General features: G+C 42.1%; 2 protein-coding genes across 2 annotated transcripts; both read left to right on the top strand.

Annotated features, from left to right (window-relative positions):
* The first annotated feature begins 5,809 nt into the window (after window positions 1-5,809).
* TMEM33 (transmembrane protein 33) lies at window positions 5,810-14,713 on the top strand. The gene is made up of 8 exons (XM_009910731.2): window positions 5,810-5,840; window positions 5,950-6,014; window positions 7,537-7,631; window positions 8,132-8,319; window positions 9,234-9,301; window positions 10,057-10,190; window positions 11,724-11,807; window positions 13,266-14,713. Exons 2-8 carry the CDS (start codon window positions 5,958-5,960, stop codon window positions 13,393-13,395), a joined length of 756 nt encoding a protein of 251 aa, XP_009909033.1. The 5' UTR covers window positions 5,810-5,840; window positions 5,950-5,957; the 3' UTR covers window positions 13,396-14,713.
* A 9,198-nt stretch (window positions 14,714-23,911) lies between these two features.
* On the top strand, window positions 23,912-57,241 carry SLC30A9 (solute carrier family 30 member 9). The gene is made up of 18 exons (XM_054163747.1): window positions 23,912-24,139; window positions 26,040-26,216; window positions 30,240-30,302; window positions 33,046-33,145; window positions 34,206-34,298; window positions 34,945-35,027; window positions 37,294-37,352; window positions 38,045-38,112; window positions 38,740-38,842; window positions 40,388-40,443; window positions 41,832-41,967; window positions 43,294-43,333; window positions 43,757-43,828; window positions 44,315-44,422; window positions 45,610-45,775; window positions 50,355-50,484; window positions 51,718-51,831; window positions 56,481-57,241. The coding sequence occupies exons 1-18, from the start codon at window positions 24,043-24,045 to the stop codon at window positions 56,523-56,525; spliced, it is 1,710 nt and encodes a 569-aa protein (XP_054019722.1). The 5' UTR covers window positions 23,912-24,042; the 3' UTR covers window positions 56,526-57,241.
* Window positions 57,242-70,825: the final 13,584 nt, after the last annotated feature.

Raw genomic sequence — 70,825 nt, 5'->3', positions numbered from 1 at the left:
TTCCATGCTCCTGATGGTGTTGCTATTAAAAAGACAAGAGAAAGCTCAAATTCAAACCAAGCAGTAATGCAAAATACTAGTCCTATAAAATATTTATTGTGGCTGTCAACATTTATTTACTACTAATTGCTGTTTATAATGTTGTTTCCACAGTGTCTGCAATGAGGTTCCCAGCAATTCATTTGAAACACCACAAAAGCATCCTTCTTCCCTGGATATTCAAACTGGCTTCATATTACAGATGGAGTTTTGCATATGATCTCATCTGAAAACTCATCATGAGTAAGAAGGAAAATGGCAATGAGGGCTCAGGAGTTGTGGATTCCATTTCGAACCCAGTGATCATAGAATCACAGGATGCTAGGGGTTGGAAGGGACCTGTGGAGATCATCAAGTCCAATCCCCTTGCCAAAGTAGGATCACCTAGGGCAGGTCACACAGGAATGTGTCCAGGTGAGTTTTGAAAGTCTCCAGAAATGGAGACTCCACAACCTCTCTGGGCAGCCTGCTCCAGTGCTCTGTTATGCACACAGTAAAGAAATTTCTCCTCATGTTGAGGTAGAGCTTCTGTGTTCCAGTTAGTGTCAATTGCCCCTCATCCTATCACAAGGCACCACTGAAAAGAGACTGCCCCCTTCTTCTTGACACCCACACTTCAGATCTTGCAAGCATTCATAAGATTTCTTCTCAGTCCTCTCTTCTCCAGACTAAACAGCCCCAGATCTCTCAGCCTTTTCTCCTTGGGCAAATGTTTCAGTCCCTTCATCATCCTTGTAGCCTCTGGTGGACTCTCTCTAGTATGTCCCTGTCCCTCTTCAGCTGGGGAGCCTAGAACTGAACACAGTACTGCAGATGTGGTTCCACTAGGACAGAGCAGAGTGGAAGGAGAACCTCACTAGACTTACTGGACAAACTTTTCTTAATACATAACAGGATACTGCTGGCCTTCTTGGCAATGAGGGCACATTGCTGTCCCATGGATAACACATTGTCCACCAGAACCTCAAGGTCCTTCTCCATGGAGCTGCTTTCCAGGAGATCGACCCATAATCTGTACTGGTGCATGGTGTTGCTCCTCCCCAGATGTAGGACTCCAGACTTATCCTTGTTAAACTTCATTACATTCCTCTCTGCCCAGCTCTCCAGTCCACCTAGCTCTCCCTCAAAGGCAGCACAGCCTTCTGGTGAGCCAGCTAACCCTCCCAGTTTGTTAGTGCAAGTAGGTGTGTATGTTTGGGCCCAAAAGGTTAAAACAGATCCCTTTGCAACCATGTATATACTTTTCTTTTCATTAGGAGAATTCCCATCCCAGGTATTGTTACTATCAAAAATTCTGTGATATTTTCTGAGGGGAAACAGAGAGGTGAGGAGAAAGTTCTTCACAGAACAGTAATTGGCTATTGAAATGTGCTGCCCGGGGAGGTGGTGGAGTCACCATCCCTGGAGGTGTTAAAAAATGGATTAGATGTGGCACTTGAAGCCATGGTTTAGTTGTCATAAGGTGTTAGGTATTAGGTAATAGGTTGGACGTGATGGTCTCTGAGGTCTTTTCCTACCTGGTTGATTCTTTGATTCTAAATGAGCAGCATGGCTGGTGGTGCATGTCTGTGGTGGAGATGCTGATTACAGTTTCAGATACGTCTGTGCTGATGGTGTTGGACTGCCACAGAGAAGAAATGGGACTATGTTGCTAAGGAGGTAGCCAAGTCCTCAGCAATTACAATGATACTCTTCTAAATAGCTGAACTATCAATCACCAAGGAAAGCAAACTGGTGCCTTCATGGTCCGGAAGAATCCCCTTATAGCTGTCGGAAACCAAATCATTAACAACACCAGAATCAATTCCTGCTCCTCTTCTCTGCTCAATCAGCAATATTACAGCACATGAGAATTGAAAAAGGAAGAAGCCAATAGCTGACACTTGATTTCTTAAAATATAATTTAATGTCTTTTCTCAAGTGAAAGTGTATAGTTGCAGGGACCAAACTGCTCAGCGGGAGAAAGACTTTATCAAACAAGAAGCAACAACAGTGCAGAACAAAAGTGAAGGGGAAAGTCAAGAGAATAAAAATTGATATAAACACAGGGGGGTTCTTGGTTTTAAAGGGCCAAGAGTGATATTTCTTACAAAGTTTTCCAAAGTATGGCACTTTAAAACCATTATTCTATTCTAAACATTTTATTCAAATGAAATTAAGGCCAATCTGAGAAAGACAACTTCTGCTAACTGAAATCACAAACTTCAGTGTTATGACTGATAGACAGAAACCCAGACTCTAGAAATTCATGTTTTGCATGCATGTGCATTCAGTCCTTCTTAAACTAAAAATGTTAATAAATAAATGAACACTTCTGATAAAGACATGGGTTTCTCATCCTCAGTTCATTTAAGAAATACATCATCCATCAGTGGTTTGGTTTTTTACTCCTTGCGGCATTTCAGTTTGGCAGTGTTAAAAATCTGGTGGTCTTTGATGCGTATTTCCATCTTTTACCTGCATCCAAATAAATCTCTTGGATATATTAATGCTTTATTTTGAAATAAAACAACCTGGTGAGGGTTAAACATCATTTACTGGGGCTATGTTCCAATCCTTAATGTTTACTTATGCATAAATATATATTACACATTTGAGAATAGAATAGAATAGAATAGAATAGAATAGAATAGAATGGAATAGAATGGAATAGAATGGAATAGAATGGAATAGAATAGAATTAGCCAGGTTGGAAATGAACTCCAAGATCATCGAGTCCAACCTATCACCCAATACCATCTAATCAACTAAACCATGGCACCAAGCACCCCATCCAGTCTCTTCCTAAACACCTCCAGTGATGGTGACTCCACCACCTCCCTGGGCAGCACATTCCAATGGGCAATCTCTCTTTCTGTGAGGAGCTTCTTCCTAACATCCAGTCTAAACCTTCCCTGGTGCAGCTTGAGACTGTGTCCTCTTGTTCTGGTGCTGGTTGCCTGGGAGAAGAGACCAACCGCCACCTGGCTACAACCTCCCTTCAGGTAGAGGTAGACAGCAACAAGGTCTCCTCTGAGCCTTCTCTTCTCCAGGCTAAGCAACCCCAGCTCCCTCAGCCTCTCCTCATAGGGCTTGTGCTTCAACCCCCTCCCCAGCCTTGTTGCCCTTCTCTGGACACGTTCCAGCATCTCAACATCTTTCCTAAACTGAGGAGCCCAGAACTGGACACAGTACTCAAGGTATGGCCTAACCAGTGCTGAGTACAGGGGCAGAATGACTTCCCTGCTCCTGATGGCCACACTGTTCCTGATACAGACCAGGTGCCATCAGCCTTCTCAGCCACCTGGGCACACTGTTGGCTCATGTTCAGCTTACCATCGACCAGTACCCCCAGGTCCCTTTCTGCCTGGCTGCTCTCCAGCCACTCTGACCCCAGCCTGTAGCACTGCATGGGGTTGTTGTGGCCAACGTGTAGAACCCAGCACTTAGATGTGTTCAGTTTCTCTGCCCATCTGTCCAGCCTGTCGAGGTCCCTCAACAGGTACACTGAGAGTCCTAATTCTCTAGTACTTTTTGCTAAAGTCTCTTTCATCTGTAGAAAAACAGTCCCCAAATAGCAGGCAGTTCTTGTGCCTACTTCATGGCCACTTTGGCAAGAGATGAATGTTGGTGAAAAGAAGTGGAAAACCCGGTTCTGCATCTCCAGTTTAAAAAGTGTAAATTAGCCTAAAGACTTATGTTACTTGTAATTGTTATTGTATTAGAATCCCTGTCAGCTGACTCCTCCTTTACTCCTTCCCCATCAGCAGACTTTCTTACACCTTCTCCTGCTATCTTCCTGAGTCTTTTCCAATCAATCTTCAAGCTTAATTGTCAGAAGTCAGAAAAGAGGGTGATTGTAGATGTTGATTCTAACAAAAGTATGGTCACATATTTGATTTTGTTACCAAAAATGTGATGTTGTTGGGGTGTTTTGTTTTGGGTTTGTGTTTTGATGGGGGGTTTTGTTTGTTTGTTTGGTTGGTTTTCTCCTGCTAAAAAGTAACTGAAAGCATCTGGGAATGATTATAAATTGGAGCAGATGGCTAGCTGTCCTGGAACCCATGCTGCCAGAAGGGGGAACCTGCTGCACATCCTTGAGAGAAACCCAGGCATACAAACCACACGAGGCTACAGGAGCTGAAAGTCAAAAGGTGTGGGTCTGGAGGCCCTCACTTTGTTTTCTTTCACGTTGACACGACTTCAGCCAACTTATACTAGATTTACAGACTTCCAGGTGAGAACAGCGACATGTTTGCATAGCACACAGAATTAAAACAAACAAACACAGACAATATTATGGCAAGAGTCAGATTAATGGAGAATTAACCTTTTCCAAAACCTTGCAAATAGCATGTGACATGTTCACAGGATCACAGGATGTTAGGGGTTGGAAGGGACCTCTGGACATCATAGAGCCCAAACCCCCTGACAGAGCGGGACCATGCAATCTAGCACAGGTCACACAGGAATGCATCCAGATGGGTCTTGAAGGTCTCCAGAGAAGGAGACTCCACAACTTCTCTGGGGAGACTGCTCCAGTGCTCTGTGACCCTCACAGTGAAGAAGTTCCTCCTCGTCTTGAGGTGGAACCTCCTGTGCTGTAGTTTATACCCATTGCCGCTTGTCCTGCCACAGGGTGCAACCGAGCAGAGCCTGTCCCCCTTCTCTTGACCCCTAGCCCTCAGATATTTATAAACATTTATTAAATCCCCTCTCAGTCTTCTCCATATGTTGTGAATAGGAAGCTTCTGGTTGGTGCTATCCAGCTTATTCCTCCTGTCAATATTGCTGATGTACCTGTGCTTGATTAAAGCTCCTTAGGCTTTAGGGTTTAATGATTATTGATCTGAGAGTTCAGAAACTATTGTAAAGCTGCTTCTTTTTAATGTAATACCACTCACAGTATGAATGCTTGGGTATGCAGAGCTTTGAAGAGACCGATTTTATTCCAGGGGACCAGTAACACCAAAACACATGGACGCAGCCTGAGGTGGCAGATTTCATTGGCACATTGCATCATTTTTGTGTGACAACACTGTGCTACCACAGCATCAGGCAATTGGGGAGCAGCATGTCTGGGAGCTGTGACCAGATGATTGTTATTTACGTTGCTGACACAAAGTACGTTTGTTGCCTTGCTAAATAGCTCTGGAAAGACTCTTTGCAGAATACAGAATTAACCAGGTTGGAAAAGAACTTATAGATCATCAAGTCCAACCTACCACCCAACACCATCTAATCAACTAAACCATGGCACTAAGTGCCTCATCCAGTCTCTTTTTAAACACTTCCAGTGATGGTGACTCCATCACCTCCCTGGGCAGCACATTCCAAAGGCCAATCTCTCTGGGAAGAATTTCTTCCTAACATCCAGCGGAAACCTCCCCTAGTGCAGCTTGAGACTGTGTCCCCTTGTCCTGTTTAGCCCTCAGCGAGCAAACAGCACCCAGACTGGGGCCGAACCGCACATTAATACCGTTGCTGTTAACTGTCACAACACTGAAGTCCTCCTACACAGACCCTACAGGGAGAGCTGCGCAGCAGGGCGCCAGCGGCCAGCCAAGAGCCTTGCCGCAGGGGAGGGGCTGCTACCGAGGAGGATGGACCACGCCGCCGCCTCATCCTCCTCTTACTAGCTCGCTCGGCCAGGCATTGCCGGACCCACATGGCCCTCTGACGTCACCAGGCGTAGGCGGAAGCGTGACATCACAAGGCCTACATTACCCGGCAGGCCCCGCGGCTCGCAGGAAGTGGCGTCTGGTCATATCCGAGAGCGTGCGGCGGTGGTGCGTGGGTCGTTGCCGGTTGTGGGCTTTGCGGTAGGTTGCGGCCTGCCGCGGGGGCTCGGACCTAGAGCTCCGGAGGTGGCAGTAGCTCGCCGCGGTCTCTTCGGTTCCAAACCCAGCTGAGGCGCTATTCTCTCCGCAGGTGCGGCCATGGCGGACTCCACACAGAATGGGCCTATGCAAGGCGGGGCTGGCGGCGGAGCCGTCGTAAGTAGTGTCTGGCCGTGGGGCTGGGGGCGAGTGGCCGCGGTGCTAGCTCGACTCTTGCGGGGTGGGCGTGAGGGTCCCGGGACGGCCACGCAGCTTCTCTAGCAGTGTGGGCTCCCCTTGTGCTATTGGTGTGTGGGGGTCGTGTTGGAATGGCAGTATGGCCGTCTGCCTGCTCGGGTACGGGCGGGGGGAAGCGACTCTAACACTTTCTGATTGAAAATGTGCTGTTGCTGCGCTGTCGTTCTTGAAAATGCTTCCATTAAAACTAATTCTGTGTAGTATTAACTGTGTGTGTGTAGTTATATTGCACCACTAAGACAGTATGAATGGATGTGAAAGATATGAAGATGTTTGTAGGTTAATTAAGGTAATTTCTGATCGTGGTCATAAAAACAGTCCTAAGCCTTAAAGGAGAAGAGCAGTCTTGAAAGACTGGTTCAAATTTGGGAACATTTTTTTGGTCTCTTTCAGATGAAGAGAAGGCTCTGGGTAGACCTTTTAGCAGCTTTACAGTATTTGAAGAGGGCTACAGGAGAACTGGGGAGGGACTTTTTACAAAGGCAGGTAGTGACAGAATGAAGGATAATGGCTTCAAACTGGAAGAAGCTGGACTTAGATTAGCTCTTGGGAAGAAATGCTTCATTATGAGGGTGGTGAGGCACTGGAAGAGGCTTCGCAGAGAAATTGTGGAAGCTCCTAACCCTAGAAATGTTCAAAGCCAGGCTGGATAAGGCCTTGAGCAACCTGGTCCAGTAGGACATGTCTGCCCATGGCAGGGAGGATAGAACTAGATAATGTTTCAGGAATCTTCCAAACCATTCAGTGACTCTAGGAAAGAAAGCTGATGTTTTGACTCTTAGGCACCTAGCAGACAAAACACACTGTGTTTCAGTAGAGCCAATATCAGGAGTGGAGAAAGCTGTAGCTAAGGACTGCTCAACAGGAGAGGTGCTAGATTACCATTAAAAGATTCTTGCATTTTTTGAGGCCAAGAATATACAGGCCAAAATGATGCTCCTTTCTTTCAGATGTTATGCTAACTTTACCTGACCACTTGGTTGGTTGTTTGGGTTGGTTTTCTTCTTTCCTCAGTAAAAATTGTAGAGATATAGTTCCAGGTGTGTGCAGTGTTCTCTGAAAGAAACCTTGAAGCAGTAGGTGCAGAAATCAGGTCTAAAGACCTTGCATGATAATGTTTTTGAAGCTGGCTGTACAGTGATGTTGGTTTGCATAGAAATACTACCTGTATGGATGTTATCACTGTATTTGGTTGTAGTATACAGAGGATCTATTTGGTTCTGAGGAAGCTTGGCTATTTTTGACCTGGTTGGTAACATGTTATGAGTCAGGTACTACAGAACAGAAGGTTACTCTTCACTTCAAGCTATAATTTGCTTCTCTTCAAGAATGGAGAAAGATTTGGAATTTAATGTAGGAGGGAAGAATGTTCATTGTATGCAAATATCAAGATACCAACTTCTGTGGGGGTTGGGTTTTTTCTTTTCTTCCTCTAACGTAGCAATTTCTGATGGCTAACAAGTTGGATACAGCGATGTGGATTTCCCGCTTGTTCACAGTTTACTGCTCAGCTTTATTTGTCCTGCCTCTTCTAGGGTATGTACTGTGATACTGTAAAACAGCATTAAACATTTACAAAGTAATTGTTCTCCCTTTTCAGAGTTGTTTTTCATGTAAGGTTCTATTATGCAGTTTACTTAGATGCTTTTATGTCAGAATAGTTAGAGGTTTCGGATTGGCTAAAAACCCTTTTAGATTAAGGGTTAATTTCTATTACGCAGTTTACTTGGATGCTTGTTGTCAGAGCAGTGACAGGTTTAGATTGGTTTAAAATCCTTTTGTGTGTGTCTGAAAAATGAACAGCTGTAAAGTAGTGGCACATGCATGTTTTTATGAGTAGTTATGGAGTCATATGTTGAGTTGATGCAGCTGCAGTAAGTCAGTTTTGCCAGTTTTTCAGTTGTATTTGGCTTATGCTTATGTGCCATAAGAGAAATACTTCAGGCGTTGTGTGATTGTGATGCAATCCTCAAGGGTGGAAGACTTCTGAGCAGGGGCTTGGTTCATATGGTAACATCTCCTCTGCTGATTTGCAGGTTGCATGAAGCAGCGAGCTTTTATCAGCGTGCCTTGCTGGCAAATGCTCTAACTAGTGCCCTCCGACTACACCAAAGGCTACCACACTTTCAGCTTAGCAGGGCGTTCCTGGCCCAGGCTTTGCTGGAGGACAGCTGCCACTACCTGCTGTACTCTCTTATCTTTGTGAATTCCTACCCAGTTACAAGTATCCTTTACTTGTGTCATCCTGGAATGGTTTTGAATATCTGAAAGACCTGATTCCTTTCATTGCCTGTGCCATGGTTTGAAAAACGAGTTTAAACTGGAATGTTTGCTATTTATAGAGCATACTTTATGTAAAATAGGGGAGGCTCATGTTGATTGACCCATGTTTAGGTGAATCACCTCTGGAACTAGTGTACTGCAGTCTTTGGCTGCTTAGATTTTCTTTTTCCAAGAGTGAAGCTTGGTGGATTTTATGACCTGCCTCAACTTTTACAAGTTGGTAACTTTGATCTATTACCACTACAGGGTTTGTATTTGACTCCCCACTGTAAGCAGGCCAGATTTCATGTAGGGAGACTTATTTCAGGAAAATTATTGAACAGATCAAGTCTGCAAAAAAGACACCTGTGGCTTGTCCAAGATGATAACGCAAGAACTGACTTTTCTTCGTGCCACTTTGTATCTGCTTTACTGTTCTGCTCTTAAAGTCTCTCTGGCAGAGGAATGTCTGTGTTCTTGCTCTCTAAAATCTGAGTGGCTGGCAGCTGCATGTTCTTTGGTAAAGAAATGTATTTTCTAGCATCTCTTAATTAAATAGAAAATCCAATATTACTACATGTATTTGGATAGCTCTAAGTAGTAAACTCGGGCCTTCATGCATTTCAGTGGACGTGCAGTGGTGTGTAAAGGTGTATGTTGTACCTTTGCCTACCTGCATACACATTGCAAAGTTAATAAAAATGCCTAGCAAAGGGAAGAAGTATAAATGTAGATGTTAGCCATACACATCTCTTAATCCAGCATAGGTCATTTCACCTCTTACAAAAAGCCATCAAGCTATGACTTGTGTGTTATTGTAACACCATGATACGAAGCACTCGTGCGGCCTCTAATTCTCCTTATCGCTTGCTTCAGTGAGTATCTTTCCAGTTCTGCTGTTCTCTTTGCTTCATGCTGCCACATACACAAAGAGGGTTCTTGATGTAAGTATGATTAGATTTATGATACAATTAATACTGTTGGTATTTGTGGGGTTTATAAGCAGGTTTGTGTTGCAACTGTGGTTTCCTTTAGCTACGCTTAGAAGACCTAGGGTGAAACTGCAATGTGGGCTCTCAGCATGTAGGATCTGTGAAGTCTTTTTGTGGGGCTTGGGCCCCCCTGCTGTTGTGACTGGGTATGTTGGAGTTGACATTTACTGTTACTCTTCAAACACTGTTCTTTGAAGGAAGCAAAGCTGTGTAACAGTTCAGTTGAAACTTAAGACTTGTCTTTTCAAGCTAAACTACAGCCTATGAAATTTAATGCTCTATTTCAGTAGAAGCCTAACAGAATAAACTGCAGAGTAAGGCTAGCAAGCAGCTGGGCCTGCTGCTCAATGAACTGCCTTGTGCAGCTTAATGTAACTCCAGCTCTTTGGTGTTCCTAACTGGGCTGTCTTGCTACCATAGGTACTTTCTCCCAGTAGGCAGAATAAGGCTGGTGGCCATCTCTATGCACTTGGATCTGTAATGGGTGGGTGAGGAAATTGTAACGCCTCATGTTTTTAATGGGACTCTAATTACAGAGAGTTCAAAGCTTCTGGTAGTTTTCTTTGGGATATTGATCTAAATACTTTTAAAGGATTTAGTCTTAAAGTGCTGAAATGAGTCATAAATGAGAATTGTTAGTATTTAGATCTCTTTGTGCCAGAGAAGGTAGGTGTAATGTGTATGTTTTCTGATACTCTTCTTTAAAGGCACGAGGTTCAAACAGTCTGCCCTTCCTGAGAAATCTTTTGGAGAAACTGAGTGCTAATCAACAGAATATTCTAAAATTCATTGCTTGCAATGAAATCTTCCTGATGCCAGCTACAGTTTTTATGCTCTTCAGGTAAGAATTACCATAAATATTTTCAGAATTAGATATTTTCTGCACAAGATTGCTTTTTGCAATTGAGTTCTCTGTGGGTCATAGATCTCTTATCTATGTGGTTCTGGCTGACTGAGGCTTGTACTTGGAGGTAAATTTATTTTGTTCTGAGAGTTAAGTTGGTGTCATGGAATCAAAAAGCATTCATTGCAATAAGACTGAGCACCAAAACCCCTTCCCTTTCACAGCGTGGCTGATGTTGCTGGGTCAGATTAAACAGGCCTGTAACTTGCATTCTCCTACAAGTTTAATTTTAGTGAGTAATAGAACATTAAGATCTGCAGCTTCATTGAAAGTCAACCCTTATTTTTCACTTAGATTCCAGAAATTTAAGCGGCATGAAATTTCATTTTGCTAGGAGTGTGGAAGGAGGAGTAGGTTATGCCCTGTGTTACTTCAGACCAGTGACCCTTATCTCTTATTTCTCTTTCTCCCTTATTCTGTTTAATTTTGTCTGCTGTGCAGCCTGTTGAGTTAATTTTGGGGATCTTGAGCATATGCATGTTGGAATCCTACTGAAGTCACATAGGCACATAACCTGTCAGTCACTGAAGCTTGGCTCAGTTTGAAGAGGGAATTACTCCTTTTGTTATATGCAAGTCAGCACAGTGAGAGCTTTTGTCTTGAGTGGCCTTCTTGAAGGATTCCACTTCATTTAAAACTCCTCATACTTGAACAAGCTCTGGTTGTTGGAACTGTCATGTTCAAACAGAACTAAGATTGTGCTATATGCAGAATCTTTAGTCATTAAAATGAAACTAGCAGCATTTCTGTGCTTTGCTGTGTGGGGTTTGTATGCTACCCTTCTACTGTTTTACAGCACTCTCCTGTGAAACAGCAGCTTTGTTAAGGATCAAAACCTAATTTCAGTGTAGCTGAAACAGAAAACAGCTTGGTATTAGTATCTCAATGCATCTGCAATAGTCCCAGTGTGTTTTGCAAAAGATACTAGGAATATGGTCCAGATAATCAAAGCACTATGATTAGAGCTGCATTGTCAACCCATTTCTGTGCTTGGCCAGCAGGCCTTTTCTTAATACTGGACAGGTGTCCACCAGCTCTGGAGACTATCAAAACTCACCTGGATGCCTTCCTGTGTGGGCTGTCCTGGGTGATCCTGCTTTGGCAGGGGGATGAACTTGATCTCTGGAGGTCCCTTTCAACACTTAACGTTCTGTGATTATTTCTGCTGGTGGACAAAGAATCACAGCAGTGAGGCAGTATAAAAAGAAAAACACTTCACAAATACAAAATCAATGCAGGAACAGCACTTAACTGCTTCATTGAGCAGTTCTGTTCTATAATATCTTTGCTTTTGTAAATGTGTGGTTATGCACTTCTTTCCCTCAGGTCTAGATTATCTGAACCAACATGACCCCAATCTAGTGGGTTTTTTGAGCCCAATAAAAGAAAACTAATGATTTTGGTTTGTTTTATTTATGTATGTATGTTTGTTTTGTCATTATTAAGCTCTACTACTCTGTTCTCTTTCAGTGGCCAAGGGAGTCTGCTGCAGCCATTCATTTACTACAGATTTCTTACATTACGCTACTCCTCTCGGCGAAATCCATACTGTCGGTAAGCACTACGTTGATCTTGAAAGTTCAGCTGCAGAGTGTTCAGGCATTCAAGGTTTTTCAGTCTGAAATGCGTGTGTAACTCAATACTAAATCTGCAAATGGTAGATAGAGAATGTGGAATACATCTGGATGTTTAAAGAAGCAACTGCCAGTTCAAGGTTACAGCTCTTTCATCTAACAGAGCTTCTCTGTAACGTACTCCAAGCTTTCAGAACAGGCTTGTGTAATTAAAACTCTGCTTTGGGAAAGTCTGTGTGTGTTTTGCAACAGGAAGATAGCCTTATTTTTAGATACCAAGCCTACCTGAGGCTAAATCTTAATATGAACAGGCACTTAGGAACTTGTGTAATGTTGAGAGGGGAAAAAAAAATTAGACCTGTGGATGACCTTAAGGATATTTGTTATTTCCTTTAGTTAAATTCATAAGTCAGGTTAATGGTAATTGAATTAGAGCCTTACTGACTTTGCTTGGAAGTTGATCCAACCAATCCTACTGGACTGAACTTTTGAAACAGGAATGTTTCTATGAGGATTTGCTCAGTTCAGTGGTTTCTCAGATAATTTTTTTTTTTTCTCATGACAAGTATTTGTACAGTGTAAGATTTTGTGAACACATTTTCCAGTCTCATCACTTCTTGATTAGAAAATGATTTGCTAATGTACCAAGAAAGTGGCTTTGGCTGCCATGGTGTGCAAGGACAGGTCAGAGAATCAAACTTAATCCTCTCCTTTTCCCAACTATTTTGTAAGAAATTAATGGTTCCATATTAGTATATATTGGGGATTTTTTCCTATTTGCTTTGTGGGTTTAAAAAAAACTATTTATTTAACCACCAGAAAAAAAAAAAAATATGAAGGGGCTTTACTACTTTGGTATCTAAAACCAATTTTGTGGTGCAATACTAAAGCTAACTTTCAAGAGAACTGGTTTATCCTAGATTTTTCTGCTGGCATTCACATAGTTTTAAGGGAAGCTGGTGGTGTGGGGTTGTATTTTTCACTTCTATCTCTTAACAGTTGCTTCTAGAGTGCAGAGTTCTTGCATTCTGACAAGAAGCAGTGCAAACACACAGTTGCCTCCCAATTCCTTACATGATTTCTGATAAAGCATTACTTTTTTTTTTATAGTGGCTGTGGTGGATTTTGTTGGGTTGGTTTTTATTGGCCTTTTTTGCTTGAAGGGGGAATTCTTCTGCTGTTCTTATCTGCGTCCTCAGCTGGAAGCTGCTGATCTAAAGTTAATTGTGTTAATGGTTGATGGACAGGAATCTTAGAGCTCTTGCAAGAGTGTAGCACCAATGTGATCTAAAGAAGTTGCTACCTCTGTGGAGTGTGTGGGGTTGCTGAAAAAAGTGAATGAAAAAGATCTAAGCAATACTTAGTTCTGATAATTGCTGTAAGATTCTAAAACTGTTTAAATCTGAAATCTGATTTTTTTTAATTTTCTTTTTCCCAGGACTCTCTTCACTGAGCTGAGGATTGTTGTTGAACACTTAATAATGAAGCCCTCCTGCCCTGTTTTTGTAAGAAGACTATGCCTCAGCAGCATTTCCTTTATAAGCAGATTGGCACCAACTGTTGCATAGCCAAATTTCAGGCACTTGTGTTTTGTGAACATTATGAGCAGCTGGCACTTCTGCTGATGACTAAGAATTCCTGGTTTTACACTGATCTTACTCCAGGCTGTATAAAAACGTGTATATGCTTTTCTTGGAGATACTATGAAATCTAGCATATCAAAAGCAAGTCATGGAAACTTAAAATTACTGTGCTGTATTGCTAATTGGTGGGGAAAAAAATTAACTGCATCTGATTGAAAACTTACCCAGTCTATTACAGAGTTTTGGTTTTGTTAGGAATTGTCTGAGCTTGATTAAAACTTTTAAGGAGTCTGTATCAGTAGGTTTATGTTAGTTGGAACTATAGCTGCTGTAGGATGTCTGCAGTGGATGGCATTTGGTACACATGCCTATGCAGTACACATTGCACAGTATTCTGCTTACTATATATATCTGTAGAACCATTCTGTCTAAATTGCTATGCTCAATGTCATAATATGGCCCACTTAGAATTTGGTCTCTCCTGTTAAATTCAGTCAAGCTGACACAGTTAACCCTTTCCTGAAGGGCAGGCTATTTTTATTACTACTGCTTCAAAAGAATTCTTCCAAGTTTCTACCTTGTAACATCTTATGCTATTGGAAGTAATCTCAAGACTGATCATGGAAAACTGTGCAGTTAACTTGTCATAATGAGATATTTTACCAAGCCAAATTGCTGACCTGTAGGCTTTTCAGACAAAGATGCTGTGTTTAAACTTTGAGCTATCTCTTGCAGAATCATTGCAGGTTTGTTTTTGTGTCTACACAGATGTGAGACTGCAGTAACTCAAGCATGACAGCTCCTTAGGAAATGAATCTGTAGCTAGCTCTGTATAAATTGTTATTCCAGTTTCTGAGATGCTAATTGTGATGGAAAATTTGCATAAAGGATTGCACCTGTTTAGGCAGCTTCTGAAACAAATGGGTGTAGGATTTTTTTGGGGTGTAAAGTCATCTGATGATTTATCTGAAGCCAGTGCCATGACTACAGCAGTGAATATTGCATTGAGTGCTGATTATGCTGAAAGGTATGTCATGGAAAAAGAATATTCATCTGGGTGAACACAACTTCCTTCCATAAATTCAAGGCAAAGTATTTGTCTGATCTTCTGTAATTAGTGTTGGTGTTCTAAATGCATAGATTTAAATGGGTTTCACTGGCCTCTTGTAAAACCTCTCTAGCACTGCACTTGACTGTTCTTCCTTGGTTGGAGAAATCTTCTGTGAAACAGTTCCAAAACCAATCTTGAAGCGAAGTATTTTCCTGTAACTGTTGAGCTCTTTTGATTTTGTGATGTGGATATCTCTCAGAATTTCCAGATATATTAGTTTGTTAGATCAGAGCCATGTATTTATAAACTTCCTTTATCTTTATTTTTCTCTTTTGCTCAACCTCTTGGTACTGATGAACCAATTGGTAACTGAATGTTATTCTTTGACTACTTGTCTTGCTCTCTGAACATGATTAGCTATTTATAGAACACTTGCACACTGCAGAAGCAACTGCATGCAGTAATGCTCTACAGCTGCTAAAGATTTGCAACAAGATTGACTATATGTATATCCTGTAATTTGAGGATTTTATAACAACTAAAATTTCTACTGCAATAAAAGGAGTGTTAAATGTAACTTGCTAGGCTCTCCAAGCTTATTTTCTAACACAGCGTACTGATGCTTGAACCTGGAAGTTGAGCAGAATGCTGTCCTGTGTGTATGTTCTTATATTGCTACTGCTGCTTCTGAATTGGGACATCATGGCTTGTGTGCTTCTAAATTATTTTTATGAGGAATTTTTGCCTTCTCAAGGGCAAAAATTTAGACCCTTCCCTTCAAAATTTAACCCAAGAATAAGCACTGTAACAATGGTATCGATTCAGAGCAGAAACCTAGACCTACTTACTACCATTTCAATTTTTCAACACTGTTCTAGATTTTCATGTTACATGGTCTTTTTTTTTCCCCTGAGTGGTGACATCAGACTTTGCTCAGCTCTTTGCACCACTGTAATTAATTTGATCACTTAAGTTGGTCCCCCATATTGGGAGTGGAGGCAAATAAATACTTTTGTAATTACTGTAAGCAAATTAATATGCTACAGCTGAGGAAACTTTTGTGGTCCAAGACTGCAGCAGTCTCCTGCTCATTTAATATTATGCTGTTATTAAATTAGAAGTCTTAAGTGGGATTTCATAGAATCAATAAGGTTGGAAAATACTTCAGACCTTTGTATTGCAACTGTAACTGAAAGATGCAAAGTCTTGAGATCCAACTTCATGAATGGACAAAGAATATTGAAGGGAGTAAGTGATGGAGATTTCTGTGAATAGAGAGTTAGAAGACAGTGCTATGGAGTAAAGCTTATATGTGCCTGAAGTAGAGCTTGTTAAGTCATAAAAATGGATTGAGAGAAGGAAGATGTTTCACAAATGGGATCTGATTTGGTTTGGCTAGTAGTATATCTTGTCTTTGCAAGGAGGTGCTTGACAAACAAGGCCTGGATTTGGTACAAGTTAGATGCTCTGATCTGCCAAGAAAACATGGAACAATGGAGTAAGGATAGCCTCCAACCAAAATAAACAGGGCAACAAACCCTCACTGTGCTTCAACTGATTTTTACTAGACCCTTTAGGCTGCCTAAGTGATAACACTGAGCTTCCACAATGCTGGCCAAATTGTTCAGTGCTTGTGCCTGCTTCCTTGCCGGAGTTTGTGACTATTTCTATACTAACAAGTAAACACATGAAATGCTGGTTATGTCATGTGGGGAAAAAAACAAACCTGTATGTTCCTGCTGTAGTGCTGTCAACAGCTAGCCATGATGTAGAGCCTGTGACAAGTCTCTGGTAACAGAGAAATTTTGCAATGGAAAAGTTGTCTAACATGGTAATGGCTTCCACTACTATAAATCATACTGCTGAGTGCTTTTATTGTCTTGGTTTTCTTAAGACACCATTGCATAGATTGTGTGGGTAGACCTACCACTTGCTGTGCACAAGCTTGCTGTAGGTGTGACACTCCAGCCAAAGACTTGCATGTTCTCACCTGCAGATAAATCAAGCATCGGCATTCACTGGGTCTGTTGGAGCTGCTCATGCCAGTTTAGATTTCTTGCACACAAACTCATTCATCTTTTCCTTTCTCCTCTTTGATTTCATACTTATGTTATCTTTATTCTGTCAGTTTATATTTTGCAATACCTGTTAATATTTTGTTCCACATTCTAAGTGTGGTTTTTTAAAATATATTATAATCATGAGCCACTATTTATTCCAGCAGTCTTGGAGCTGCTAACTATATATGTGACAATACTCTCCAAACAAATAATGTAGCTCATTATTTTGTACAGTCTGTTGGACATTTTTATCGGTAGGCACGGGTACTGCAACATTTTCAGGTCTTATTAATTGAAGTAGAACTCTTGCCTATTTTATAGAAGGGAACTGAGGCATGGAAGGAAAGATCACTTGGCCTGAAGCAATGTAAGAGCTCTGGCAGAGCAGGAAATAGATTAAAGAGTTGGGCAAGCATCCAGGTGGAACTGTGGTTTGTTGCTACACCACATACAACTACTTGCTCCTGTTTCCACAAATGATACTAACTGCTGCTTGAACAGTTTGGAAAAAGTACTTCACCTTTTGGTGCTCAGAGTAAGATTAGCAAAGACCATTAAGCATGTTCCTGTAAAGCTCTTCTGTGTGCAGAGGCTAGGTATGGCCTCTGGTGTCTTAACCTCTCTGGTGAAGAAAAACAGCAGAAAAAGCACTTCCATGCTAGGTGTGATGCTGGGCTGTTGTAAGGGTCTAGATTTTTTAATTGCTGCTGTGCAAGTATTTGTGGTTAAACTATACATACATACTGAAATTGGTTAGTGTGACTTCAAACTGTATCTTCCCTTGTGCTCTAATTTTCTTAAAAGTCACAGGAAGAGTCAGGCCTTGCTGTTTTAAAATCACCTTTTAAGGCCAGACCCTTGAGCAATCCTTTATTTTAAAGATGCATTATCAGTATGGGTAATGTAATTGAATTTAATCTCAAATGTGGATTCAGAAATACCACTTTCATGAAATGTCAGCATTACTTCTGAACTTCTCTGCAGAAGCCTGCTCTGGGACAATAGCAGGCATTGTGCAGGTGAGGGAGTTTCGTTGCTTAGTTCTGTGCCATCCAGATGGCACAAACTTCTAAAATGAATTGAAAAAATTCATCTTTTGCTTGTATTCAAGGACTGAGGCACAAAATGCTAATGTAAGGGCTCAGAGGGGAAATACAGTTCTCCTGCATATTTGAGAAAATGTGAAGCCCTTTCAGGAAAATCTAATAAACATAATAATCACAGGCTGCTGACACTAAGGAAAAAGCACCTCATTCGCTCTTTCTTTTATGCAGCCATTTACTGGTCCCTACTGATTTTCAAATTGGATCACTGCAGTAAATTATCCATGCCAGTACCCGTGAAAGAAAGCACTGGGATCCATATTTGTTTAGGGCCGTGCTTAAATCAGCAAGAATGATAAATTTGATGGTCTGAAATTGGAAATACCAAGGGCTTTGCTCCAGTGAATGAGCAAGTATCTCCATTTGTAATTTATTGTGACCCCTTTTCCATTGTATGTGCTTTGTATGTCAAATATTTACTTTGAAACAAATTAAATTGTTTTCTGTATTGATAACAGCTATGGTTTTGTTGATGTTCTTTGAAATCAAATTGTGTAGGCTTGTGGATTTGTGGGTTTTCTTTCCTCTTTTCTGGATTTACAGTGTTACTAATGCTGTGCTGTATAATTCAGGACTCTCAAGTTTTAATTTACTGACCAACAGATTTCTGTGTTAAATGTTCTAGGTGCATGTTGGTTGGTAAGTGGTTTGTTTCCTTCATTTTGTTGTATTTTGTGTATTTATAATGGTGCGGGATGCAGTGAGCTACTGTGGCTTGCCATTTACTTTTTCTAGAGGAAGAAGGAAGATTAGTCTCTACACCAAAACTAAAACCACATGATCCCTGCCTTTAAGTCATTGGAGGTGTTCTGCTTTATGCCTTGCATAGGTAGCACCAAGACCTGTTGACATGGTCTAGTTAATGTGGCGGTGTTAGGTCATAGGCTGGAGGGCTATTGCAGACTCAGTAATTCTGTGACATAAAAATTACCGATGTGCTCACTTTTCTGCCTTATTTTCAATGCAGGTGTCACTAGAGAAAGCTGGCAGTACAGCTGTGTTTTGGCAGGGCTCCTGTCCCTTTCATGTTAAAACAGGTTACTGTGTGACTATGATTACATCCCACTGCCTAAAGAAGTGCCACTGCTGAACTGAAAATGAACTGCAGCTAGTGCTTGATTACTTGGATTGTTTTGCAACTAGTAAGCAAAAGTGTAAACCAATGTTGTTAATAATGTGACTCTGTGTTAGCCTTGTGGGATAGGCTTAGCTTATTTGTGATGGCACTGACTTCTCTTAAACCCCAGTGCCTACCAGAGGGGCTTTATTTTACCACACCTGGATAGCACCATACAGCTGTGACTTTGTAGAAGCAGTAGTGTGGATTGTATCCTAAGGAGCTGTGAAAGACTTTGCTCTTGGAAGACAGAGATCGTTAATTTGAGTTCATCTCCCTTTATCCCAGTTCCCATGTGCCTGACCATGATATCTTGCTATGAGATGAGTGAAGTGTTGCAAGAGTCTGTAGATTCCTGCCTGGAGTGAGGAAGCTGGTTTCCTTGAAAAGTGCAGATTGTGGCATTTCCATTTGCTGTCTGTGTTCCTGTGAGTTTTCACCCTTTGCCAATATGAAGAGCAAGAATATATTGGATAAAAATCTCATTTGCTTGAGGTTTCACAGGAAAATTGGACAGAGAATCAGAAGTTATAAAGGTGCAGACTTAGATTATCCACAGTGTCAATTACAGTTTTCACAAAAGCAGAAATGGAGGAGTAAGAAGAAGAACGGGGATGAAAATAAGAAGGCAGAAATGTTCAGCTCTGGATAAGAAGTATGGAAATCCTGCTAGGTGCTCTGTTGCTTTCACAATCCCCAATTCACTATTCATGGTTTTATGTCATCAGTATCCTCTGGACAGTACTGACGTTTTCTAAGTTATTTCTAATTTAGTCTCTATTAAAATACTGTTGGTAAGCATTTCCAGGTGCTTTCACACTGTACAAGAACTGACAAGCTGGTCATGGATTATTTAAGATGGAAAACAGCTGCAGTGGAATTGTGCTTGTCCATTATATGTGAAGCTACTGTAGTGGAAAATTAGAGAAATAAAGTTACTATGGTCTATAATTACTACTGGGCCTCATGGTTGATTGGTTTGGGGGTTTTGTTTGTTCCCTGTTGCTTTGATGCATTTTTATAGTGGCATTCTGGTGGCATGTCCTGATGTCTTGATGTATGTGTGATTCTCTATGCAAAGACATGGATCAATTTACTATCAGACTGTCATGCTTAGAGTATGGTTTTGGTTACAGTTTGAACTGGGTGTAGTTTGTCAAGACCATTGCAAGACAACCTTGTTTGTTCATGAATTGAGGCCTTGAGCAACCTGGTCTAATGGAAGGTGTCCCTGCCCATGGAAAGGGGGTTGGAACTAGACAATCTTTAAATGCAATTCCAACCTAACCCAATCTATGAACTGCTCTTATCCTCTGCAGTAATATGCAGAATAAGCTTCCTGCATCAGGTCTCATCCAACCTGGCCTTGAACACCTCCAGGGAGGGGTCAATTCTGTCAGTGCCTTATGTCTGGTATATGTAACACTGATTTTTAAGAGTTTTCATCTTGTTTTTCTCCAGTAGCAGCAGGGGGTCACTAGCTGTCTGGCAGCTGCTGGGGTTGAAAGGGCTGGTTGAGTGCTGTACTCAGTTCAAGACACTGAAGGTGACTCTGCTGGTGTACAGGCGAATGAACTGGATGTGACTAATGAAAAACACCCATGTGCTGGAAATCAAAGATACGTGCTTCTAGTTTAAGTTGATCTTTGGCCCAGTGACTGTGAAATAACTTTATAGACCTACATGACTCAGTGGAGTTACACAGGCTTCTGTACATTCACCTTCTGTGCTTTGGAAGAATCATTCACCTCTGCACGTGCCTGCCAGGAAGCATTTTATATTTTTCTGTTACTTAAAATATTCTCCCTGGAAAACTTAGCCATTTGGAATCTCTGGCTACTTCATGTATTCAAACATTTGTGGTTTTTAACTATCAGTAGGTATTTTCTTGATATTTTCTTGAACCTACACATGTGTAGGATCATAAAAAGTACAAAATCCAAACAGTCACCTTGCTGTCTACAACTACCTGAAGGGAGGTTGTAGCCAGGTGGGGGTTGGTCTCTTCTCCCAGGCAACCAGCACCAGAACAAGAGGACACAGTCTCAAGCTGTGCCAGGGGAGGTTTAGACTGGATGTTAGGAAGAAATTCTCCATAGAAAGAGAGTGATTGGCCACTGGAATGGGCTGCCCAGGGAGGTTGTAGAGTTGCTGTCATTGGAGGTGTTTAGGAGGAGACTTGATAGTGTGCTTGGTGCCATGGTTTAGTTGATTAGATGGTGTTGGGTGATGTGTTGGACGTGATGATCTTGAAGGTATCTTCCAACTTGATTTATTCTATTCTGTCTTCACACAACAGATATATGAACAACCTCTGTTCCCTAGCCAGAGGCTTGGATGGCACAGAAGCCCCTGTACAAGCATGGTATATATAAAAAAATACTTACATTTTTTTTTTTTAAAAATCAGGTCTTAGTTTAGGAGCTTGAATAGCAATGGGTTTGGGTTTTTTTTTCTTTAGACCAGATTGATTTCAATTAATAAGGATCTAAAGTAGATATTGAGTAACGATTATTCAAAATGAAACCTTAGGATGCAATTGCAATTATACTGAATGAGAAAGAAGACCTCACTTATTTGTCATGGCTCCATGTAGTAGCCTTTGGCCATGGGCAAAGAGTTGTTAATAATAAAGTTTGGATGTGTTAAAATATATAAACTGTTCCCTGTAATTTAGGGTATTTCCCCTTTCATTGCTAGTGATTGGTAATGGTCACGATGCTTATGAATAAGGATTTGAGGGTTTTGTCTTATGATGCTGCTGCTACCTGCCATGAAGCATGGCAATTTATTGTCAATGACTTTTGGTGTTCAGCTATCCCATGCTGAAGAGGCTGTTATTGGTGCTCTTTTGCCTGTTCTTTGTCTCCTTCCCCAGGTTTGTGTGTTAAACAATAGAAAGTTTCATACAGAGTCCTTAGGTCCTGGTGGACTGCCACTCTGGTGCTATGTACCGCTATGTCCATGGTATCCAGCTTTATTATCCTCCTCCTTGTTTCATATTTACCAGAGAAAGCAAGTTGACTTAATTCAGCTGGGTAATAGAATATGAAATAGTTTAGTAATTCCATTTGTTTATGGATAGGAAATGGTAAACTTGTTTTCAGAAGCAATGCAGCAGTTAGCTCGTCTTCCAAGAGTATAGCAGAGACTCTTTAGGAATTACAAATGTTTCAAGGATTTCTATAGCCTTTCAAACATTTTTATGTAGGGAGAAGAAAAGGGACTCTGTGAACCTCACATTTCTTTTTCTCTTTACTGTTAGCCTCTTGCCAAAATAACAAGCAGCCAGCAAAACACCAGCTCCATGTCAGACCCAACTAAAACTGGTGAATTGCCCTCACCTTTCCTACAACTAGCAGTTAATTCTGTACTTAACTCCATCACTGTACATCTGGTACTTAATGATGCAGCATCTGTTGCAACAGTCCTGACTGACTTGGTATGGCTGTGAATTGGACTACTGGGAAAGTGGGTGGTAATTATTTTGTGCAAGTATTTTAGCTCCATCTTAAACCTTCTAGGAAAACTTGTGTTGGCAATGCTAATTACTAACTGGCTGGTAAAGAAGCTATGTGCCTGCAAACCTTGTGTAAAATCTAATCGGGGATGTTAAAGACAGGCAGGGTAATCATTCTCCTCAGTGATCAAATGCTTTGTGGCCTACCAGGTACATTAATTATCCAAATTCCCTGCCATGCTAACTTCTGGAGAGCTCCCATGTTCTTCCCAGCGTGAAAATGAAGGCAAGGGAGCCAGAGACATTTTGTCAGCTGTGTAGTATCAAAACTATTCAGGAAAAAACTTTAAATTGCTCAAATAATAACTTTTTTTAAGAAGCATGTAATCTGTTGCCAGTGGGACTAATTACATACATGGTCCTAAGCCAGATTGTAGGCAAGATGTTAGAGCACGCACAGGGTGGATACAAGACAACAGCCTAACCCTCTTGACTTGCATGATCATTTGCAGGGCACATTTTAGAGAATGTTTTTTTAAATTTAATTTATCAGCACAGATTTGGGAAGCACATTTTAGGGGAGAACTTAGGGTAGGGGAGAGCACTGTCACAAAAATCTTATAAGAAAGATGTTGAGTTGCTGGAATATGTCCAGAGAAGGGCAACAAGGCTGGGGAGGGGTTTGGGGCACAGCCCTATGAGGAGAGGTTGAGGGAGCTGGGGTTGCTTAGCCTGGAGAGGAGGAGGCTCAGGGAGACCTTATTGCTCTCTACGAGTAGCCAGGTGGGGGTTGGTGTCTTCTCCCAGGCAACCTGTGACAGAACAAGAGAACAAAGTCTCAAGCTGTGCCAGGGGAGGTTTGGGCTGGATGTTAGGAAGAAACTCTTCATAGAAATTGGCCATTGGAATGTGCTGCCCAGGGAGGTGGTGGAGTCACCATCACTGGAGGTGTTTAAAGAGAGACTTGCTGCAGCACTTGGTGCCATGGTTTAGTTGATTAGATGGTGTTGGGTGATAGGTTGGACTCGATGATCTCAAAGGTCTTTTCCAACCTGGTTAATTCTGTAAATATTCTGTAAATTTTAGCATAGGTGTTTCAATGTCATTACTTTAAACCCCATATTGTTAGGCTTTTTTTAACCTATGCTGCCAAGTTTAGCATGCACGTACAGAATCACAGGGTCAACCAGGTTGGAAGAGACCTCCAAGATCATCAAGTCCAACCGATCACTCAACCCTAATTAATCAACCGGACCATGGCACTTAGTGCCTCATCCAGTCTCTTCTTAAACACCTCCCTGGGCAGCATATTCCAACAGGCAACCTCTGTTTCTGTGAAGACTTTTTTTTCTAAGACCAAGCCTAAACTTCCCCTTGCACAGATAGAACTGTGTCCTCTTGTTCTGTTGTTGGAATATCTTGTCTTTATTACGAGTAGTAAAGGAGCAGCCCCTAAGCAAGGGGCGCTCCCGAGGAGTCCCTCAGGCGCAGCCTCGAGGCGGGACCAAACAGGTTGTTAAACTGCAGCGCGGGGTCAGACGCGCCCCCCGGGCTGAGCTGAGCCGAGCCGAGTCTCGGCGCGGCCTGGGCGGTCGCTCCGCGCAGCCGCAGCAGGCGGGGCGGGTGAGTCAGGGGGCTGTCGCTCGCGCCCGCCGGCCCTCAGGTCCCTCCGCACATCCGGGTGCCGCGGCGCCGCCCACCGCCGGCCTCCCGGGTCCCAGCTGCCGCCGGGGGCCAGCGGGGCCGCGTTGCAGCAGCGCCCGGTGGTCTCCGATGCGAATCGCAGCCCGCTCGCCGGCCGCTGGCGTGCGGCGGGCAGCGGCTGGGCTCCGGTCGCCGCTATGATGCCGGCCCTGGCAGCCCAGCGGCGGGGCTGCCGCGGCCTCTACCGCCTGTACCTGCGGTGCCAGGCGCCGCCGCTACCCCGCGCCTGCCACGGTGAGTCCCTCAGGGCCCGGCGGGCTGCCGGGAGCTCCCCGGCGCGGACTGGGCGAGACTGGGCCGTCCCAGGCTGGCGGACCCCCGCTTTCTCCGGTCGAGTCTCATAGGAAGCCGTAGTGAGGCTTAAGGCAGTGACACCGTCACCGGCTATGGGGCATCTCCGGGCCGGGAGCCGCCGGAGAGCGCCAAGCGCAGGCTGCCAACCGACAGCCGGCTTTTAAAAAAGAGGAGATTCCTCAAGTCGTAGCTGCCTCCGTAGGCGAGTTGTATCCTGACGAGCAGAGAGCAACCTTCCCGCGGGTGCTGGCATACACCCGCTGTAGGCCTGCTGCCCTGTTAGCCCCAGCCTTATGTAAAACTGATACGTCATGCCCTGCTTGGGGCTTAAGTTTGCAGTTACCAGATGAAAATGAAGAGTGGACTTGCAGGGTTGGTGTTGGGCTTTTCCATTCAGAGCACAAGACCCCATGAGATTCGGCTTAGCTGGTCAGGGGGGTGAGGTTTTTTCCTTTATGCCACAGATCCCAAACATTGAAATTCTGACCAGTTTTATTCATATAAACACTTGTGGTTGAATGGCAGCAAATACCCTTTAATGGTTTGTTGTGTGTGCATGCATTAGTAGGGAAAAAAATAATACCTTTTGAACGTGTTGATTAAGTTCCCCTTTTTCAGTTACTCACCAAAGCTTAGGAAGCAACACTGCTCATCTTGGGCCCTATATTTGTTGTAGTGTTTTATGAGTTGTAACCAGTAAGCTCCCTGAGGTGTTGATTTTCCTGGGTTTTTTTGGTCATATCAACAACGACTAATAGTCAATGAGAGCTTAGCTGACTTTTTTTTTGGTTCAGTGGCTCTTCTGTAAGGTTCAGATTGGTGCATGTACATGTACTGTAGAGGACTAGAATGAAAGCTGTTGAGACTTTCATGGACTAAATAGGTTTTATAAAAGGCTGGCATCTTGTGAGAGGTGCATTATTCATATATGATTAGTCATACTTTGCATAACTTGATTTACCAGCACTACTTAATGTATGGTTATTTTTAAAGGTAGTCATTCTTTCAATGAGTGCTTTCTAAGGGAGCCAGTTTGCCTGGTGCATTTCTGGTTGGAGGAGTTGTGTATCTACAGAAGCGTTTATGGTGGCCAAAAGAAACTGGATGCTAATACAGATTGGCTCTTATTGCATACAACTCAGCTTTTGGCTAGTCTTTTGAAACTGAAGAGGGCTTTTACAGGCTAGGCATTTTTAACATGTTTGTCTTGCAGTCTGCCTGCTGCGGATGTTGCAGAATTTAAGGTTCTTCTGCATAAAACGATTTAAACAATGTTGTGTGTTCTTCTGTGCAATTCTGTAATGGGTTGCTCTTGATCTGTAATACAGAGTTCAGTTTTATTTGGCAAGGTGTGGCTTGTGCATAGTGTTTACAGAGAGTGAAGTGAATGCCCTGGCTACCATCCTGGTTTGGCGGTTTTGTAGTGGCCTGTATTTGTCCTTTTATCAGTAGTTGGTTTTTGCTGAGGAAGTATAACTAGAACAGAATTTAATGTATTATCAAGACACTTATTAAATAGCTGTGCATCACCTGTTGGGGTTTTGTTTGGTTGTTCTTTTCGCCTTTAAGATCATCTAGAGGTCTTTGGTACTGTATGAAGATAAAACCCTAATGCTGGAATAAAGTTTAAAAGTGGATGTTTGAAGGGAGGCAGTGAAAGCATTCTGTGTACTCCCATTTTGTAATTCCAAAGAATGAGTGAAGTAAGCACAGATCAGTAATAAAAAGCTGACTTTCAATAATATATATGGGTGTAACTGGACCACTTTTCTTTTTATTCCCAAAATGGTTTCCTGAAGCATCTTCTCCTTTTTTTCCGCCCCCCCCCCTCCCCTGTTAGGATGGCAAGCTTCAATGAAAAGTGGGAGTCTGTCTTACATTGTACCATGCAATCGTCTGCCTGTGCAGTTGATAAGTCAAGTGAGAGTTTATACATCCAGTGGTCAGAAAAAAGATCTTGGATCAGAAGACAGAAATGGATCAACCCCCGAAGAAAGCCCAAATAAAGCTGGAACAGGTAGCACTCAATTAAAATAAATATAAGTAGTATATGTATTGAAAAAATGATAACTTATTCTTCCCCACAGCTGTGTGGTATTATGGCTGCAGAGTTCTTAGTAAATATTTTTTGCTTGTGGGCATCTATATATAAATTTCAAATGCAGAAGCAGGAAGGAATGCTGAAACTTAATTCTTTGCCATTCCAGTATTGAAAGGATTGAAATTTAGGGAGTGATCAAATTTAATGTGGTGATGATAAAATGTGGATGTCAGAAGGGATTAGGTAAGTTAAGGGATAAGAAGTGCAATGCATTGCTTGTCTTTTCACCACTTTGCTTGCTTACTTGAATTCTTTTTGTGGCGTTGCAGGTTTGTTGTGTGAAACAAGCTAGTGATGAAGATAATTAAGTGTGAATATTGAGTACTGTGACTTCTGCAGGTCAGGCCATAGATGACTGGTAAAGAAGGCTAAGCTGTTTCATCTGCTAGAGCTGTCGTATCTGACATTTGTCAGAACTGCAGCGTTCACATTGAAATCTTGATAAAATGGACATAACCAGACCCTTCTTGCTGTTTGATTGTCAGTTTTGTGCTAGTTAAGTGCTTGTGAAATTCAGAATTGTCTTCTTGCTCCATTGTAGCATCCTCTTTTTTTTTTTTCTTCTGCTTTCTAAGTGTAGGACTGCACAGATGCTTATTTGTAAGACTACCATGCTTAGGAGATAAGAGATGCTTTCAAAAATGAAAGTTCTGTTTCTGTGTGCTTTTGTCTAAAATTCAGTGATCTGCTGAAGAAAATGTCCTTCTCTTCATTGTCAAGTTAGCAGATATTTATTCTTCAGTGAATTTTAAGTTCCTGAGGCTTGCAGTAGTCTGTAAAAGTTACTAACTGTAGCCATCCAAGGATGTTACTTTTCTGATGTTTTGAAGTACAAAAGTGGATCTTAGATGTTAATGTAACAATTGGATTGTATTTCTTAAGTCTGTGGTTGAATTTTAGAAGAGGATACTACTTAAGACGGTTGATGCTTCTTGGAAAGTCTTGAGCTGAAGATGGTTGCTAGAGGGTAACCTTCTTGCAGAAGTATGTGTGCCTGAATAAAGTGAAAGGCTGTGGAGCCAGTTGTAGTTCTTGGTATCTTATGGGTTCTTAGCGTGCAGTTATTTGTGTTAAAAATCAGATGTGTCAAAACAGCCTAGCACCATTGCTTTCAGGATTGCCTTAAGTTTATATAATTGTTGACTGTCATCAGAAGGGGTGTCCCACCTTCTTCCACCCCAGTCTGATTATTCCCTCTTCTGCTGGCACTACTGATGTTTAGGCTTGTTTTGTGAAAAATGAATTGCTTTTTTGTTTGCAGAGGTAGGCTGGATCAGTAAACTGATCCTGCTCCCTGTCTCTAAAATGGTCGGCGGAGAGTTGCAGTCCTTTGTGGCAGCATAGCGCTGAATCATAGTAAGCCTTGACTGGAACTGCACCATATGGGCACCATGAGACTTTTGCTGTATGTGGGGGCTGAGGTGTGCAAGTGTAGATAAAATTGCAGCCTAGAGATACTGTGCATAGATGAACAGTCCCTTTGAAATTTGTTTTGGGATGCATACTGTTAAACTCTTCATATAGGTAGTGTTTTCTGTGGCCCGGGATGGTTTGTTCTTATACATTATGGATATGTTACTGTTTATTTTTTAAAAAAATGTGGTATTTTGATAGGATTCTGAAAAAGTAATACACTGTTTGTAAGGATTGACATTTTTTCCCAGTAACTTGAATATTTAACAAATAACAGATCTCCCTTTCTTTATCAGTAAACTTGGAAAAAATGCTTTTCCTGTTAATGTGATACTGCAAATACTGTATTCAACTTGAAAGTTCTGTCATATCAGCCTCTGCTTGTCTGAAAATCAGCAATTGTGAGCTGAATGATTTGTAATTTTTTTTCCCCTCACTGATGCCCTGTGATTTTTGTCTAATCTGTAGGCTGAGACAGTAATTGATGTTCATATGGCCATATACATAAGTCTTGATACTTTGATACCTCCGCTCCCCACACCCCCCAGTCTAGTGGCCCAATCTTTTGCTAGTGTTGGTGATACCTCTTCCAATGACACAAATGGTTGCACAGAGTTTCTGAAAAGAAGCTACTCCTCAGTCTTTGCTGAGCAATCTTAGCTGAAGCTTTTTATAATGAACATTGATAGATAGCTGCCTGGTGTTTTAAACCAGGTAAGAAGAGAAAGGAGCAGCCAAGGGTTGTTTAGCTTTTGTATTCAAGTCAAATAATAACTAATAGGCATGACTGTTATAGTAATGCCAGTGGTCTATGGTCCAGCTTTATTTGTTGTATAATAAGATCAGTTTCATAAATTTGTAAGTGCTACAAGCCAAATATACTTTGTTGGAAAAGTGTTGGCCTTAGTCCTCAGCTGCTATTAGGACAGTAACTAATTGCCTGATGAAATATAGTTATGTAGTCCAAGCTTCAGGACCTCTGAGTAATTTGAGTAGCATGCTAAGCTATGAGTTCCTCATGAGTTAAGACAAACCTGCTTGAAAAAATCTGCAACTTTTATATATATCCCTTTCAATAAGTTCAGTTTTAATTTTGTTGATGGCTAGATGAGTGGCAAACCTCCAGTGTAAGAGAATGTTAGGGCATAAAAGAGTGGGTGTACTGTTTGACCTGTTAGAATCAGAAAGTTTTTGTTCCAAAAGCTGTGTTGAGATATGAGAGATAAGCATGCAACATTTGTATTTTGAAGTAGTACTTCTAATTTCTTAGTGAAATTACTGGAATTTGTTGTTTTCCAAATACTAAGATTCACTTAACAGTACTGTAAATTGCATTACATTTGGCTTTTTGAGTCATATCCTCAGGATCCTGGGGTGTATTAAGAAGAGTATGTCTGGGAGGTGAAGGGAGGTTCTCCTCCCCCTCTGCTCTGCCCTGGTGAGACCTCATCTTGAGTACTGTGTTCAGTTTTGAGCTTCCCAGTTCAAGAGGGACAGGGATCTGCTGGAGAGGGTCCAGCGGAAGGCTATGAGGATGATTAGGGGACTGGAGCACTGCCTGATGAGGAGAGGCTCAGGGACCTAGGGCTTTTTAGTCTGGAAAAGAGAAGACTTAGAGGGGATTTAATAAATGTCTATAAATATCTGAGAGCTGGGTGTCAAGAGGAAGGGGACAGGCTCTGCTCACTTACTTCCTGGAATAGGACATGGAGCAATGGATGTAAGCTGCAGCACAGGAGGTTCCACTGCAACACAAGGGGGACCTTCTTTACTGTAAGGGTCACAGAGCACTGGAACAGGCTGCCCAGAGAGGTTGTGGAGTCTCCTTCTCTGGAGACTTTCAAGGCCTGTCTGGATGCGTTCCTCTGTGACCTGAGCTAGATGGTATGGTCCTGCTCTGGCCGGGGGGTTGGACTCGATCTCTTTGGGTCCCTTCCAAGGCCTGACATGCTGTGATACTGTGATTTCAAAACAAGCTAAAATACTCTGTTTTCATTCTAGCTCCAGCTTGTGATGCAAGAGTTGTGGATTTTAGTTTAAACACTCAGTGTTCTAAGAAGATAGCTTTTCTAAATGCAAAAGCTTAAGTCCCTTAAAATGGAATTATAGCTTGAATTCTCTATGAGACTCTGGTAATCAGCACCCATAACTATATAGAATTAATTATATTACTCATCTAAAATTTTGCATGCAACTTGCTCCAGACTGTAAAAACACTGTTAAAATTCTGCAAAAAAATTCAGGATGCTCTCTAAAGTATGTTGCAGGTTTGTGTGCTTCTGCAAGCTGCTAGGTGTTTATTGATCAATGCTATATTAAATATCTTCTTTTGGTATTTATTTTTTGCCTACTTCTGTCTTTTGAAATTGTAGAGTTAGATGTTGTAAATCTGGCAAAAAATTATTTTTTTTGTCAGGGTGGGAAGCAGTATCAAGATACATTCTTGTTTTGTGTCCACCAAACTCTACTAAAAAAAGAAAGGGAAGTGCTTCCATTTTCACAGTGAGCTTTATTTTTATTTTGCAGGACAAGACACAAGCAGTGCAGGGCAAAAGCAGCCTACAATGAAAGAACCCATTCAAGTGAAAGGTAAAGGTGTACTTCCTCTATTGAATCTTCACTGCTGGCTGCTAATTGTCAGAGCTGTCTAAGGAAACTGTGGTTCCTCTCCAGTAGTGTAGCAGGTTTTGAGTAACATTTTAAAGCACACTTGTATTCAGAGGTGTTTGAGAACCACTCCTGAGAAATAAAAAATAAGGTTATTCCTTCCAATTTCTTGCTCTTCTGTTTGTTTTCAGTAGTTTCATTTAAGCTGAGAGTTTGTCAGGAAAAGACTGATTTGTTTTCTCGTCTGTTATCACACTGTCCTCCTTGTGTGTTTTTAGGCATTCACCATCTCAGACTTAGCATGGCTGAGCTAAATACTTGATCTTCCCCTGTTCCTTGTTCAAAGTCTTCCTCTGTTCCTTCTTATTGCTGACTTAATCTAATCAGTATTGTTTCTATATATATGTTGACCACGTGAACTGCCTAATCTGAGTTCTGTAACGTTCCTGTTTGTGCTTGTGGGAACCTGGTGGGTTGACCCTGGCTGGATGCCAGGCGCCCACCAAGGCCACTCTATCACTCTCCTCCTCAACTGAACAGGAGCAAAAATATAACAAAAGGCTTTTGCGTTGAAAGAAGGACAGGGAGATCTCTCATTAATGTCACAAACAAAACAGTCTTGACTTAGGGAAAATGATCAATTAAATCAGAGAAGAGTAACAAAAGTGGATAAAATAACATAATGTTCTTTCTTGGTTTTGATTGATCATGACTTGATTTCACTCCATCTTTGTGATAGTTTCTATTATAGTGAGAGGGACACTGTTAAAACCTCTTGTGCTTTTGATCACTCCTAATCTTCTCTGTGTGGAAAGAAGTACTATCAAAATAGAAATTGCCATTTCTCTTTAGACTTTGTAGAAATAAAAAAGATCTGGAAAAAAATACATCCTTGGGGTGAAAGTGACTCAGCAGGTTATAAACTGTACCAAAATGCCTTCCTTTCTTTCCCTAAATTTAAATAAACATTAAATAATCCTTGTTAGTAAGATGAGGTGGTGTGTCTTTGTCTATATTTTCCTTTCACTTTTTTTGCATCCTTTGTGTCAGTTTCTTTGGGTCTGTTGTCACTTAGTGTATGCCTGCAGGGGGAAACCTACAAGGCACATAGGAGAAATTAGGTTGTTTTATCTGTCAGCAAACAGTGCTTTGTCTCTAGATTACAAAATGTTTTTACTTTGCAAACAGGAATGTTTATACATTAAAGAGTTTGGTAGTGTTTAGAAAGTGGAATTCTAGCCTTCATATTCTGCTGTGACTTAGAAAGTTATTGATCTAAGTATTACTAAGGATGTAACTTTTAAATGGATCATTAATTTTAAAAAAATCTGCTATTTCAAATGCTTTATTTGGCTTCATCCTTCTCTTGGAAATACCAGACTGATACAGTTTTTCCCTCTACATTTTTCACTAATTTTGCACATTTGCCAAGGTTAATGCACATTGGATATTTATCTGTTTTAAATAAGTAAGGATGGGAAGCATTCTTCTTGTAAAAAAAAAAAATGATAATTTTGTTCTAAACTTAGTAAATTATGAACTGTTTTTAGGAAATCTCTATTTTTTTGCCACCTTTGCTCAGTAGCATTGTTGGGATGAGTGTGATTACTCGTGCTTAAACATTTTGGTAAGGTCAAACTAGGTGACAGAAATCAGATTATATCAAATACTGCTATCTGTAGTGGTAGTGCATTGTTGAGTGTTAATCAGTATACTTTGCCTTTTAGCTTTCAAAACTCAGAAATAAGACAATGTAGAACCCTGGGGAAAAAAATTCTCAAAGCCTTCAAATGTCTTATTTTATGTAAATATCCTGTGACTTAAGGAGAAATTCTAGACTAATTATAGAAATTATATCAATCCTGTGAAATGCAGGAACTCCATGTGGTGTTTATCAGTCTTCCCACCTGAGGACTTCTTGTTTTCAGTTGTGTTCTTTAATGAGGTGCCCTTCAGCAACTGTAACTCTTCTTCCAGTAAGCATAGTGTTTATAATGGAAGTAAGTGTATAGTAATTTACATTTGAAATAAGATGAAGCTATGTATGTGTAGAAAATGAGGAAATAATGGAATACATTTAAAATGCTATTTATCCTTCTGAATACGTGTGGTGTTCTTTCCCTTGTGAACAAAAACCTGATGTGATTGTAATACATCTTCCAGACCCTCAAAGCATCATAAATAAAGAATGTATCTTTTTAGTTGTTATAAATGCCCAATATTAAGTGTGCTGATTTTGAAAGTACTAATAGAGAAGAGCAATGTATGCAGTCTGTCTCAGTTCTCTGTGTGGGCTGCAAAGGTTAAAAATCTTATCTGCAGAAGGTGAAATTGGTGAAGTATCGGGGGAAAAAGGAAACGGAGCACTGTGTTTCCATTTCAGTTGCTGGAGTAGGGGTTTCCAAATAGCCATATTTGAATGCTGTCTTGGTAGCCAAACAGTCTCTGACATCAGGGTTGGAGAAATAGCTGACGGTGACAGTTAAGTGTGTTTAAGAACCCTGAATGACAGCAGGTAGCTTTTTTGGTGTTAAATTGTTGTGCTCTTACGCATTTCCACGCTGAAGAACATTTTTCTCTTCACTGTAAGTTTTCTATCTCACTGACAAGCACTGTTTTCTCAGATCTCCACCTGAAGGTATGACACTAACGTGAATTACATCTTGAAGTCTCTACTGTGGTCTCCATGAGTGACTTAACTTGCATATCCATTTCTTTTTTTAAGTGAAAGCAGTCCTGAAAAAAAGAGAGTATGGACCAAAATACACACAGAATAATTTCATCACTGGAGTCAGAGCAATAAATGAGTTTTGCCTTAAATCCAGGTATGATGGATTTGACTTGAAATTTAAAGTGTGAATATTTGTTTGTTCCTATGTGCTTTAAAAACAATTCTGATTGTAGAGTGATTTTGTACAGCAGTGTCTTTTAAATGCCTTTGTGGCATACATAATCACAAGTGGCTGAAGTTAATTCTTCTTTAGAGTCATAGAATCAATAAGGTTGGAAAAGACCTCAAAGATCACTAAGTCCAACCTGTCAGTGTTGCAGTGATTAGGAACTTGCACTTAGGTTTCCATAAACTTATTTTTCCATACTTGACCATAAATCTAGTTCTGGGAGTCCCCCTCTAGAGCAGGTAGTTACAGGGGAAAAAATACTCTGGCATCAGCATGGTCATGAGGGTTTGATGGTGACACCTCTTAAAGATCTGTGGGAACTTTGTATTCCTTGAGGTTGTAATTTGGAATAAAATATCATCTGATTGATTGGAACCTAATTATTGTTACTTGATTCATATTTACTGCCTTTTACTCTGTGCTGTGCCTACTAGCAGGTTCTTACTGAGTATTGCTGTAGTGAGGTGTGTCAGATTTCATGCATGTTATATCTGTGACCCATGTTAAGTCCAAAGGCATTGCAGCTTTATTTCTATCTTTTCATGCTGTCACTGTTCCTCCCCAGTTTTTGCATGTCACCAGGCTTGGTCTTTGCTGAAAATCTAGTGTCAAATTATGCTCAGTCCTGTGACATATTTTTATTATAACTGGCTTGTTGTGCAGAGAACTAGCTGAGCAAAGCTTTGCTGGATTGTCATCATTCAATGTTTTATTAGTTTGTATTCCATGTATAGTATTTCATAATGTAAGGACATGATTTAGACTTTCAAATGTGGAAAAGCAGGATGGTTTTCAGTAGCATCCTACAGGTTGCTTGCTTCATGTTCCGTATCTGTTCTTGGTTGGCTTGAGTAAACAAGTTGGGATTTTTTGTACTGCAGATTAGCAATATCAAAATTGTGGTAGAAGATCAGCTGGACATAAAAGTAAAATTAGAAAAATACTCACTTTTTCTTGCTCTAAACTGTTTGCTCATTTCCCTTAGTGATTTAGACCAGCTGAGGAAAATCAAACGGCGAAGCCCCCACGATGACACTGAGACTTTCACCGTGTACCTGAGATCGGATGTGGAGGCAAAGTAAGAAGGTTTTTATGAAGGAGCAAGTTTGGATCATTTAAAATGGATTATCTGAGAGAGAGGAAAAACCTTTACAAGTCAAGTTCATAATGTGAAAGGGCATTAGTTTTCCATTTTCTGTCTCAACAATTTTTATATCATAGAATCGCAGAATGGGTTGGGAGGGACCTCCAAAGGTCATCCAGTCCAACCCCCTCTGTGGTCAGCAGGGGCATCCTCAACTAGATCAGGTTGCTCAGAGCCCTGTCCAGCCTCACCTTGAATATCGCCTGGGATGGGGCCCCAACCACCTCCCCAGGCAACCTGTTCCGGTATTGTACTATCCTCATGGCAAAGAACCTGTTCCTAACATGCCTTTCTCTAGTTTGAAGCCATTGCCTCCCGTCCTATCACTACAGGCCTTTGAATCCTTATTACTGTACTAATTGCATGGTGTACATAATATTGTAGGGCATGTTTCATGTGTCCAAAGATGGCTTGCCCTTAGACCCCTCTTTCCCAGCTCTTAATTCTGTAAAGTAGTCTGTGTGGCTTCTTACCAGAATGATGTGGTATTCTGCTTTTAGGAAAGGCATCTGTAGTGTAGTCAAGCTGAAAAGAAGTTGTATAAATAGACCTATTGTGAGGTTACTTTTCCTCTGTGCAGGTCTCTTGAAGTTTGGGGGAGTCCAGAGGCTCTTGCTAGAGAAAGAAAGCGGCGTAAAGAGGCAGAGATCAAGTACAGAGAAAGTAAGTATAAGGCTTTCAAATAACTTCAGATGTAAACAACAAAGCACAACTGTTAGAAATCCACTGGATCACACAACATAGTATGTTATTTCCTGGAGAGCATAGAAATTTGGAGTTAACCAGTACCAGTAAGGTTTTATAGCACAGTGTTAGAGTAACACATGGCCGTCTATGCAGGTACAGTGTTGCTACATTAACATTTATCATCTCTCTGATACAGCAACAATATACATTCAGTTGAGATCTGTAGTCATACTTTGTTTTCTGATGGGCTTTCAGTTATTAGATTCTAATTGGTATTTTCAGTGGTCTTGGTTGTTTACATTGAGAATTTTGAAAAGACTTTAAAGCAATCCAAATGTTGATACCATGCTGTTAGTAATTTATTTTCCCTCTGAAATGAGTTCTGCTTACCTTTGTTCTTCAGAAGGAAGGGGAAACACTCCCTGGTCATCTCTTTGCTTAAAATTATTGTTGTCATCCTTACTGGTATTACCAACAACAGGTGGAGTCAAATCAGTAGCTTGTAATGGCTTTTGGTTTGCCTAGTTAAAATTGCAAGAGAGGCAACATAGCTTCAGGGTGCTTATTCCAGTTATGCACCTTAAAATTTGAGGCCTTTTTTAATGGTTTTGAAACACTGGCACACCCTCCTCATAAAAAGGTTTTAACTACAGATACATTTTAAAATACCTGTAAGTGTATCTGTACTGAGAATGCAGTCAGTACCTTCTTTTTTTTTTTATGACCAGCAGAATAATTCCTGGACATAATCCAACAAGTGAGATTAAAACCCCTCAGTCATTATAGCATGGTGAGACATTGTATACTCACACTTTCTTTTTTTAGGGACTCTGCTTGTCTATTTTGAACTGTCTCAATTATTGTGTGCAGTGTATTTTGTATAACTTCCTAGGGAAGAATCATAGAATCAATAAGTTTGGAAAAGACCTCAGAGGTTATCAAGTCCAACCTATCACCCAGCACCTCGTGACTAACTAAACCATGACTTCAAGTGCCGTGTCCAGTCCCCTCTTGAACACCTGCAGGGATGGTGACTCCACCACCTCCCTGGGCAGCACATTCCAGCAGCTAACAACTCTCTCTGGGAAGAACTTTCTCCTCACCTCCAGCCTAAACTTCCCCTGGCACAGCTTGAGACTGCGTCGTCTTTTTTTGGTGCTGGTTGCCTGGGAGAAGCACCACAGCTTTTAGATACTGTAGTATAACAACCTTTGTTTTGAACTTCCTGAACATCAGTAGTGGATGGAAAAGTACTGATGTTAAAAACAGGAATTGCTTTGAAATACCCTTCCTCCCTCTCCTTTGTAGTGCAGAAGCAGTAGAATGGCTGGATTTGGGGCAGTGTATTTTGAGTTTTTTCCCTCTGTTGTATCATCTCTTGTTGATAGAAATGGCAACCATATATAGGCTCATAAACAGACTGTATTTGATATGTTTCGTATGTGATGATATATGTTACTGATTAAGAATCATAGAATCATAGACTTGTTAGGGTTGGAAGGGACCTTAGGGATCATCCAGTTCCAACCCCTCTGCCATGGGCAGGGACACCTCAGACTACATCAGGTTGCTCAGAGCCACATCCAGCCTGGCCTTAAAAGCCTCCAGGGATGAGGCTTCCACCACCTCCCTGGGCAACCTGTTCCGGTGTCTCACCACCCTCATGGGGAAGAACTTCTTCCTAGCATCCAGTCTGAATCCACTCCTAGTTTTACTCCACCCCCCCAGTCCTATCACTCCCTGACACCCTAAAAAGTCCCTCCCCAGCTTTCTTGTAGGCCCCCTTCAGATACTGGAAGGCCACAATTTGGTCTCCTCAGAGCCTTCTCTTCTCCAGACTGAACAGCCCCACCTCCCTGAGTCTGTCCTCATAGGAGAGGAGCTCCAGCCCTCTGATCATCCTTGTGGCCCTTCTCTGGACATATTCCAGCACCTCCAGATCCCTCCTGTAATAGGGACTCCAGAACTGGACACAGTGGGGTCTCACCAGAGCGTAGTAGAGGGGGAGAATCACTTCCCTCGACCTGCTGGCTATGTTTCTCTTGATGTGATTGGCTCTCTGGGCTGCAAGTGCACACTGCTGGCTCATGTTGAGAATACCAGAGGAGGAGTTGTTTTCACAAAGGTAGACCATTGTAGCTCTGACTAGAATTGGCTGCTGCCTTAAAAAAAAAATTAAGACTTCAATTCCTGAAGCTACTGGTTACTAATTTATATTCATGGCAACAATTTTGTATTGCAGATCTATTTAGAAACCAAAGGCTGTTGTGGGAATACAAGGAGTTCTTTGGAAATACTAAGGTAAGAGATGGTTTACAGCCTTTGGCTGGAAAAATGCCACAAGGTGACACCTTTTGAACTAAGTTGTGAAAACAGTTGCATAAACTGAACTAACTGAATATTATTAGATGATTTACTTGTACTGTAACATTCCAGATCTATCTCTGATTGTAATGCAGTGGTCATTGTTACAATGCCAGTTTAAATGTGGCAGTGAGACTGGTTTTTTTAGTGGATTGCTTTCTTACTAACAGCATTGTGTCTGTATTTGTGATTGCATCTGTAGCCTATAAAAATGTATGGTAAATACATTTTGAATTTAAAAAAATGAAATAGCTTTCTTAAATCAAAAAAGCCACCAAAGTTTGACACTTTGTGCCCTGTTGTGGCTCTTCCTCTTTGCTTAAGCAGACCCCATTCCCTAGGTCTGCGAGCTCTGCTATAGTAGAATGATTTAATCTTTCTGCAGCACAGCTGGCTCCTGTCCTTGTGGCTGCAGTGGCCTCTGCTGGGGGTTTTGTTGGTTGTTTATCCTTTTTATAGCCATCCATATGCAGTAATGTTTTAAGACTGAACTGCAGTTTGGGCGAGCATTCAGTAATAAATTAGCAAACTTCACTTTTGCCACACAGGGCAATGCAGAGTTTTGTATTCAGTGATTTGTAAGGAAGGTTCTTCAAGATTTATTTTAATAATCTTCTTTCTTTCTGTAGCCACGCTCCAGTGCAGCAGCTATGTTTTTCAAGGGACCAGGGAAGGTGGTAATGGTAGCTATTTGCATGTAAGTTGGGAAGGGGAAAAAAAAGAAAGATGTTTTGTTTATGCAAGTATGAACCAATTTGGTTTTCTTATCCTGGAAATGAGAACAGTCTTTGTATTCAAGTTAAACATATCTGTGTCTCTGAGACTGAAGTTAATAATTTGTTTATTCATTGCTGATGGGGCAGAGTTCAAGTAAATGCATTCATTGATATGTAGAGATCAGGGGTAGATATATCTCTGATCAGAGAAGAGGGGGATGTGAATGAGGCAAAAAGAAAGGGAAAAGGGAATTGTTAAGGAATTTATTCTCCCACTGGTAGGCAATTAGTTGCTGTGGGTAATTAATGTGATGGTAGTTCTCAAGAAGTGTGACTTGTTAACGTCTAAGCAGTCCTGAATATTTTTTGACAAGTAAATTGTGTATGTTATACATCAAGTTTATCTGAAAGGACTTTTTAGCAGTAACCAGGCAGAACATCTGTATAACTTTGCTGTCTGTACAGGCAGCTAAAGATTAAACTGATCTTTGGTTTCAGCACTTACTGGCAGGTAATGCATGTTTTATACAGCACTTGTGGTTTTGCTGAAAATACTAAAGGTAAAATATTCTCTTGTCCTTTAGCTTTCTTTTTCTTTTCCTTTTCAGAAATGGGTTGAATTTTTTCTTCAAGCTACTTGCTTGGGTTTACACGGGTTCTGCAAGTATGTTTTCAGAAGCCATACATTCTTTAGCAGATACATGTAACCAGGTGAGTGTTTTAATGTTATTTTAAAGTAGCATTTGTAATAATTGTTCAGGAGTAAAAACAGGTGCTTAAAATAGTTGTATTGCACTTGGAAGCAGTAATTCAGTCTCTCAGTGTTCCTTAGTTTGACTATACTGTCTAAATAATAAACACCAGAGAAAGGAAAACAGTATTTTATTTAGGAGGACTGAAACACCTGGTAAAATTGCTCTGGGCAGCCTGATCCAGTTGAGGATGCCCCTGCTTACTGCAGAGGGGGTTGGACTAGGTGACCTTTGGAGGTCTCTTCCAACCCAGACCAATCTATGAAATACTTTTTCTTTACAAAGTTTGCTCATAGCTAACATCAGTGTTGTAGAGAAGCCTAAAAATTCCAAGTTGATCAGCCACCACTCTTACTAAAAATGACTCCCAGACTCTACTGGTTTGTGTATTTACAATGCTCCTTGTGTTCAGTACCTGTGATTATGTTTGTACTCTCTTGTATGGTTTACAGGCTTCCCAGGAGGAAAAGCCCTAGTACTTATTATATTAAAGCAAAACAGTCTTTGAAGTGATTTTTTAAACAAACAGTTTCATCTGGGAGAGGGTTTTTTTAGCGTTTTACTTCATTAGTAAATTTCTGTTTTCAGTCATTCAGATGACAAAGCCTGCCCAGAGTGTGATGTGCTCAGTGTGCATGCAGTAGGAGAGAGATGTACCCTTTCCTCTGTGTGTGTATGTGTTGTTTCAGCTTCCTAGAGCAAAACCAAATCTCACTTACAAAGTAATGTTGCTGTTATGTACAATATTCATCCAACTGTAGATGAACACGTACTTATTGCTACATGCTCAATTAAATATATTCCATATAGGCTATTTAGGTAGCAAGAGAGAGTTTTTTTTCCTTGCTTCAAAATATTTTTTCCTTCTGGTTTGGAGAATAGAAAGTTCACTGCTGAAAGAAGCTGCAATGAAAAAATAGTACTTTGGCAATGGCATACTACATTTAAAGTCTCTATATAATGTATCTGCAAAAGGAATTAATTCAGATGTATAAATATATATATATGAAAATATAAAAAATAAACATATAAAATCATATATATCCCTATCTATTATATATATGGGTATAATTAATCAGTTTCTGGGAGTTCACTGCTGAAAGAAGCTGCAATGTAAAAATAGTACTTTGGCAATGGCATACTACATTTAAAGTCTCTATATAATGTATCTGCAAAAGGAATTAATTCAAATGTATAAAAAATAAATGCATAAAAATATAAAATATATACATCTATGGTTAATTCTATTCTCTCTATATATAAAAATTATATATATCCCTATCATATATATGGGTATAATTAATACTTTTTTGAGAGTGGTAGATTTAGATGACATATTTTTGAGGATTATGTACCAGGTCTAGTCAAATACCTGTAACAAAACATATGTTTACATCAGGAGGTTGCATCTTTACAGTTCAGTTAATATACAATGTTTATATAAATTTTTTTGGGCTTTGGGTTGTTTTAACCAATGTTTTTTTCCCCCTTTTGTCTTAAACAGGCCTTGCTAGCTTTGGGGATCAGTCAGTCTGCAAGGACACCTGACCCTAGTCATCCGTAAGCTTTTTGAGTAAATAATCATTTTGGTCATTCTGTGTAGGAGTAAGATCAGTTCTTGTTTATGTATCACCACCTTCTTTTAACCTCTTGTTTCCTATCATTCTTGAAATGCATTGGCTTCTGATTTTTAGAACAGACAAAATAAGTAGAGGGATTTCTTCCCAATTGAGGGAATCGTAGTTTCAGTAGCCTTGATGTATGTTTATATTTCATGGCTTTTTTTTCCTCTCTCTTTCTGTGTTTCCCCCCGCCCCCTTTGTTATGCTTTGTGCTGTGCATTATTTTAATTGAAATTATTTCTCTAAGCTATTCTGGGCTTTCTGTACCTCTTCCAATGGATAGATTTGGTTTGTTTTTAAACAATGCTCATCTGAATGACAAGTTGGTTTTTTGTTTTTTTTTTTTTATTAATTAAAAACTACTTCCTATTTTCAAAGTGCTTTTCTGCAAGGCAGCTACTTGTATCATAAGGAGATGTGTTTGTCTTAAACTACTCCTTGTTTTTATCTGAGTATTAGGGATATTATTGATAAATTCTTACAATTTCATGAAAGTTAGAAGCTGTATTTTCTATGATAGTGCTTGGTATTGATTTGCTCTACACTTCACGTGTTCGGGCAAGTCAGTCATGCTGTCAGCACTAGTTCAAAATGTGTCTAGCTTACAAAATTAGAGCTTTTCTTCATTAAGAGTGTCAGGTAATTAAAAAAAAAAAGGTTAATCTTAAGTGTATCTAAATTATTCATTTTATCTTAGAATCATAGATTCACAGAATCAACCAGGTTGAAAAAGACCTCAGAGATCATAGAGTCCAACCTATTACCTAATACCTCATGACAACTAAACCAGGGCTTCAAGTGCCATGTCCAGTCCTTTTTTGAACACCTCCAGGGATGATGACTCCACCACCTCCCTGGGCAGCACATTCCAATGGCCAATTACTCTTTCTCTCCCACATTTTCCCCCCTTTTTCCTCCATATAGACGTTTGTGTACTTGTGTTTTTAAGGTTGCTAAAGAAATTCACTGTTTGTAGTTGCAGTGAATACCAAAACCAAAGGAACAAAGGCACACTTTTAATATTGCTTTATCTGTTCCCACTGCTCTCAAAAACTGCAGATGTTGAACGTCTGCAGTTTGCTGAACTTTGTAAGGATGTCACAGATTTGATTTCCTTGAAATCAGCATTATAAAACACACAGACCGGCTGCCTTTTCCACTTGGATTGGGTTGAATTTGGCAGCTTTGTCTTAAATAGATGCCCAGTCATACGACAGTAATTTAAGACCCATTAAAATAAATCAATGGAAAAAGCCTTGTAGGAGTTATGTTTCCAGAGATACAGAATTTTACTTCCCTAAATCACTGTTTTTTGTTTCCATTTAGGTATGGTTTCACAAACATGCGCTATATTGCCTCCCTAATTAGTGGGGTTGGTATTTTCATGATGGGTGCAGGACTTTCTTGGTATCATGGGATCATAGGTTTACTCCAGCCTCATCCTATAGAATCTCTCCTCTGGGTAAGCTAATCTTGTTTGATACTGTATCTTATGCTTGTGACTTAATAGAAACTCAATGGCACAGTCTGAAATTCCCTTTTTGAGTCAGTTTGAATCCAAACACAATTAACTCTAACCTTAATGAGAATTAAGCAAGTGTTGAGACTCTTCTGGGTGCTGGTGGGGTGGAGGGATGGGCAGTTGGCCTTCATGTCTCTGATGTGGTGTAGTCACTTGCAGGAAGAAGCAGGGTTGGACTGGATGATCTCATGAGGTTCCTTCCAACCCCTAACATTCTACTAGAAGGCTGCAGAGGGACTTTTGCTAAGGGTGTCTATAGGACAAGGGGGAATGGGTTGAAGCTGAGGGATAGCAGGGTTAGACTGGAGCTGAGGAAGAAGTTCTTCAGTACATGGGTGGTGAGACTCTGAAATAGGCTGTCCAGGGAGGTTGTAGATGCCTTCTCCCTGGGGGTGTTCAGGGCCAGGCTGGATGAGGCTTGGAGCCACTGAGTCTAGTTGAGAGGTGTCCCTGTGCATGGTGGGGAGGTTGGAGCAGATGATCTCTGAGGTCCCTTCCAACCTAAGCCATACTTTGATTCTATGAAGGCAGTCTAGCAGAGAATGTTTTTACATAAAAACAAAAAATATCATGGAATCATAAAATGGTTTGAGTTGATGAAAAGGTTGATGAAAAGTCCTCAACCCTCACTGCCATGGGCAGGGACACCTCCTCCTAGACCAGGTTGCTCAAGGCCCCATTCAACCTGACTTTGACCACTTCTGGCCTTGGAACCTCCACAGCTTCTCTGGGCAACATACTTTCAGTGATTCACCATGCTCATGGGGCAGATTTTCTTCCTAACATCTAATCTAAATCTGTCATCTTCTAGTTTGAAGCCATTTCTTCTTATCCTGTCACTACATGCCTTTGTAAAAAAGCTCCTCTCCGTCTCCCTTCAAATACTGGAAAGCTGCTAGAAGCTCTCCCCAGGCTGAACAATACCAACTCTGCCAGCCTGTCTTCATAGGAGAGGTGTTTCAGCCCTCTGATCATCTTTGTGGCCCTCCTCTAGACCTACTCTTAACAGTTCATATTAAGCTGTAGCTGATGATGTAGTAAAATCCTGTTCTTTAAACCCTGCATCTTCCCTTCAAATCTTCCAGGAGGTGGTTCTCTCCTGTTTTACAACTGATGGCATAATTGCTGGTTGCCTTTGGTTTAGGGACAGCTACACAGCACAGTGGGTAACGAGGCTCTGATGCTGCATCTGGATAATCTGTGATGGAAAAGATCTGTCCAAACATGCATATAACATACTAATGGAGACTGTTTTTCCCCACACAGGCATACTGCATTTTAGCAGGGTCACTGGTGTCTGAAGGAGGTATGCAGTTTTAAGTGACATTTCTATTGAAGTATTCATCATCTTTAAGACTCCAATGTAATTACAGTCATAATTGGGCCTTGCTTACACAGTAAAATTTTTGAGCTCTGTTGAAAATACTTGTGTTGTAAACAAAGAAGTGGGGAAACCTTTTTTCTTAGCTGTCTCTATAATAACTTGAAGGACACATCATTTGGAGAGTACACACAGAATGTCTTTTTGCTGTTAAACTCTCAGTGCGTGTAACTGTTCTGATTTGCATGGGAGACACGTAGAAAAGAAGGTAACTTCATTATGCTTTGTCATTATTCAAAGCATCAATGATCACATCTTTCTTGATGATCAGTTGCTTCCTCTTTTCAAAATGGAAACAAGTCTTTTTGCCTCTGATGGTCTTCAGCAGCTACTTTGGTGTTGTTTCAGCTACTCTTCTTGTTGCTATCAATGAAATCCGCAGGAGTGCTCGAGCCAAGGGGCTGTCATTTTATCAATATGGTATGTGTTGTGCTAGCAGTAAGGTATGTGATCATTCCAACCATAATCTATTGACCAGCATTTGAATAATGATTGAAACAGTTTTGTCCATTTTACCTTGCTCCATCAATTTGTTTTCTGGTCTAGTAACAAATCCATTTTATGAAACAGTTTTGTCTGTTTTCCCTTTACCTTGCTTTATCAATTTGTTTTCCAGTCTAGTAACAAAGACATTTTATGAAGGAGGTGAAAACCTGTTGCTGTAAGGAACACTACTTAGATCCTTGTACTAAAGTACCCCTTTAAATTTTTAAAACATTTTGGAGTAGCTTCCAGAGTTGACACAGGGTTTGTTTATGAAGTGTGTGCGTATGCAGAAATGCAGTTCACACCTATATACTTCCAAAAAATGTTTCAGTTGCTGATGTTTGCATAGTTTTATGTGTATGGTGTAGTGAAGCTAAGCTTTCCAAAGCAACATCATTATTTTGTGTGTTGTGTCCCCAGTTGTGCAGAGTCGCGATCCTAGCACAAATGTGGTGTTACTGGAGGATGCTGCAGCAGTTCTGAGCGTGGCTGTAGCTGCTACCTGTATGGGTCTGACATCTTTAACAGGTAAAATTCTGTCCCAAACCAAAGCAAGCAGGCTGTGACTTTCCTCCTGTGCATGATACGAACACAGAGCATTTAGGAGTAGAACATCTCTTAAAAAAAAGAGAGGCTGAGGGACTTGGGGCTTTTTAGTCTAGAGAAAAGAAGACTGAGGGGGGATCTTGTTAATGCTTATCAATACTTAAAGGGTAGGTGTCAGGAGGATGGGGCCAGTCTTCTTTCAGTGGTGCCCAGTGACAGGACAAGAGGTAACAGGCACAAACTTGAACATAGGAATTTCCATCTAAACATGAAGAGGAATTTCTTTATGTTGAAGGTGGTGGAGTACTGAAACAGGCTGCCCAGAAAGGTTGCAGTGTCTCCATCAGGGGAATCATTCAAAACTTACCTGGACACGGTCCTGTGCAGCCTGTTCTAGGTGTTGCTGTTCTAGCAGGGGGTTTGGACTAGGTGATCTCCAGAGGTCCCTTCTAACCCTGTGGTTCTGTGACTGAAATGCATCTCTGCTACTTTTCTGATACTTGTACTGTGTGAGCTTCTGGAGGCTTATGCTGTTCTTTAATCTGAGTTAAAAATACTTTAAAAAGTAGTGTGTTGGGGTTTGGTTTGTTTTCCCATTTGACTATGATTGATGGGGTTAAACATGAGCAAGTACCTGCAGAAGGATCTTAACTTCCTTTAGAGCTATTTTGCCACACAAACAAAGGTATTTTTCACTAAAGTTAATATTTATTGTAGACAGCTATGTAAATCACTTTGTACCATGGTGGGATTATGTAACTTGAGCTTCCTTGTTCAGTGGTGTGCAGCTCCATGTGCATGGGAGGAGGACTTTAAGAAGCAGTTCTCTCCTTCCATTTGATATGTAGTGGTATTCGTGTTGTCTTCAGATTACAATAGCTGCTCCTCTACAGTTTGGCAAACCTGACTGATTCAGGTAGGGTGATATGTATGGCAACTGATTCAGGAGGGCCTTGAAAACTTGTTTTCTTTTAGCTGTATTTTTTTTTCCTCAGAAGGAAGCAATTGGCAATGCCTTAAAAACACCACCAAACCAAAAGAAGAATCCCACCAAAAATTAAAACCTAAAAAAACCCCTCAAAATATATACTGTTAGGAGATAATTCAGATTTCACACTGATGTGATTTGAGAAATGCTCTGTGGTGCTAATTTGACATGTCCTGTTTAGGAAATCCTTACTATGACAGCGTGGGGTCTCTAGGTGTTGGAACTTTGCTAGGAACTGTGTCAGCATTTCTCATCTACACCAACACTGAAGCCCTGTTGGGACGATCCATTCAACCTGAGCAGCTGCAGCGACTCACTGAGCTACTGGAAAGTGATCCTGTAGTAAGGTAAGAATCTCTGGAGCTCAATCTCTACTAAGGACAACAAAAAGCAAGAAAATAGCATTTAGCAAAAACAGTACAGGCACTTTAAGTAAGGGAAATGTGGTGAGATTGATTACTTTTAGGGTGAGCTGTTCAAGGTTCCTTGCAGAGGGACCTTGACTGTCTGGACAGATGGGCAGAGTCCAACAGGATGGCATTCAACAAGTCTTAAGTGCCAGGTGTTGCACTTTGGCCACAACAACCCCATGCAGCACTACAGGCTGGGGTCAGAGTGGCTGGAGAGCGGCCAGGGAGGAAGGGACCTGGGGGTACTGATTGACAGCTGGCTGAACATGAGCCAGCAGTGTACCCAGGTGGCCAAGAAGGCCAGTGGCATCCTGGCCTGCATCAAGAATAGTGTGGCCATCAGGAACAGAGAAATCATTGTGCCTCTGGACTCAGCACTGGTTAGGCCACACCTTGAGTCCTGTGTCCAGTTCTGGGCCCCTGAATTTAAGAAGGACATTGAGACTCTTGAATGTGTCCAGAGAAGGGCAACGAGGCTGGGGAGAGGCCGCGAGCACAAGCCCTATGAGGAGAGGCTGAGGGAGCTGGGGTTGTTTCACCTGGAGAAGAGGAGGCTCAGGTGAGACCTTCTTGCTGTCTACAGCTACCTGAAGGGAGGTTGTAGCCTTGTGGGGGTTGGTCTCTTCTCCCAGGCAACCAGCACCAGAGCAATAGGACACAGAGCAGTAGGAAGCTGTGCCAGGGGAAGTTTAGGCTGGAGGTGAGGAGAAAGTTCTTCACAGAGAGAGTTGTTAGCCTTTAGAATGTGCTGCCCAGGGAGGCAGTGGGGTCACCATCCCTGGAGGTGTTCAAGAGGGGATTGGATGTGCCACTTGGTTTAGTAGTCATGAGGTGTTGGGTGATAGGTTGGACTTGATAATCTCTGAGGTCTCTTGCAACCTTACTGATTCTATGATTCTGTATTGAGGTTTTAGAATCTTAATTACTACTAACTTCTATTTCTGTGCTAATAATTACAGTAAGCAAATGCTTGTACCTCTCACGTTCCACAGCTGAAATAAAACTGGAAATATCTTTTAACAGTTACATTACTTACAGGAGTTGTCAATGACTTAATGAGAAAGCCATCACAAACTTAAAACTATCCTCAAATGCCTAAGATGCATGCACTTAAATGATAGTCTAATGCTGCTTTTATAGTTTATTAGCACTTAAATTCTATCACTGTTAGTATTCAGTGTCTGGAATTATTGCAGCAGTTGGCAGAGAAGGGCTGCAGTAGTATTATGATGTAATAGATTCTGTGTGTTAGATGCTGACAGAATGAATTAAATGCTAATTTCTCTTTCTTTAGCAATGTACAATTTGTAGTGAAATAAACTTATAGCTCATTGTAATTCTGAAATCTTGTTTAAATGCTTTTTGAGAAGCTATTTTGGCTTTAACACTACTCACCTTGATTTAGAGGTAAAACATTTTTTTTCTTCTAATCTTTCTCCAGGAATATAGTTCTGTATCAATCAACTGGAATTTTTCAGTGCTTTTTAAAAAAATTCATAATCATTGCTGAGTTCTGTAGGGGGAAAAAACCCATGCCCGTTAGTTAATCACAGAAACATTCAGGTTGGAAAAGACCCTCAGGATCACCAAGTCCAAGCCATAACCCTACTCTACAATGTTCACCCCTAAACCATGTCCCCAGTACAGAATACAAAATTAGCCAGGTTGGAAAAGACCTCAGAGATCATCAAATCCAACCTATCACTCAACACCATCTAATCAATTAAACCATGGCACCAAGCACCCCATCCAGTCTCTTTTTAAACACTTCTAGTGATGGTGACTCGACCACCTCCCTGGGCAGCACATTCCAACGGCCAATCTCTCTTTCTGTGAAGAATTTTTTCCTAATATCCAGCCTAAACCTCCCCTGGTACAGTTTGAGACTGTGTCCTCTTGTTCTGGTGCTGGTTGCCTGGGAGAAGAGACCAAGCCCCACCTGGCTACAACCTCCCTTGAGGTAGTTTTCGATGGCAATATGGTCTTCCTTGAGCCTCCTCTTCTCCAGGCTAAGCAACCCCAGCTCCCTCAGCCTCTCCTCATAGGGCTGTGCTCCAAACCCCTCCCCAGCTTTGTTGCCCTTCTCTGGACACATTCCAGCAACTCAACATCTTTCCTAAACTGACGGACCCAGAACTGGACACAGGACTCAAGGTGTGGCCTAACCAGTGCTGAGTAACAGCTAAGGCTGGACATTTTAAAGTGGGTTCTTACCAGCCACCAGAACACTTGAAAGAAGCTGCATCATCTCTGATGCAAGCAGCAGGTCTGAACAACAGATCCTTCATTCCAGAAGCTAAAGACGATTCCTGTTTTGGAATGGATGTGTGTTAAAATTTTTCACATGCCAGTAGCTGAACTCTGTGATGTGGTGGCACCAGGTTAGTCTGAAGAGTGGATATGGCACAGACTGTCCTGATTCTGTTCTGATGGAATGTGATCATGGATCCTTAGGCATAAAGTATTCTTAGTGACAGTTCCATCTTTAATTTTTACTTCATTGTAACAGCTTTTGGATAACTGTGCTACTGGAAAAATCTGTCATTCTGGTTTGGAGAGGAAAAAAAATTACTACAGCTGATGACTTGAAACCAGTAACTCGATGTCCTCTGACAAATGAATCTTTAATGTGAAACTTGCTCTTTTCCCTAGTTTGAACTGATGGTGTCTACTAGCCATCCAGAACATTCTAGGAGGAGGCTTTGTAGCTTACATTTTTCCATGCATATTTGTATTTTTGAATTATTAGTGATTTTTCTCTGCCTGACTCACTGTCTTATCTTTCCTGGACAGATTATAAGCAGTACAGTGAATTTTCTTCTTCACACTTACAGAATGTGCATCATTCCAATGAATTTTACCAGGTTGCTGCTTAATGAGAATCTCAAATATCTCTTGATAGCTACTTGCTTAGCTCTGATAGGCAGTTGATATATCATCAACATTTTTGAATCAGATGGATGCAGAGTCTCTTCAATATCCCTCACTGAACCACATCCATTATCCTAAACACCCTCTTGTGTGAGGAAGAGATTTGATGCCAGTTAAGTTACTCCTGTTAATACTGTTTTGATCTGGTGGCTTCCCACAGAATAGCTGTGAAAATTTGATTGGTGTTGGAAATTCCTTATTGCTACCAGTAAGCTGATATCCTTTTTTTTTATTTATTTAATCTCCTTTAATGTTTACTAAGATGTATTTTTAGTGTGCTTATATTTAGTTCATGTTCTAGTTCTTTTTTAATATGCTTACCCCTTCTCTACCCTGAATATTGCAAGAAATATTCCATTAACATTTCCTGTGTCCAGTTCTGGGCCCTTCAGTTTAAGAAGGACATTGAGATTCTTGAACATATCCAGAGAAGAGCAACAAAACTGGGAAGGGGTCTGGGGCACAGCCCTGTGAGGAGAGGCTGAGGGAGCTGGGGTTGCTTAGCCTGGAGAAGAGGAGGCTCAGGGCAGACCTTCTTGCTGTCTCCAACTACCTGAAGGGAGGTTGTAGCCAGGTGGGGTTTGGTCTCTTCTCCCAGGCAACCAGCACCAGGACAAGAGGACACAGTCTCAGGCTGTGCCAGGGGAGGTTCAGGCTGGATGGTAGGAAGAAATTCTTCCCAGAAAGAGAGATTGGAAATTGGAATCTCTTCTCCCAGGCAGAATAGAATGGAATGGAATGGGAAGACAGAAGTCTTCAGAGGCCCCAATAATAAAGATACTGCAATATTCATGTTCTAGTATCTGTTGTGAACCTTTAAATGAATACACATGCCAGCATTTCCAAACAGCTGTTTGCTATGTTATGATTAGTGATGATTAATAATTGAATATGATTAAAAAAATATGAATTCAAACCACAATATCCTTAATTTTTTCCTATATCAAATGAAACTGAATAGAAAACACACTATCCTTAACTTGTTCCTCTGTGAAATGTAATTGAATAGCAAACTTTCCAAGAGGTCATGCCATCCCAAATTGCAGTTATCTAGAAAAGGACACTTCTAGAATTGCAATGTGTGCTTGCAGTAGTTGACATTATTGTTCCTTACCTCAGACTTGAGGGTGCTGAAGGTTTAAGTAATGCCATGTATATATTTGGTATATATGGTATATATATTTGGCCATTGGAATGGGCTGCCCAGGGAGGTGGTGGAGTCACCATCACTGGAGGTGTTTAGGAAGAGACTGGTTGGGGTGCTTGGTGCCATAGTTTAGTTGATTAGATGGTGTTGGGTGATAGGTTGGACTCGATCTTGAAGGTCTTTTCCAACCTGGTTAATTCTGTTCTCTTCTGTTCTCTTCTATTCTCTTCCTATATGAAGGGAGCCATTTATAGATGTGTAGGTGTAGCAGATAATTGTGGAGCTGCTCTGACCAGCTACGTACAAATCAGTATTTAATGGCAGTGCATGGTGGCAAAACAAGGATGCATCAACCCAAAGCAGTGGCCTTCTCAAGAGACAGGGTGGTTATTTGTTTTATGCTGCTGACCATTTTTCTTTCCAAATTGTGTCTTTCAGAGCAATTCATGATGTTAAAGCCACAGACATGGGAATGAGCAAAGTGAGATTCAAGGCAGAAGTAGACTTTGATGGGCGGGTTGTTACTCGTTCTTACCTGGAAAAACAAGACATTGACCAGCTGCTACAAGTATGTGTAAAAAATAATCATTTTATAACTCCTGGTATTGGATCTTTACTTCCCAATTTCAAGTATGTCTAAACCAAAGATTTTCAAGCAGGCAAGATATATTCCACTTCTTCGTTTTGAAGGGTTGCAGATATTTTTGTGTTAGCTTCTGAGGGAGCTGGAGAAGAGGAGGCTCAGGGGAGACCTTGTTGCTGTCTACAACTACTTGAAGGGAGGTTATAGCCAGGTGGGGGTTGGTCTCTTCTCCTAGGCAACCAGCACCAGAACAAGAGGACAGAGTCTCAAGCTGCACCAGGGGAGGTTTAGGCTGGTTGTTAGGAAGAAGTTCTTCCCAGCAAGAGAGATTGGCCATTGGAATGTGCTCCCCAGGAAGGTGTTGGGGTCACCATCACTGGAAGTGTTTAAAAAGAGACTGGATGAGGCACTTGGTGCCATGGTTTAGTTGATTTAGATGGTGTTGTGTGATAGGTTGGACTCGATCTCGAAGGTCATTTTCAACCTGGTTAATTCTGTTTGTACGTGGGATCACAGAATCATAGAAAGGTTTGGGTTGGAAGGGGCCTTAATGATCATCTAGTTCCAACCCCTCTGCCACTGGCAGGAACACCTTCTACTAGATGAGGTTGCTCAAGGCCGTGTCCAGCTTGGCCTTGAACACTTCCAGGGAGAGGGCATCCACAGCCTCCCTGTGCATTGATCATATTATGTGCTGCTGAAGTACAGCCACTTCTGGGCTGAGCAGGGCCTGGGGGAGGAGGAGGAGGTGGTTTGTTAATTGATTTACAGCAGCATTCATAGTAGTCTCCTTGTGGATTTTCAGATGAGGTGGTAATGTAATGCCCAGAGTAAGAAGTGTAATACAATAGTAAGAATGTACAAAACCAAGGGAAGAATACAGAGGAGTACCCTGCTCAGCTGTGCTGTGAGCAAGGGATACTCCAGAAACTTCTAGAAGATGAAATGAAATTCTCTGAACTTATTTGGAAAATGAAGGAGGAAACCCAGTGCAGAAGAAGGTTTTATACCTAGAGCAGATGGTAAGTCAGCTCTTTTCATTGGACAGGTGCTACTCTTCTATGTCTTGGAGACAGAACAGGGGTGATGTTTTTAAATGAAAGGCTTAGGGTTTTTTGGTTTCCTTTTACCAACTTGAAATGTGTCAGGACCCTCTGTAGTGTTATTAATTTATTTTCTTTCCCTCATCTCAACCTCTTCAATTTGATTTCTTCCTAGGAAATTCAACAAGTGAAAACCCTGGAAGAATTAGAAGCTTTCATGCTTAAACATGGTGAGAATATCATTGACACACTAGGAGCTGAAGTAGACAGACTTGAGAAGGACCTAAAGGTAAATGGAGCTGCTCATTAGGGGAATGCTTATTCTGTAATAGATGTGAAGCACAATCACTGCATCTGCCTTTTGGGGTTTTGTTTGTAAATATGTTAGAGGGGAAGAGGTTGATAATCCTACTGCAAATTTTCTTGCTATGGTATCATTAACTAAATTCTGACCAGCAGCAAACCCATACAGTGCCATTGACCCATTTGTGGGTATTTTGTCCTGTTCTTATCACTGTAGGAAAAATATTTTTGTCAAATGAGACCCAGTTATGTCTTTGTTACTCTATTCTCAGATTGTCAGGTTATTTGCAGGCTGCTGAATTCAGTTTTGGTTGTGAAGAAGCAAATGTCAATTCTGGGTTTGCATTTGCCACTTAGCACTGTATCAAATATATCAGCATGTGATGAAGGCTTCACTCAACATTTTTTTTGCTCTCGTTGAAGCAGTACAAGGTTTTCTTCTCTTATAAGCCTGTCATAACTTTCTTAGAATTACTTCTGGTTTTCATTCTGTGATTTAAGTACCCTTTGGTGGATGCCACAAAGGACTGTTTCCAGTTTTAATTGTATCATGTTATTGTGGTTGTTAATCTTAAATTCTCTGAAATGAATGCAGAAGCATGTACTGAGTGCCAGGCAAACAGTCTGGTCATGAGACACTGCTCGAGAGGATGTCTGCCCTTGCTTATTATGGATCTCTTTCCTGGTCTGGGGGAGCTGATCATAGTTGTAGACCCCATGGTGCCATGGTTCAGTTGATTAGGTGGTGTTGGGTGATAGGTTGGACTCAATGATCTTGAAGGTCTTTTCCAACCTGGTTAATTCTATTCTGTTCTTCTAATGGGGTGCTATTGGGTGACAAATGAAGGCAGGAACCCTGTTGCTGTATAGCAACAAGATTCCAGAAACACAGAGCAGAGAAATCTCAGAAGTCCTTTATTATAGCATTGTAGAATCCCTAGCATTACAGAGTCATAGAACCACAGAATGGTTCAGGCCAGAAGGGACCTCCAAAGGTCATCTAGTCTGACCTCCTCAGGGTCATGAGGGACATCCCCAACTAGACAAGGTTGCCCAAGGCCTTGACAAGTCTCACCTTCAGTATCTTCAGGGAAGGGGCCTCAACCACTTCCCTGGGCAATCTGTTCCAGTGCTCCTCCACCTTCATAGTGAAGAACTTCTTCCTGCTATCCAATTTAAATGTGCCCTTCTCCAGTTTCTCTCCTTGTCCTGTCACTGCAGGCCTTTGTAAAGGCCTCTCTTCATCCTTCCTGTTTCCCCTTTCAGGTACTGGAAGGGTGCTATTTGGTCTCCCCAGAGCCTCCTCTTCTCCAGGCTGAACAGACCCAGCTCCCTCAGCCTGTCCTTGTAGCAGAGGTGCTCTAAACCCCTGATCATTTTTGTGGCCCACCTCTGGACCCTCTCCATCAGGTCCATGTCCTTCCTGCCAGACCTGCACACAGTACTCCAGAGTCTGAGAGTCCCATTTAGAGAAGTAGTCCTGGAAAGCCTTAACAGATGGAGCAGCTAACAGAAGTCCCAAGCATATCCTTAGCAGTATCCCTAAACTGGAGCCCTAGCCAGAAGTAGCTAACCAACAGAAGCAGAAGTCCCTAGCAGCCCTAAACCCCACAAGCAGTTGCTAACCTAAGTCCCTAACCCCAGATAACTTAGAGTGGCTGTTTATGTATAATTTGTTATCAATCAATCATTTAGAATCATAGAAACATAGAATCAACCAGGTTGGAAAAGACCTCAGAGATCATCAAGTCCAACCTATTACCTAATACCTAACACCTCCTGGCAACTAAACCATGGCTTCAAGTGCCACATCCAATCCTTTCTTGAGCATCTCCAGGGATGGTGACTCCACCACCTCCCTGGGCAGCACATTCCAATGGACAATTACTCTTTCTGTGAAGAACTTTCTCCTCACCTCCAGCGTGAACTTCCCCTGGTGCAGTTTGACACTCTGTCCTCTTGTTCTGGTGCTGGTTGCCTGGGAGAAGAGACCAACCCCCACCTGTATAGAACCTCCTTTCAGGTAGTTGTAGAGTGGAATAAGGTCTCCCCTGAGCCTCCTCTTCTCCAGGCTCAGCAACCCCAGGTCCTTCAGCCTCTCCTCATAGGCCTTGTGCTCGAGACCTCTCCCCAGCCTCATTGCCCTTCTGCACTTAACCAGTAAAATCCAACCACAAATATAAGCTAAAATCTTTTCCCAGTAAGACGTGCCGTCATGCCAAGGAGGTGGCTTCTGCAGCATGTTCCAATCCAAGGGTGTCAACATGAGGATGTTGTTCATGGCACCTAGGGAATGTTACTGTTTTGCTCTAGGCAGCATGCTTAGGAATTGGTCAGCTAACCATCCACTCTGCACGTGTCCAGCAGCTGCCCTCAGAGCAGTGGCTGCAACAATTCTGCTTGATAGCTATTCTAATTTTAGTTTAGTGGTGCTGCTTAAAAATGAAATCATTATTTTGAGTTTAATTGCACCAGCAGATCCATTTTTCCCCTGTTTTTTTGAAGAGCAGGCTCATGGCTAATGATGTTATAAACATGAATGCTGGTTTTTGGTATAGGCAGGGATTTCAGTGATCGTGTTGAATATGCTGTATGTACTAAATCTGTTAGTCTGCTTCACATGCTGGATGACTTTGAAGTCAGTGACACTTTCAGTAAACCTCTCAGGGATTATACAATCCATCTAGTGATGAGTATGTATTTCTGCAGCATCAGAAAATGCACATTCCTTAGTAGAAGCAGGATTTTGAACCTTTATAAAGAGCTTCAGTGGCACAGAACAAATCATTTCAGGAAAGAATCTGTTACAACTTTCTTCAAGTGAGTTATTGGACAGTTTATGTTAAAACTGTCTGCCTTGTTAAGATCGAGAGAGCTGCATCATAATTATGATCCCCCAGGGATCAGTGCTGGGCCCCATGCTCTTTAATATCTTTATCAATGACCTGGACGAGGGGATTGAGTCCATCATCAGTAAGTTTGCAGATGACACCAAGCTGGGGGCAGCTGTTGATCTGTTAGAGGACAGGAGAGCTCTGCAGAGGGATCTTGACAGGCTGGACAGATGGGCAGAGTCCAATGGCATGAGATTTAATACATCTAAGTGCCAGGTGCTGCACTTTGGCTACAACAACCCCATGCAGTGCTACAGGGGTCAGAGTGGCTGGAGAGCGGCCAGGCAGAAAGGGACCTGGGGGTACTGCTTGATAGTAGGCTGAACATGAGCCAGCAGTGTACCCAGGTGGCCAAGAAGGCCAATGGCATCCTGGCCTGTATCAGGAACAGTGTGGCCAGCAGGAGCAGGGAAGTCATTCTGCCCTGTACACAGCACTGGTTAGGCTGCACCTTGAGTCCTGTGTCCAGTTCTGGGCCCCTGAATTTAAGAAGGACATTGAGACTCTTGAATGTGTCCAGAGAAGGGCAATGAGGCTGGGGAGAGGCCTTGAGCACAAGCCCTATGAGGAGAGGCTGAGGGAGCTGGGGTTGTTTAGCCTGGAGAAGAGGAGGCTCAGGTAAGACCTTCTTGCTGTCTACAGCTACCTGAAGGGAGATTGTAGCCAGGTGGGTGTTGGTCTCTTCTCCCAGGCAACCAGCACCAGAACAAGAGGACACAGTCAGTCTCAAGCTGCACCAGGGGAGGTTTGGGATGGATGTTAGGAAGAAGTTCTTCATAGAAAAAGAGATTGTCCATTGGAATGTGCTGCCCAGGGAGGTGGTGGAGTCACCATCACTGGAGGTGTTTAGGAAGAGACTGGATGGGGTACTTGGTGCCATGGTTTAGTTGATTAGATGGTGTTGGTTGATGGGTTGGACTCAATGATCTCAAAGGTCTCTTCCAACCTGGTTGATTCTATTTGAGTCTAGTCTATTCTATAGCATAAGAACTGATTTATCTGTGAGGTTATGTGCTGGGTTGAGGCAGCCCCCTCCCCCCACCACGGGCAGGAATGAAACACTCAGACAAATGGATTGCAAAAGTGATGAAAGTTTAAATAGAAAGCAGTGAATGTTACAGAGAACCCAAAGCGCAGTGACAAAGAAAGATCCCAAAGCAAACCCAGAGGCATCCCATTCCCACCTGAGGGTACACCCGAGACCCTCAGGGCTCCTTCTTCCCCCTCCCTCTGCTGGGCTAGTCTCAGCTGGCCAGACCTGAGACTGCCCATCCCCCTGTGGCCTTGGGCCTAGCCAGGCCCAAAGCCAGCAGACATCTCCCCCAGTTACCGGCTGGCGGAGGAGGAAGAAAAGAGAAAGTGCCAGACCCCGCACTGGATCTTATAGTGGTGCAAAGAATCATGGTAGGAAATACACACAATTTCCTGTGTCCATCCCTCTGGGCTGGACTTCTGGACACAGGAAGTGAACACACCAGGGGGGCACCCAGCTCAAACTGCAACAGGTTGAAAAATATTTGCCAGATAAAAAGATGACAGCCTTTGAAAAAGCCCTTACAGTGCGGTCAATGTTGTCTGAAGCTGTTCCTCATTTTAAAGTAGTCCCTGTGCTACCAGAAAAAGGGATTTGTGACCCAGTTGCCAACATGATGCCAAAAAGACATTATTTAGATATCTCTGTGCAAAAATCTTAAACATTTTCTATCCAAATGTTTCTTTTCTTCTCTCAATTTTATTCCAGCAACGAAATCCTGATGTCCGTCACGTGGATTTGGAGATACTCTAGAGATGGCCGAGAGAATCTTCAGGTTGGAAAGAAGTCATGTCAAGGGCTGAAAAGCTTCTGAGATTGCAGTGACCTCAGCACCATACCTCGCTAACTTTTGCTGTAGGCTTCCTGGACTGTTAGCACTGCTGCTGGTACTGGAGGAGGACTTAGACTCACAGACAAAAATCAGCTTTGAAAAGCTACTTGGCTGAAATCCCACAGGAGAGTTCTGCCTGAGCGTATTTACTGCAATTCAGAACTTAAGATTTGAGGCTTGGTTAGGCAAATAGAGCTGCCTGAAAATAGAAAACACACTTAGTTGTTATGGATTGTATGGGTTTTTTTTCTTCTTCCATTTGTGTCCCTTTGCAGTCAGTTTGCACTTCTTTAGTTTCTTTCAAGATATCTTTAAAGGTTCTTGGGAGATACTGAGATTAGCTAGGAAGAGTTTGTTCCAGTGGAACCTGCCAACCTTAAACTAATTGTAATGTTTCTGCTGTGTGATTGTTTCACAGTTTTTCTTTTCTATGAGAAATCCTTTCAGATGGGCACTGGCCTTCTCTCAAGTACCTGGAAACCTGCTTTTTGCCACCCTTGTGATTACCAACTGTTTTGTTTTGGTTTATCTTCCCTCTTCAGTGGAGTCAGCTGTATGTGGTTAGCCAGAGTTCAATTTCTGTGAAGAAATTACTGTGTAGAGATTTCAGTGAACTTCCTCTGTTTAAATTTTGTTCTTTCTTTTTTGCCCCCCCTTTTTACTTTGACACTCATTCTCTTAATTGTAAGTATCTTCAGATGTAATCTGGGAGATAATTTATGTTAGTGCTTATTAAAAAGTTCCCTGGGGTTTTTGGCTTTTTCTACTTCTAATAGGCTGTATGGTCAGATATGGTCTTTGCTAGAAGGTAAAAGAGATGTAGTTGGAAGTTTCCACAGCAAAAGATGTATTAGAACTATTTATAATTAAACAAATGGATACATTGTATTTTTAATTTATTTACCTTTAGACATTATCTGTTACCTGAATTCTAATCTGCTCACTTTGTGTTTTAGTTAGGAATTGACCTTGCTTGCTTGGGAAAGTAAAGTCATTCTCTTAGTGCTCTTCAACAATCCTAAGACAAGTGCTTAAGAGTTTTTGACTTTGAAATGTGCAGTTCTAGCACTGCACATAATCAGCCTCGAGGCTTTCTGCAACAGGCCACCCAGGTTGCACCAGATTCTTTGAGACCCAGGATTTGTTAATAATGCCATGAGTACTGATCATGCAGGTTGAGAGAGAAGTGAAATAATTGCACTTTAACACATTCCAGTGAAATGAGAACTGCTCATGGGTGAGAGGGGTTCCTCAGACTCTCCTAGTGAGTCAGCTGTTGAATAAGGACTGACTTGGTGAAGAAGAGCTGCTGATCTGAAATGCAAGTCTTCAACATGCAGTTTAAAATGAAATTATTAACATTGCAGCCCGGAAGAGTTGTGGAGACCAGGGTGTCCAGATTTGACTAAAAACTTTTTAGGATGTTATTCTTTTTTTTTTTTTCACACAGTGTCACTTAACCAGTGAGGTTTTGAAAGTAGTATGCCTTCTGACAGCAGCAAAGCACTTTGGGTCCTCAGCACAAGAAGGACACAGATTTGATAGAGGCAGTCCAGAGGAAGGCCACAAAAGTCATCAGAGGGCTGGAGCACCTCTCCACAAAGACAGACAGAGAGTTGGGGTTGTTCAGCCTGGAGAAGGCTCCAGGGAGACCTAGTGGCCTTCCAGTACCTGAAGGGGGCCTACAAGAAAGCTGGGGAGAGACTATTTACAAAGGTCTGTAGCAATAGGACAAGGGGCAATAGTTTTATTCTAGGGCAGGGTACATTTAGATGGGACAGTAGGAAGAAGCTCTTTACTCTGAGGGTGGTGGAACACTGGAACAGGTTGACCAGGGAGGTGATGAAGGCCCCGTTCCTGGAGATGTTCAAGGTCAGACTTGATGAGCTTCTGAGCTTAACCTGATCTAGTTGGGGATGTCCCTGTTGACTTGACTGCAGGGGCCGTTGGACTAGATGACCTGTAGAGGTCCCTTCCAACCCATAGCATTCTATGACTGTGGTGGTCATTTTAAGTAGAAAAACATTCCAGAGTTTAGTTACAGCTGGGACTTCACATACAGTAGTTGAAGAGACCTCTTCTCCCATCCTTGTCCATCATCCCTATTCGCTGGTGGCTTCTTCATAGCACATTAGCTTAGTATGGCTAAGCCAAGAGAAGGCTTACTTCAGCTGTTTTTTCTTCTTGAACGAGTGTATTTAAGCCTGATGATTTGAAATGCAGTTTACAGGTAATTTGGAAGTGCACTGTACCAAGTGAATACGACATATTTTAGCACATAAGTCATCTACCTTTCATCTCTCCCTTCCATGTAAACTTCATCTCATCTCTGCTGTTAGTCTTCTTCAGAGCACTGGAATCTGCTAATGCCTAACCTTTTTCCTCCTTCTTAGGACATTTATATGGATTTTGAATTTGAATAAACACTTTAACAAGCCCATTACTCCAAAAATCTTATAAACCTGGAGAGAAGTAAAACTGGGAGAATGTTCTTACTGGGGAGGTTAGTGGAGACAGCCAGTGTGATCTAAGGGGTTGGTTTGCTGGAGTTCCCGATGAATGAGCAGTGTTAATACGCACTTTGCAGGGCAGGAACTCCACTGAGAGGTTAGTAAATGTTACCTCAACAGCAAAGTGTTCCCATGTCTTAAGAGGAAGCCGGAGTTTGTGTAAAAATGTTTTCTTCTTCATCAAAGGTGTAATTCATATGAGTTGTCATTTCCTTCTCTGAGTCAGAAGCACAATCATCCACACACCTTTTGTTTGTCTTCCAGCACAAGATTCAGGTTCTTGCCTCCCAGCTACATTGTTGAGAATAGCATCATAGGATGGTGCATTGAAGAAGCCAGAACTTTTGAGTGGTTTTGGGTACACAGTCTGAGGACTCAGTTCCAGTCTTAAAAACAAGCTGGCTGGTGATGCATCACCAAAAGGCAGGCAGGCAGACTGGTTTGGGCAGCACCTTGTAAGTTTACATGGCTTGCAGTTGGATGAAAATACTGCTTCATTGTGCCATGGTTTAGTTGATTAGATGGTGATGGGTTGGACACCATGATCTTGAGGGTCTCTTCCAACCTGATCTGGTCTATTCCTTTTCCTATCCCTATTCTATTCTCAAGATGGAATGAAAAGCGATTCCAAGCTGTTCCCTTTGAATACCTATCACAGTTTGAACTGTTTGGAAAGTTTTACTGCTTCTCTTTAATTTCCCTTAAAACTTGAGGTGCTGTGGGTCCAGTATTTAGTTTACTTTTGTTTCAGCAATTTTTTTTTTTTGGGGGGGGGGGGGTGGGAAGAAGTTTAGCTGATACATTCACATGATAGAATCCTCTGAATTAAAACAACTTTCAAGTGTGGAGGAGTGGATTTATGATGTATTTGCCTTGCCTTTATCACGAATGCTTGGTTTAGATTGATTTGAAGGAGTGAGGATTTAGCAAAGTTCTATTCTAGGAGTTTTATTTTCAATTAATTTTTTTTCCTTCCAATTAAGATGTGATCTTTTAAAAGAACTTTATTTTTCCCAGACTGGCTCTTGCTGGTTTTATGTTGTTGTTTTGGGTTTTTTTTCCAGATTGTGTTCTTCAAAGCGCTGCTGCCCTCTGCTTTGTGAAAGTTTGCTGATGTGTTGCACAATGTCTCATAACTCTGTAAAATTTGCCATGTTTGGGAGAAAAAAATAATTCTCTTAGTATTCCAATATGCTGAGTGCTCTTCATGTTCTTAAGTCAAAGCTGGCTCTGCACTACTCATCTTTGTTTTCCTGTAGAATTTGGTTTTCTATAGAAGATAACATTCTGAAGTGATGATTCTCCCCTCAATGAACCAGTTTCAAGTCTAAATCGTCTCCTTTACAGACTCTGGAATTCAGTATTTGATGTGGTTTCCCCCTTCTCTCCCCCTCCCCTTTCTAAAGCTTTTATTAAACATATTATAGTGGTAAATATTTTAGTGGGCTGTTTGCATTCTGGTCTAGAAGCAGCAAGGGCTTGGGGAATAGCAAAACAGATACAATTATTTTAAGGACATGTTGCATCCTTTACCTTCGGTGACTCATACTCAGGCTGAAGACTTTTTAGCCTCTTCTTGAGTGAGCACACAGATATTTAATATTATTATAACAACTCTTACTTCTAGAGGAGAAAGCTATTATCTGGAGAAGAGAAGGCTCTGAGGAGACCTTACTGTGGCCTTCCAGTATCTGAAGGGGGCTACAAGAAAGCTGTGGAGGGACTTCTGAGGGTGTCAGGTAATGATAGGACTAGGGGGAAATGGAACAAAACTAGAAATGGGTAGATTCAGATTGGCTGTTAGGAAGAAGTTCTTCCCCATGAGGGTGGTGAGACACTGGAAGAGGATGCCCAGGGAGATGGTGGAAGCCTCATCCCTGGAGGTTTTTAAGGCCAGGCTGGATGTGGCTCTGAGCAACCTGCTCTAGTGTGAGATGTACCTGGCCATGGCAGGGGGGTTGGAACTGGATGATCCTTGTGGTCTCTTCCAGCCCTAACAATTCTATGATTCTATGGTTATGGGCATCTTAGGTTTTCAGTAGGAGGGCTGCTCTTGGTCTCTGTATTTTCTACTGTTATGTTCATTGATAGATGACAATAGTGTTTGCTGGTTCGAATGTTACAAATCATGTCAGCCAAAGCTACCAGAGCCTTCTGATTCTGGCAGTTGGTGGGTTTTAGCTGTATCTGGAGACTCAGGTTTTCATTGAAAGATTGTTACTGGCCTCAGTTTGATAAGGGGGGAGTACAGGAAAGAGGTTTGGGTGACAGGACAAGAGGTAATAGGCACAAACTGGAACATAGGAATTTCCATCTAAACATGAGGAGGAATTTCTTTATGTTGAAGGTGGTGGAGCACTGAAACAGGCTGCCCAGAAAGGTTTTGGGTCTCCATCAGTGGAATCATTCAAAACCTACCTGGACACTGTCTTGTGCAGCCTGTTGTAGGTGATGCTGTTCTAGCAGAGGGGTTGGAGTAGATGATCTCCAGAGGTCCCTTCTAACCCTGTGATTCTGTGCTTGTGTGACTGAAATATGTTTTGTCTAGACAATGCACTGATTGCAGTTCTGTGTTCTCCTTACTTTGGGATCATTTTAGCTGACTTACCTTTTTTTCCCCCCTGTAGCCAAGAAGAAATGATGCATTATGGAAGTACCTCTGCTAATGAGGAGAGCACTGAATGCAGGCTTCCTGCAAAGAGGTTTTGTTAGGCTTTTGTGTACCGAGAGTGTGGCAGGTTTTGAAAATCCTCAATTAAGTAATCCTTCCCAACCACCCCCCCCAAAAGTTGATTTAGATGTGCTTCTCACAAAAGGACTCCACAGCAGCACATTGTTTAAGATTTGAAAGAAAAGTATTTCATTTTGTGGTCACGTGCTCTTAAGGCATTTGGGCTTGGTGAAATAGAACAATTGATTAATATTGACTCCTGCACAAACCCTGAACTTCTGTGCATGCCTCAAGGCTTACATTGCAGCAGTGAATGTAAAATGACAATGTGCTTTTCTTTCCCCCTTCCCCCCTCCCCTCCTAGCTGAAGTATTGTGCTGCTTTCTATTCTCATTGTTAGCTCTGAATAGAGAGGTACAACTAACATCTCTCTTGCAGTTTACTTGCTCCATGTAAATGAGAAGTCAAGGGGTACCAGAAAGACTTCTTCTCTTATTGTAGAGGGGTTGCTTAGCTGAAATAAGTAATTTTTCCTTTCTTGTTGGTGGTACACAAATAATTAAGATCAAAAGTAGACCACATCTTTATTAGTTGTATAAAAGAAATAGGAATCCAGGCTTTAAAAAGCACACCAGTCAGGTTTTTGGAATTCATGCTCTTTGAGGGGGGATGAAGTGTGTCAGGAGCTCGAGTTGGTTGTATGGGCCATAGAAACTGCAGTCAATCAGGCTTTGCTGAAGCAGAAGAAAAGAAACTATCACAAAGTGTGTGGTAAGAAAAGACAAGGAGAAAAAAAAATCCTCAGGTCTTGAGTACTTGGGAACAGGGAAAGATGAGCACAGCCTAAAAAATGTGGCCAGAGATGATAAGTGATCTTTGGGAGGGGGAAAAGAACAGCAAAAGATGATCAGAACACTTAAAACTGTGTGGCATGACATTCTCTTAGGAATATTCAGATAGGTGATTCCTCCCTCCCACTCCCAGGAAAAACTCCTCTTTCTTTTCCTGTAATGAAAAATCAGTGCCTCCATTTAACTCTTTCCTAATACAATATTCAGTCTTGCAGGTATAAAGCTCTGAAAACTTCCATCTTGGGGGCTAAGGGCGATGGTGGAATCTCAGCCTGGGGCTCGGGTGGGTGGAGTATGTGTCTGGTGAGTGGGGAGTGAGCGATTTTCCTTGTGGAAATGGGAGCGAGAGTGAATTGAAGAGAAAGTGAATTGATTCTTTCAGCCAGGAAATGATTGAGGCAGCATACTAAAGGTGTTAGGGGTGAAAGAAACAACCCCAAGCAGATGGGATGCTCAAAGGTCTGCAGAATTACTGCAGTGAACAGAAATCTTCGACCAGTGCTAGTCTGTATTTTTCAAGTTGCTGAAATGCCTGTGGCTAAGCAAGGGCAACAAAGCTGGGGAGGGGTTTGGAGCACAGCCCTGTGAGGAGAGGCTGAGGGAGCTGGGGTTGCTTAGCCTGGAGAGGAGGAGGCTCAGGGGAGACCTTGTTGCTGTCTCCAACTACCTGAAGGGAGGTTGTAGCCAGGCAGAAGTTGGTCTCTTCTCCCAGGCAGCCAGCACCAGGACAAGAGGACACAGTCTCAGGCTGCACCAGGGGAGGTTTAGGCTGGAGGTTAGGAAGAAGTTCTATACAGAGAGAGTGATTGCCCATTGGGATGGGCTGCCCAGGGAGGTGGTGGAGTCACCATCATTGGAGGTGTTTGGGAGGAGACTTGATAGGGTGCTTGGTGCCATGGTTTAGTTGATTAGGTGGTGGTGGATGATAGGTTGGTTGCAATGATCTTGAAGGTCTCTTCCAACATGGTCTGGTCTGGTCTGGTCTATTCTATTCTATTCTAATTTCCAGTCAAATCCTTGTGTTCTGGAAAGGAGGTAGAGAAAACATGAACAATGTGATGTGCAAGGGATGTGCACTTCCTAAACATACCACAGACAGATGCAGGTGGACAGAAAATTGTTATTCTAGCCTATATTACATGAGACTTTGGGGGACAATCTCTTTGTTTAGATGGTTTTTGGTTGTGTTTTTTGTGTGTGTGTGGGGGATTTTTTTCCTGTTGTTTTGTTGTTTGGGGCTTTTTTGTTTGGGTGGATTTTTGCTTTGGGCTTTTTTTCCTTTGGGCTGTTTTTGTTGGTTTTTTTTTGGGGGGGGTTGTTTGTTTTTTTTGTTTGGGGGTTTTTTCTTTGGTTTTTTTTTCTGTTTGTGGTTTTGGGGGTTAGTTTTGGTGGTTGGTGTTTGGATTTGGTGGTTGGTTTTGGTGGTTGGGGTTGGGTTTGGTGGTTGGATTTGGGGGTTGGGGGGTGGCATTTGGTGTTTGATGGTGGTGTTTGGTGTTTGATGGGCTCTTGTTTGTTTGGTTTGTTTTTTTTCCTGAGTAAATGAAAGCCACCAATGCAAATAAAAGGTCTTCGTTGCTTTTTAAGGGTTCTACCAGCAGTAAGCTTGGTCAAATTTTAGTGTTGCCAGCGTTCGTAGTGCTGTTACATGGAGAAGGTGTCTTATGTTGAACTAGTAGAATACAGCTCCCCAGTGTAGGATAATTTGATTTACATTTTTCTTTTTAACTTAAATTTAGACTGTATTGAAAAGTTTTTGAGGTTTAAAGATCTGAGAGGTTTAAAGATCTGAAAGGTCCTGATTTTGAAGACCCCAATTTTAAACCCAGCTCTTTCAAATCTGAAGATAGGAGGGGAAAAAAGGTTGTATAAATGCTGTAACAGACAGGGATTATTTTTGGGGGGGGTAAGTTTCTCTTCAAATTAAAGGTACTAAAGAGCTACCTTAGAGGAAGCATTTGAAAATACCTAAAGCATATGGAAGGCATTTTGGCTATTGCCAAAAATTCTCCTAAACCTGAAAGTCAGCTGTCAGCATTTTCAGAGGTGCTAGAACTTTGACTGAGCAGTCTGAAAGTTGAAATACATTTCCCCCTCCCCCTCCATGCGGCCTTTTAATGTATTTCCTTTCCTTACCCTATGGTTTATTGGCTTCTTTTCATTCTCTGCCTTGCTTTACTTCATGTTAGTATGGGGGAAAGCAATTTTTGATTTGGGAGGTGTAGGCATTTAAATATTTCTCTGCCTATGTTCTTTCTTTTTGTAAATGCACTTGGAATTCAGTAGATGCTGTAAAATGTCTGGAAGTTGTAATTATTCAGTAAAATGTTACCTAGCTGGTAAAGGTTGTGCTCTGTTTCCTTCAAGCCATTTGATATCTGCTGTAAAGCTAAGCAGCAGCACTGGCATTAGGCAGCTGGTTTGCTATGTTTCTGAATCCAAATGCATCTAAGAGCATTTTGTGGATGCAAAGCAAAGGTTAAATCCATCTGTTTGTACCAGTCACTGTGATGTTGGCAGCACAGGTTCTGTGCAGAAGCAGGCACTCATCTAGGATAGCCAGGCTGGGGTTTTTGATACTCCATCCTCCACTGGCAATGGTGCCTTTCATCTCATTACCTGCCACTCCCAAAGAGTGTAGTTCCTTCACCAGTACAAGGTATTTTATCAGGTTGCTCAGAGCCACACCCAGCCTGGCCTTAAAAACCTCCAGGGATGAGGCTTCTACCACCTCCCTGGGCATCCTCTTCCAGTGTCTCACCACCCTCATGGGGAAGAACTTCTTCCTAACATCCAATCTGAATCTACCCATTTCTAGTGTTTTGTTCCATTCCCCCCAGTCCTATCATTCCCTGACACCCTCAAAAGTCCCTCCCCAGCTTTCTTGTAGCCCCCCTTCAGATACTGGAAGGCCACCATTAGGTCTCCTTTGAGCCTTCTCTTCTCCAGACTGAACAGCCCCAACTCCCTCAGTCTGTCCTGTGCTGCTCCTGCCTGGCTCAGAGGCACCACTGGCTCTCTCAAGTTTGGGCTATCAAGTTCTGATCCACTATGAAGGATGACATGAGAAAAATAAGACAGGTGGTTTGCATAGCTGTTTACAGTCAAGAGTATGGAGAATTTCCTGGGTTTATGTACTGGACTTGCACAATAGAGTCACAGAATCATTTTGTTTAGAAAAGACCTTTAAGATCATTGAATCCAACCATTAACTCTACCAAGTCTGGTGCTAAACCATGGCCTTTAGCACTACATCTCTGTGGCTTTAAAACACCTCCATGGATGGGGATTTAACCACCTCCTGGGGAGCCCATCCTAGTGTTTGAGAACCCTTCCAGTCAAGAAGTTTCTTCTAATATCCACTCTAAACCTCTCCTGGTGCAATTTGAGGCCATTTCCTCTCCTTCCATCACTTGTTACTAGGGAGAAGAGACCAACACCCATCTCGCTGCAACCTCCTTTCAGGGAGACGTAGAGAGCAAAACTGTCTCCCCTCAGCCTCCTCTTCTTCAGATTAAACCATCCCAGTTCCCTCAGATGCTAACAACTGTAGCTTAACAATCCCAGCAAAGCTGTCCCAAGCTATCATTCATTTTGACTTAGAAAGTATTCAGCATACTGTCTGGTTGCTGGAACATGCCCAGAGAAGGGCCATGAGGATGAGCAGAGGGCTGGAGCTGCTCTCCTATGAGGACAGACTGAGGGAGTTGGGGCTGTTCAGTCTGGAGAAGAGAAGGCTCTGAGGAGACCTTACTGTGGCCTTCCAGTATCTGAAGGGGGCTACAAGAAAGCTGGGGAGGGACTTCTGAGGGTGTCAGGGAGTGATAGGACTAGGGGGAATGGAACAAAACACTAGAAATGGGTAGATTCAGATTGGATGTTGGGAAGAAGTTCTTCCCCATGAGGGTGGTGAGACACTGGCACAGGTTGCCCAGGGAGGTGGTGGAAACCTCATCCTTGGAGGTTTTTAAGGCCAGGCTGGATGTGTCTGTGAGCAACCTGCTGTAGTGTGAGATGTCCCTGGCCATGGCAGGGGGGTTGGAACTGGATGATCCTTATGGTCCCTTCCAACCCTCACAATTCTATGATTCTATGGAAAGAGCTAGTTCTAATTGGGCTAAAACCCCCATTAATGGTTAGAAAGAAGAGACAAAAACGCAAGAAGCATGGTGATGAATTGGAGAAGCTTGAAAAACAGTGGAGTTATTGTATGGTATTAGATTAGAAATAAGGTAGTCAAGCAACATGTTTCAGGAATGATTTTGGATAGGCAGAATACATCTCAGCTCCTAAAGATGTTTCATCTCATGGTCCAAAGACTCCCTTTCTGAAAGGCTTTTCTTGCAGGGACGCTGGGTAGTGATGTGTGGTGCTCAGCTGCAAAAGGCTGCGTGTCACAAGCTCCTCTCCCACACGCAGCAGCATTATTTGTGGGTGGTGATACCACTGCCAAGAGTTTCCCGTTGGAGGGTTTAGTTTTGATCTCTTGGTTGGGTTTTTTAAATGAACCAAATGGCACAAAATCTGCCTGAACAGACTGACTCAAAGTGACAGACATTAGGGTCTTGTCTGAGGTCCAGTACAAATGTTAAGACTGTCTTTTGGGCTGTCTGAATAACCAGGCAGATGGCCTCACCCACTTGGAATGTGGGAGAGAGCTCTGTCTTTTCACATAATGTAACCTGGAATCTTCAAGATCTTTTACTTGCCCTTTGTGGCATTTGTTGAGCCATTCTGAAGCAATTGGGTTAAACTTAGCACAGGACACGACTGCTACTTTTAGCTAGGCCTGTGCAAAGCTTGTGGACTTTGACTCATTCTGCTCCTTCCCCTTTATGCCCTGCAGATTTCCTTGGTTCTGACCTTCAGTATATTGCTTTACAGAGTAAGAGAACTTAAAGGTTGCAAGGGACTTCTAAGATCATCGAGTCCAGCTCCCCAAGGGACTTCTGAAGGTCATCATTGATTCCAACTCTTCTGACAAAGCAATCTCCAGGTGTTTCAAAAGGATTTGAGGTGGAGGGGACTTAATTCTGAAGTCTGTGTTCCAAGAGCTCCTCTGCTTGGTAAACAATTGGACACTTTGGATCACTGGGGAAGATGTGCAGTGATGTCCTGGTTAGTGTTTGGTGGCCTTACGAATGTCTTAATTTCACTTTTTCTTGGAGGTTAGTCTTGACCTAGAATTACAGAATACAGAATTAACCAGGTTGGAAAAGACCTTTGAGATCATCAAGTCCAACCTATCACCCAACACCATCTAATCAACTAAACCATGGCACCAAGTGCCTCATCCAGTCTCTTTTCAAAAACCTTCAGTGATGGTGACTCCCTGGGCAGCACATTCCAATGGCCAATCTCTCTTTCTGGGAAGAATTTCTTCCTAACATCCAGCCTAAACCTCCCCTGGTGCAGCTTGAGACTGTGTCCTCTTGTTCTGGTGCTGGTTGCCTGGGAGAAGAGACCACCCCCCACCTGGCTACAACCTCCCTTCAGGTAGTTGTAGACAGCAATAAGGTCTCCTCTGAGCCTCCTCTTCTCCAGGCTAAGCAACCCCAGCTCCCTCAGCCTCTCCTCACAGGGCTGTGCTCCAAACCTCTCACCAGTTTTGTTCTTCACAGAAACTGGCCATTGGAATGTGCTGCCCAGGGAGGTGGTGGAGTCACCATCACTGGAGGTGTTTAGGAAGAGACTGGATGAGGCACTAGGTGCCATGGTTTAGTTGATTAGATGGTGTTGGGTGATAGGTTGGACTTGTTGATCTCAAAGGTCTTTTTCAACCTGGTTAATTCTGCATTCTGACACATTCCAGCAACTTGTCTTCTTCATGCTGTAGATGGGAAACATAACCTGGGTGTTTCCTCTCCTTCTGTGAAGAAGCTGTGAGAGGAATGCTTGCTGCTCACATCTCAGTTTGACTTACCCTTCAGGACAAATAAAAGTTCTCTTTTCCCATCAGTTCAATAATTAGTTCAGTTGTTGGCTCTCCCAGGCTCACATTCTTCTGCAGGAAGACTTTTTTCTGTTGAGTTGTTCACTCACATTACTACAAGGCATTCTTGAAAGGTTTAATTAGACTTTTTCTGCTGTACTACTGACCCTGTTCCTAAATGGGAAAACTAAATTAATACTAACTTCTCTAATGAGAAAGTACTTTTGAGTCATTAGCAAACCTGCTTCTTTTCATTTGCCTACAAAGGCTGCCTTGGCTGTGGCAATTACAGCTGCCAGAGGAGTGGGAGAGCTTCAAGTGGTTTTTTTAAGAACAGAAGGGGGTGTAGATTTTTCCCAACACTGTTCTGTAAGTTCATGTCAGATTTTTTGTGTGTGTGTCTTGACACAGGTAATTAATCTGCTGGTGATTTGGGTGGGGGTTTCGTTGTTGGGGTTTGTGTTTGTTCGCTTCCTACCACACATCTGCAGAAGAAGTTGCTTTTATACTTCAGACATTGAAGAGTCTTTGGAGGAGGGAAGAGGCTGGCATGGCTGAACAGACACCTGCTGAGCCCTATGAGGAGAGGCTGAGGGAGCTGGGGTTGTTTAGCCTGGAGAAGAGGAGGCTCAGGGGAGACCTTATTGCTCTCTACAGCTTCCTGAAAGCAGATTGTAGCCAGGTGGAGGTTGGTCTCTTCTCCCAGGCAACCAGCACCAGAACAAGAGGACACAGTCTCAAGTTGTGCCAGGGAAAGTTTAGGCTCGAGGTGAGGAGAAAGTTCTTCACAGAAAGAGTTATTGGCCATTGGAATGTGCTGCCCAGGGAGGTGGTGGAGTCACCATGACTGGAGGTGTTCAAAAAAGGACTGGATGTGGCACTTGGAGCCATGGTTTAGTTAGGCAGCAGGTCTTAGGTATTAGGTGATAGGTTGGACTTGATGATCTCAAAGGTCTTTTCCAACCTGGTTGATTGGGCTGCCAGGGAGGTGGTGGAGTTGCCATCACTGGAGGTGTTGAAGAAGAGATTGGATGAGGCACTTAGTGCCATGGTTTAGTTGATTAGATGGTGTTGGGTGAAAGGTTGGAATTGATGATTTCAAAGGTCATTTCCAACCTGGTCTGGTCTATTCTATTCTATGAAAATACAGAGCAAGAGGGAACTGCACAGACAGTGGAAGCAGGGACAGGTAACCTGGGATGAGTATAAGAACACTGCTGGTGGTATAGAGGTGAGGTCAGGAAGGCAAAGGCAGAGCAAGAACTGAACCTGGCAAGGGATGCAAAAAATAACAAGAGGAGCTCCTATAGGTACATCAGCAGCAAAGAATGGTTGAAGAAAGCTTTTCCCCTCTGTTGAGTGAGAATAGAGAGCTGGTGTCAACAGATGAGGAGAATCTCATGAGGTTCAATAAGGCAAAGTGCAAGGTCCTGCACCTAGGTTGGAGCAACCCTTGGTATCAATACAGGCTGGGGGATGATGAAATTGAGAGCAGCCCTGCAGAGAAGGACTTGGGGGTGCTGGTGAATGAGAACCTGGAAAGAGCCAACAATGAGCACTTGCAACCCAGGTGGCCAATGGCATCCTGGACTGCACCAAAAGGAGTGTGGCCAGGAGATGGAGAGAGGGGATTCTGGCACTCTACTCTGGTGAGACCTCACCTGGAGTGCTGTGTCCAACTCTGGGGCCACCAACACAAGAGAGACATGGGCCTGCTGGAGGGGGCCAGAGGAGGGTGACCAAGGTGATCAGAGGGCTGGAGCACTTCTCCTATGAAGACAGGCTGACATTACTGCTATTTCTCAGCATCTCCTGAAATGATTTTGGTGGAATTTTGCACTAATGAGGATCTTGACCAGAAATACAGTAGGCAGAAGTCCCTGACTGTCCAGTTTTGGGCTCCTCAATTCGAGAGACAGGGATCTACTGGAGAGGGTTGAATGGAGAGCAATGAGGATGACTGGGGGACTTCAACATCTCTCTTAGGAAGTGAGACTGAGAGACCTGGGGCTGTTTAGTATTGAGAAGGCTGAGAAGGGTTCTGATCAATGTCTATAAATATCTGAGGGGTGGGTGGCAAGATGAAGGTGCCAGGCTCTTTGTGGTGGTGCCCAGTGATAGGACAAGGAACAATGGGTACAAGCTGAAACACAGGAGATTCCACCTCAACACAAGGAGACACTTCTTTACTGTGAGTATGACAGAGCACTGGAGCAGGCTGCCCAGAGAGGCTGTGGAGTCTCTGTCTCTGGAGACT

The sequence above is a fragment of the Dryobates pubescens genome, chromosome 1 (assembly GCF_014839835.1).
Source record: "Dryobates pubescens isolate bDryPub1 chromosome 1, bDryPub1.pri, whole genome shotgun sequence".
Taxonomy (NCBI): domain Eukaryota; kingdom Metazoa; phylum Chordata; class Aves; order Piciformes; family Picidae; genus Dryobates; species Dryobates pubescens.
Note: the sequence above shows the minus strand (reverse complement) of the source record. Positions and strands in the feature narration are given on the sequence as shown.

What these genes read in the sequence shown, in the direction of transcription:
- TMEM33 (XM_009910731.2), top strand. Translation starts at nt 5,958, where the DNA reads ATGGCGGACTCCACACAGAATGGGCCTATGCAAGGCGGGGCTGGCGGC. An exon ending in GAATTCCTACCCAGTTACAA is followed by an intron (nt 8,320 to 9,233) that starts GTATCCTTTACT and finishes CGCTTGCTTCAG; the next exon opens with TGAGTATCTTTCCAGTTCTG. An exon ending in ACACAAAGAGGGTTCTTGAT is followed by an intron (nt 9,302 to 10,056) that starts GTAAGTATGATT and finishes TCTTCTTTAAAG; the next exon opens with GCACGAGGTTCAAACAGTCT.
- SLC30A9 (XM_054163747.1), top strand. Translation starts at nt 24,043, where the DNA reads ATGATGCCGGCCCTGGCAGCCCAGCGGCGGGGCTGCCGCGGCCTCTAC. An exon ending in GCTACCCCGCGCCTGCCACG is followed by an intron (nt 24,140 to 26,039) that starts GTGAGTCCCTCA and finishes CTCCCCTGTTAG; the next exon opens with GATGGCAAGCTTCAATGAAA. An exon ending in GACTTGAGAAGGACCTAAAG is followed by an intron (nt 51,832 to 56,480) that starts GTAAATGGAGCT and finishes ATTTTATTCCAG; the next exon opens with CAACGAAATCCTGATGTCCG.